Source organism: Ruditapes philippinarum, unplaced genomic scaffold (genome assembly GCF_026571515.1).
Source record: "Ruditapes philippinarum isolate M1 unplaced genomic scaffold, ASM2657151v2 ctg5851_1_1_1_1, whole genome shotgun sequence".
NCBI classification, from domain to species: Eukaryota; Metazoa; Mollusca; class Bivalvia; order Venerida; family Veneridae; genus Ruditapes; species Ruditapes philippinarum.
Window position 1 is genome coordinate 40,139 of NW_026859197.1, and position 72,089 is coordinate 112,227.

Genomic DNA, 72,089 nt, shown 5'->3' on the forward strand with positions numbered 1-72,089 from the left:
TCACAATATGTAAACGCCAGACAAAATGAACCAATCAATGGGCATGCTCTGCAGTGCGGGTAACTGATACCTGCACTCCAGTTAACGCACTGTGCATGTATATGTATACGATTTAACTCTGACACATTTTCAACAGAAAGGTCCCCAAACACTGATACAAGTTAGACTTATCCAACCACTTTGACAATAAATTAACAGTGAATATGGATTATATTAAATTAAAAATTTCGAGTATTATGCAAATACATGGGCAATCGACTATGAAAAGGTGTCTAAATTAAGGACTTACAAAACATTAAAGACCGCGTTTTCATGTGAAAGCTCTTTGTCAGTCAATCTTAAAAGAAATGAACGTTCAATCTATGCACAGTTTCGGTGTGGCATTCTGCCCTTGCGTGTAGAAACCGGAAGATATGAAGGAGAAGCGCCAAATCAAAGACACTATACTATATGCCAATCAGGATTAAGTCGAGATGAAACTCATTTCTTAATTGTGTGTCTGGTATATAATGATATAAGATCAATGACATTTAATGACATTATTACAAATGATGCATATAACAACATGACAAATACAGAAAAATTAGTATTTCTTATTAAAAATCACCAGAATAAAATAACAAGATTTCTTGTTAAACCCTATATGTTAAGGAGATATTTGCTGTATAATAGGTAATTGACTTTTAACGTGCCAATAATAAAACATGATGATACATTGACTGTCCGTTCGCTAAATTGTGATACTGCGATTTACAGGTCGAGCAGCAACTATGATCTGATTTAAATATTCCATTTTGAAAGCTATGTATTGTTCACAGTTTGTATATTTGTATTTATATAATAAAGTGACTTATAAGTCCAATGGACCGGGTGTCTTTGTATGTATTCTTATTATGTATGTGAAATTTATATATGCACAATGCCACTATAATACACTATAATACACAATGTACTTACCTACTTACTTTCTTACTTACTTACTTACTTACTTACTTACTTACTTACTTACTTACTTACTTACTTATACTTGCTTACTAACTTACTTGCTTACTTACTTACTTACTCATACTTACTTACTTACTAACTTATACTTACTAATACTTACTTATACTTACTTATACTTACTTACTTACTTACTTACTTACTCACTCACTCATGGTCATGCAACTACATAATAAGGTAAAGAAGCAGACGCTTGTTTTTGAGTGAGTCTATTATGTTTTGTTTAGGGGGTGAGTTGTCATATTACAGAAATCTACAATTTATATGCATTTATTGTTGCTCAATGATTTCAATTATTTAAAATGATTATGGGATTGTTTTATCAAATTATTTATAAAAAAAAGATCGTTATATGTCCGATTAAATGCATAATTTTAATGACCATGAAAGTAGTTCATACCTTAATGTGTATTGATTACGTGATGGTTTCAGCCAATGATAAAACATCAACATAGTCGGGCAGAGAAAAGGTTTGCAATTAGTAAATCGATAATCTTTATGTAGCAAACAAACTTTGAATTGCAAGTATTAATTTCATATTATATTTTCGGCATAAGAAACTGTCCGAGAAGGGCCAGGCATTTTCGTATCGTGAAATGGCTGTCGTTACAGTATCACGTGATTGGCTCCACCGCGACTTAACGCGGGAATTATAAATAAAGCTAACATGGTCGCGTCGTATAGGATAGGAAATACCTTTTTATATCTCTTTGTAATAAATATTTACAAACCGTATCTTTTGGGTTTTATTGGATTGTTTGATAACAAATAAGGATGTTTTTTTGTAGATACATAATAATTATTCAAACCTGTGACTATGATTTTCAATGAAATTCTACCTTTCATATATTAGAATTAATGCTCTGTAAGATAACAAGAAGAAAAATGATCGTGTCCGTAAGCTATGTTTTTTTTATAAACTGGTGACCAGATTTACGAGTTCAGAAAACAAAGAAATACTCGAGCAAAAACGGGATGTTATTGTTTATATTTCTATTTCTGTGGGTTTGCAAGATTTTCATTTGGTCTATTCAGTGGAAGAAGTGTATTTTTGTGTTTATGTTTTAAAACATTAAATTGTTCGTGCATTGTTCTTTTCTTGAAATCATTTTTCTCATCTGAAGGCATACAACTTTAATATTATGATACATTTATTCACGGAATTATATATAATATAAATCCGTGGTATGTAGCTTTCCATGAAAATCTTTAAAGATATAAAATATCTGATGACATGTTTGTTCATTTTACATAACACCTTTCATGCAGCAAGCATAAAACTTCTTTACAGAAGTTAGTATGCAATCGTACCTATATTGCATACGAATGTATGTAATATTTTTCTAGTTTCAATTGATTGCAAGACTTACTTTATGCATGCGTTTTTACAGGCGGATTTATTTTTATTCATTGTTATAACTGTATATCAATTATTTATAACCTGCCAAAAGTATTAATGTTTATACTTAATTAAAAATAGATTTTTAATTATGTTTCCTATATAAATAAAGCAGGGACACTCTTTTGTCAAACGTTATTTAACATGTGTATGCATTTAAATAGAGCAAATAAATGGATGGCAAACAAACATTACTCATTATGAAATAAAAGACACACGATGTCTATTGTCATTGTAGTAATGATGTGAATGATCACACTATTGGTGAATGATTTATTCAATACATTATCCATAGAAAAAACTGGAAATAAATACTCCAGGTGTTTCCAGAATTACCCGGTACATTCAAATTACGCAAATATAAAATGTGCCTGATATAATTAAATGTTAAGCAAAAACCATATGTACGAAAATAAAATTACCTACCTTTAGAAGTCTGCATTTATCGTAGCTTATTATTCCCAAGGTTGAAATAAATGTTTCCTTGGATTCTTTTTTTTAATTTTAAGAATAAGTTGTCAAATTGGTATATCTAATCCATAACTAAAACACACCTGACATTATACTAGTATTACATTTAGTAAAATAAAAATCCCATCAACAGGCAAATACGATCGCACATTTCCGCCTCAGCGGCAGAGAACTTCAACGCCATGCGCATTCTTCTATCATGCTAACGAATGTATCATTTTTTTTCAAGATTTGTCTACCTTTGGAACACCATGCTGTTTGAACGAGTCAGAATGATCCTTTGACAAGAAATTATGTAAAATGCACATTTTAACATGACCAAACGACAAAATGATATCATCGTTTCACAAGATAGCAAAAACATTGATCATATAAGACAGTCACGGCGTTCCATACCTTCCTATCTTTAATATCTGTGCCACTCGAAAACTGAGATTTTTTAACAAAATCAGTGTTTGTATAAGGTACTTATACTTATAATGTTGTATTTTTAACTTTCAACGTACGTCTCTGTGGCGTATCCATGATAAGTTAAGGCAGACACTGAAACGGTGCATGTATTCTAACCAAATTACACTCAAAGCAAGGTCAGATAATATTCAAGAACTCTGTCATCTGCTAAACACAAAGAAAAGTCGAACCACCATATATCATCCTATGGGATTATAAGCGATTTGATAGACCCCCTCTCAACATGTTATAAACTCTAAATGCATCTTAAAAGCAAAACTAAAAATAATATGAACCATCATTAGTATATGCATATTACATAGTACACTACATAAGTCTACAAACGTTGCATTATTCAATCTCATGTTTGATAAAACATCCAAACTGAAACCGTGGCTATTCAGATAATAATTATGAGCACAGCAAACACTAGGTAGAAGAAAGGAAGAGCGGCATACAATGAACACAACCGCTGATAAAATCCAACAATAAAGAACCACCAACATTGAACTAAGTTAGGAAAAGACTCAAGGGTGGGAATTTGCTTCACGTCTTAATCCTTCTTCCTAGTATATTTATAAGTGAACTTTATCTTACTACAAAATGTTTACAGTTAAGGGTAAAATCAAACAAAAAATATACATTCTCATTCCTGTTTGATAAAATTTGGGATTTTTTACCAATACCATGCACAACACAAATGAATAACTTAAAATATAATGAAAAACTTTATACATGTATAAACATGCATAAATAGAATGTATACAAAAAACTACGTATATTAAAGTGATAATATTTATTAACAAATCACATCGAATAGAAATATAACAACTTAAATACGAGTGTTAGAAGGAATATAACTTGATGATAAACTACAGCCAATAAATATACATAATCAAAATGAATTACAATAAGATTATTATAAAAGTATCTTGATGATGTTTATCTTGACACATCAAGCTAAAATATATACAGTGAGTAATCCGTTTTGTTACCTATCCGTTATGTGAGTTATCCTTTGTAATATAATCCATAATAGCCATGAATGTATTTCAACAATGACTCTTTAAATAGTAATTTTAACACTAAACTATATGTTATTTAACTATAATATGGTATTGTTACTAAAGTTTTGTTTGTTTGTTTGTTTCATTTTACGCCTTTTCCAACAGTATTTAAGTCATATAATGGCGGGTAGTTTCCTAACTATCGTTCCTGGAGAGTTACACCAGTACTAGACTACCTTCTTCCGCGCTAAACTACCAAAGTATCTCCCGGGGATCGAACCCACGCCAGAGAGGTAACTGGATTAGAAGTCATCGAGTCTAACCCCTCGACCAAGGAGGCGGTTGTGTTAGTAAAGTAGTTCCGTTTACAATAATATATATTTTCATTCCGTTGGATCATTTTTATCTTTGCAATTCAAAATGATATTGCATGCATTACAAATTAAGTCTATTTCACACGTTCTTAGACTTTGTTTGTTGCATAGTTTGAGTTTGTGAAATACAACTCTATTTGTAAGCAAATATATGCAAGAGACAGTCATATAGTGTACTCTATAAGTATCGATTTTACATACATTTCTATTATATACATACACATGGTATATACCGACAACTACCATGCGGCGTGTGTTTGTATTTTTATATACATATTTACACTGGAAACAGTCATGTAGCGCAGTATGGTATGATTAATATATCTCTGTAAGCATATAAACCAGAATCAGTCATGTAGCATTGTTTGAGTCAATGTTATATATCTCTTACTGGGCAGATATACATCAGAAACAATCATGTAGCGTAGCTTGAGTACATGTTATATATCTCTAAATGGGCAGATATACATCAGAAACAATCATGTAGCGAAGTTTGAGTATGTGTTATATATCTCTAAAAAGGCAAATATTCTCCAGAAACAATCATGTAGCGTAGTTTGATTACATGTTATATATCTCTAAATGGGCAGATATTCATCAGAAACAATCATGTAGCGAAGTTTGAGTATGTATTATATATCTCTAAATAGGCAGATACACACCGGAAACAGAACTTCAGTTGCTCCTGAAATAGAAATATGACATCAGTGGCATACATGTATACAATGGAACTGTTGCACTCAAGAAAGGTTTGCTTTCCCACAAGTAAGAAGCAATACATATAATTTGGAAAATTCCATGCAAGTGAGGCCCTTTTCATCGTATTTAAAATATGTTTCGGAAAAAATACACTTTTTGTTTAACCACGGGAAAAAAACGCAGCCAGTCGCTGCGCAAACAAAAATTATTAACGTGCTTATCATTGTAGCTTTTAGCTTCTATTGTGAAGTAGTTTGTATATTCAAGTAATGAAATGAATTTTAAGTAGAAGAAAATCAAAGGTAAAAAAGATCAAAGCTACAGTGTATCTGTAATTTGCTTGTCGTATTTTGGATTTATCTTATAGCTGTTTATTCAATCACTGATCTGTTTTCTAGACAACAGTTCAGTTTATTCAGCAAATCGGCATAATAGCATGCCTTTGGCCAATTTAACATTTGCAAAGTGAAGAATATGGCCAATAGTAAAAGGAAAGATGTCCAATGCATGCTAGCCATTGAAATAATATATCAGAAGAGTATTCATTTATTCATTTAATCAGCATTGTCATTTAGAGTTAATATAATTGATTATTCTGCTCTAAGAAATAAAACAATCTTACCACCCCTGTTATAGCTTGTCGGCGGTGTGTCCTGATTTTTCTTATCATATTAACTACACTGACTTGTCGCTCAGCCTCTAACTTCTCAAGGAGTGAATACAAGGTACAAAATAACCCAGATCTCTCATACCCAGTCCTTTATCATTGAAACAAATAATATTATTTATAATTGTATATATAGCTTAATTATGTACTGTCTATAAAATATCATTTACATTTCTAATCTGTTAAGTATCTATTTACCTTAGAAGAATAATGATAATTGGAAAACTTATTGTTGTCTTGCAAGAAAAAATTGTCATAAAGTCTGTTTATGTCAACCTTATGCAAATGTAAGCTATCGTCTAAAACCTAAGCAAAATTACAAATTGTGAATTTTAAACCTCATGATTGTGAAAGAAATATCACTACCAGTGTTGTTTTATCGGACATAGATAACAAATCGCTGTAAATAATGTGTGCATCTCATTTGTTTATGTAGAACATTTAACATTTTAAATCTCAGTATGTAAGATAGTTCTGGGACGGCTAAAGCATTTCATCATAAATATTGTTTCACTGATTCTTGAACAAGAAAAAAAGTAAGACAGTTTTACAGCATTTATATCTTACAATTTTAATAAAATTGCAAACTTAATAGCTGACAACCAATGAGTTTCTAAAACACACACATTCTTTTTTTCTTTTTCTTTTTCAAAAAAAGTTTTCACTTCATATTCCTGATAATAGCGATTTCACCTGCAATGTTGAAATAACAATATAGGGAAAGTAAGGACAGAATTGTTTTTAACTTACAAGCAGTGAACAACTACATGTGTATTGTTATCTGTATGATGATTTACACGTTTTTCAACATCTTTGATAAAATGAACAAAGTCTTCAACAGTGTCAGGAACAGTGTTAGATTCCGCCCATTTCTTATATTGGAAATGATAAACTGTTTTCACTTCACTCTGAAAAACATGACAAGCAAATAAAGATATACTGTAACAATAAATAGTTCAGATATCCAATTCAAAATATTGATATCAATCAATATGAAAATATGCAATCATATGTTTAACCACTTTAAATTGTTTCTAAAAATGCAAACCGTTAATACGTTCACTTGTATCATATATTTTGATACCGGACGTTTGGTCTTAAATCAATATTGCTTTTACAAACAGTGAATGGAAATATTGTATTATTTTCAAAAAATCACCGAGGAACAGGACGTGAAGTGGAAGCACACTCGGTTCAAGGTAGCGAAATTGTTGCAAACCTTACATATTGGCTCATAGACATAGTCATGGAATTTTTAAACGTATTTTGTCCAGGAAAATTATTATAACATTTTGATTTTTTTTAAAGTTTTTCTATTCATTAAAGCAATGATTATGACACACTTGGTTTTAGGTTTAAGCTTTTTTCCTAGTTTCTGATTTGACGAAGTTATTGAAAACTCACCTGATCATGTAGATATTTTGAGATTTGACAAGTGACTACTCTGATCAGTTTTTCTACTTTTTTCTTAAATTATAGTTAACTAGTTGATTTATTAATAAATGAATTTATTTATTGAACCAGGTGTGCAACCACTATACGTCATTCCCCTTGATTAAGATCCTACATAAATATTATCATTGAACATCACCTTCCTTGTTATATTTCATGGTGTTTGTATATTTTTGTATGAAATATGACGTGTGTACACTAGAAGGAAAATGATAAAGATGTTAAAGACTTTCGCAGAATAATAGACAACATCACATGAAACAATTCTTTATAATCCCTATGTACCTGATTTGTATGTGTAATGGTCAGTTTTTTGACAACAAACTGCTGTTTATTTTCACATTTCGAGCTTGTTACAGTAAAGTTTCCACCCATGAATGTCTTGTTGTCAGCTGGGATATATTGGCCATCATTCTGACATGTAATACATGGTAATGTACCAGCTTGTCAACAACAAAATTAAGAGTAAAAGCACAAACGAGATATAAACTCTTAAATGAAAAAGAATTAAACAATTCTATGAATTGATCACATATTTCAGAGGTTAGTTAAACATATAAAATACTTAAATTGAAACAAGTCAAAACATCTTACATTGAAACAATGTTAAAATGGTAAGCATTAACTCAAAACAACATAAAAGATTTAAGATGAAGAATGAGTTACGATAAATTGACGCACATTCTGTATGATTAAATATTTAACGTTCGATTACTTCTTTTTGCGATTATCAAAAATGGATTTTTTCTATAAATGCACTGAATGATACTTAATATATGTACGAGTTGATTTTGTATTATTTACTATAATGAAAACTATTGAGTGATTGTTAAAATCAACTTATATACATCGCCCTGTTTAAACGGCTGATCCAGTGCAATTACACATGCGCAGTTCTGTTGATATATCATACAGACAAAATCTTCAATAGTTCCTGCTAGTGGAGATTGTGCAGCAATAAAAAAGTTTTTGGTCTTGAAACTCTGAAACATATTTCAAATTAAAACGTCATTTGTTTGATCACAAATTTTCCAACACTGCATGTATTTCTATAATTATGAATTTTTGGTTTTGAAACTCTGACCTATGTAGGTTCTCTTAATAACATCTAAGATAATTTTCAAAAACATTTCCACATTTTAATAGAAAACGAATGCATTTATTGCTGTTATATACGCAATTTATAACAACAACAAAACTAGATAAACTCATTTTATAAAGTATAAAATAGTGTTATATCAGTTTGTATTTTACTCACGCTTATAAACACGGCATTTATGTAGTCATGGCTTGAGTGGTGCGACCTTGCAACAAACAGTCTAACTCTACTGCGATTGGCTTAAAAATAATGATCAACAGTATTAAAAATATTTTAAAAATTGTTCTTTTGTGTCATTATCTGAAATGGTGTGTCAAAGCAACGAAACTTATAAACATTTTACTATGTATTTTACTATAATTTGTATAATATGGTGTATGATATGGTGTCATCAATACAATAAACTAAGAAAACGGTGACGATCTCTTTCTGAAAAAAATATTTCAACTGTTCAAATACCGTAAAGCAGGATATTTTTGCGTACAGAAAATTTCGCGGTTTTGGCAGTAATTTAATTTTAGCCAATCCAATTTTAGCGATTTTGTTGTATTTGTTTCTGTTTTCTGGTTTTTATGCCAGTTTTGTTTTTCAGATCATGCACCATCGTTACACATTTATTACTAGTATCTTAAATGATTTAATGAAATATGTTAAAAGTTAATAAATACAAACCAAACCTTCTGAGTTGTTTTCTGTTAACACCATATAACATTATAACTTGGCATTTTTTTTACATTTTAAACTTTTCAAGGGTATGTCAGAAAACATTCTGCAACTCAGAAGTAAAAAAGTGAAATTAATGAATTAGTGCTTTGAAATCTGTACATAGTTAGACGAAAAGACACAAAATATGTACCAGGAATCTCAGAATGTCTTCTATTTTTGTTGTTATGGCGTTTTCTATTTTCTTCACGATCATCTAAATCATCCTGACATTCTGTGTCTACCTCTCGCTGTAGAATCTACAAGATTGTCAAATAAAAGCTGTACTTATTTACCATTCTACAGTAATTTCATAAACATTGACCGCTTTTAAGAGTAGTAAAAATGACGAAGCAGAGTGACGGATTTTTAAGGTTTCCTGTGTTCCTCAGAAGTATGTCTTTGTTGTTTCATACTGTTTTGGTGACACTTTTGTGTCCCTTGTTGTTTTTTCGTCTACGGTAAGTATCTTTCCCTTTGCCCCTAGTTTTCTTTCTTAATTTACCCCCCCCCCCCCCCCCGTCCTTCTCTGGTCTCCTGTCCCCTTCCCCTGTGCCCTTTGACTTTTTGGGCCTATTATTTGTTTTCTTTGAGTTCCTTATCAGTTACTAATTTTTTCTTCTTATGTATGTTTTTTGTGCCCTGTCCTGTTTTTGGTTGGGATTCTCCTGGGCTTCTTGCCACTGGCTTTTGTTGCTGGATCGCCTTTCCTTGTTGATCTTGTTTATCATATTTTAAAGCTTTAGAGATAGATTTCTTTCTGAAAGGCTGTGCACGGTCAAACCTTTTTTTCATATGAACGCATTCTCATTTGACTTCAAATACTAAGTAAATTTAGATATCTCGTGGCAGAAACCAAACACAAAATTAATATTTATAGACTTCTTACGGTGAAATTAATTTCCCGACAGCAATGATATGTAAATAATGTTAATAAATGTTCTTGCCTGGTACATATCTGTGAACTTTTGTTCATCTGCTTCATACACTATTGCCTGAATTGCCTCTGCAGTAAGAGTTTCACAATCAAATGTAAGTGAATGTACAAGAGCTTTGTGGAGAAACATGTACTGCTCCTGTTAATCAAGTAATATGTTTCTTTACTTTATATAAGTATATAAATCTATGAGTGAATCATAATGGACAAAACTAAACTGAATACATACAACATATACGTGGTATCAAAATAAAACTTTATTAAAACGATAATATAAACTGTCTGCAACTGATAAAAGATAAAACTTACAATGTCCCATAAATACACATTGAATCAAATATTACATCTCTACATATCCACTCCAGCACCTACTTGAAAGTAAAACTGTAGTTCATACTTTGACATTTTAATTTGACACACATATTACAACATAAGCTTCAATGTGTTGTCTACTATGATTATTTTAAGCAACTTTTCAGACACACGTACAATAATATGATACTTACACCTGTTTGTACCATGTTCACCCTTTGTCCTCGCATTTTGTTGACGCAATTAAACACATCAACGGAGCCTAAATCCTTGCCTTCCTCCGTTAGTATGTCTAAAGCAATGTATGTGCCGGTCCTCCCCACACCAGCACTTTGATAATATGTTGAAACAACATTATTTAAAACATCAAATACATTGCATTGATAGATTTGCAGGAAAACCCAAAATGAAATATTTCTTCTTATATGAAGCGATGTTATTCTGTTTATTTATAAGCAAAATCAGATTTAGTAACTTATTTTAAATGAAAAACATTAACAGAGATGCAGGAAATGTGGACAAAACAATATATTTTAACAAATCTTGCACAGTGAGTTACCAGTGTATTATCTAAAAAAAATTTAGAAATAGCTATTTTTATAAATAGGATTTGTTCTTATTGGATAGTTTACTATAATTATGTTTAAAAGATCAACATACTTATTATCTTACTGCCATTTTACATTCCAAAACTATTTAAATACTATTAAGCTTCCCTGTTCTGACTGCAGTCACTATTTATTGAAGTTAAATGAATTGGTTAGCCAATACCAACAAGCAATTATCATAGTATTGCAAGTCCCCTACCGGTAAGAACCCCATCAACATTCTGAAGGGCCATTGGCCATTCACTTATGTTTCAATTTTTCTCTATTTTAAGTAAACTTGTTGGAAAAGTTCTTTAAAAGTGATCACAGGAAACAGTTTTTATGAACAGACAGACAGACGGACTGAAGGACACTCTAAAGTTAATATTTGAAACATCCCTGTTACCAAAATATAACATTTTAAAAGCAGGAGGAGATAACTCTTGAATTAAAGATGCAATTTCATAAAAATTTTCAGCTCTTTTTGACTTATCACAAATATTGTTATATTTGCCATGTTTTAAGCCTATTTGTTGCCAAGGCAACTGATATTTTTTCAAAATAGGATGAACAGATAAGACATGCATAATCTCAACACTGCTATCTACCCATATGTCAAGTTTCATAAAAATATTTCCAGTACTTTTTGAGATATCACTGGATTCAGTTTATGTGTAAAATTTGCCATATTTTCAGTCTATGTGTTTGCCATAGCAACCAGAATTTTCAACATAGGAAGAAAAGAAAAAGACGTGCATAATCTCAACACTGCCATCTACCCATATGTCAAGTTTCATAAAAATATTTCCAGGACTTTTTGCTTTATCACTGGATCCAGTTTATGTGTAAAATTTGCCATATTTTCAGCCTATTTGTTGCCATAGCAACCAGAATTTTCAACATAGGAAGAAAAGAAAAAGACGTGCATAATTCCAAGACTGCCATCTACCCATATGTCAAGTTTCATAAAAAGTTTCCAGTACTTTTTGCGTTATCACTGGATCCAGTTAATGTGTAAAATTTGCCATATTTTTAGCCTATTTGTTGCCATAGCAACCAGAATTTTCAACATAGGAAGAAAAGAAAAAGACGTGCATAATCTCCATACTGCCATCTATCCATATACCAAGTTTCATAAAAATATTTTCAGTACTTTTCAAGTTATCGCGGGATCCAGTTTTGTGGACGGACGGACTGACGGACTGACAGACAGACGGACGGACGGACAGACGGACAGACGGACGGACAGACGGACGGAGGGTAAACCTAAAGTCCCCTCCGGTAAACCGGTAGGGGACTAATAAAAGTGAGAAAGTTATGTTAATATAACACTATCATATGTTCATTATCTGATCAACATTTCAGAACAGCAATCTACACAAATTAACCAATATGCTACTATAATACCTGCAGTGGGCTATAACCGGACCTCCTAATGTAACAGGAACTGACTTCACCCTCTGTCTGAACTCTACAAGACTTGTCACCTCCTGGGGAACACCTTTATCCGGCCAGGCTGTATAGTGTAGATGTACCACATTTCTCTCTTCTTTTTTCTTATGAACAAAGACAAGTTTGCTTATGAATTAGTAAAGAGAGTACATTTAACTTTTTTAGAACTTTATTTTACAAAAATATGCATGTGTAGTTTGAAAAAAGTCGAAAGATTAGAAAACATTTGACTGCTGTTGTATCCTAATAGTCTAAAATAAAAAATGTTAAAGGATTAAAAATACCCTAAGACTAAATGAAAATGTAAGAGAATAAAAATGTTTTATACGTAAGTGATTTAATTTTTCTTGTTGCTAGGGAAAAACTGCATATTTTCGTGTTGTTAATTTGACCTAACTGATATCTTACATTTATAACAACTCATCTAAAGGAAAATAATCAAATCAGATATTAAAAACTATCAATACACGTTTTTCGCCCCTAACCTATATCTCAATTATTGATTTGATGTTTCTTTTTTCTTTCATTTTATTACTATAAATCTCTAGAAATGTTATTTATACAGTTAACATAACGAGACCTTTGCCTTAAATATTTTTAATATCTGGTGCATTTCTAAAGGCCAGGTTTTGCCGGTATCTTTGTTATTTATTAAGGATACCTGCACAGTATATGAGTAATGACAAGGAATGTAGTAAAATATTTTCCCAAAATAATTGTAATCAGAACAGAAACTTATAATTTGAACAAAGTTTTTTTATGTCTAAAACAAAGAACAAGGAAAAATATCAAATCTGCATCAGTTTACTCATTTTACTTCATGTTTTTATTTTTTGTTTTGTGAATGAATCACGTTATTGTTCAGTAAAAATCTCAATGACAGTAAATGTGCTATTGTTTACCCCATGGATACATCGTCATTTATTTTTAAGGTTTTTTTTCCATTTAATTACCTTCGAAATGGTGAATGTTCTAACAGTGTATTCTGCAAACTCTTCAACACTCCGACATTTTACTGTAATCTGTCCATACAGTTGCTCTTCATCCGAGTTTGGCCAATACTTCTCACATTTCATACCCTTACAATACAGAAACAGGTCATACTAAATTTCTACAGGTAGCAAATGCGTTAACAGTATCGTAACGTATGACTAAAGAACTTATAGGGAAAAAATGAAGGCACTAGTGATGGTTTGGTATCATAAAATTAAAATGATAAAAGAGTTTTACATTTAACAAAAATAGCCTTTTATTCTGTTCATATTCAATGTTATGTGAGTTACATTATAGCATCATAAATAATAAAGCATCGTTTGGTTAGGATCTATCATCCATGCTTAATATTCCAGGACCTTAAATTACTTTTACTAATGGCAGATTGACGTAAACTGCCTTTAGCGATTATTTACATCGAAAAACAAAAAATGTTTTTAGAAAATGTAATCATGTATAAATGTTAAATGAACGGTAGCTGGCATTTATCACAGTCGTCCATGAATTGGCTGAAACAAACTGAGACTGTAACAGTTTTAATTATGCCGTTTCGGGCGTTTTGGTGGAATTCCGTTTCTTCTCTTTTTACGCGGATTCTGAAATTCAATCACAAGCTTTAAAGTGTAAACTTATTCAAACTGTTCCCATGATATTAAGAAATTTCGAGCCTTAAAAACCTCTTAGGAAAGGTAAAAGTGAGATTTGATCAGCATATCATTTCGAAACCTTTCCTTTGTAAAGATCAGGAAATGTTGGGTACTAAATCATATAGACTTACCGAGACCTCTCTGAGATTAGTCAACATTACAATGATCTCAGACCTCTCGTGCCAAACCATCAGCCAGAAATTGGAGAATTTATCCGTGGTTTTTGACGTCGGACCTTTTTATATAGAGTATTACAGTTAATAGAATAAACACATGCAAAAATAGAAGAAGTTGTCATTTTAAGTTGTATTAATTTTTCTTTTGTTTATGTCAGTTTAAACGACATTAAAGGGTTAACGTGTTTGATTAAAAAACTTCCTTTCTTGTTAGCAAGTCCTTTTTATGTCCTCGTCAGTGTCTCGTCTTTTACATTCAAACAATGCACAGACAGATCTGATCTAATAATATGATATTTTATAAAAGACGAAAATACCTTGATTGTATAGGGTATTGTATCGTTCAAAAAATAAAGTTTCGTGTAAATGTTACCGGGTTTGTCAAAATAAACATAATTAGTTTTACATAAGTAAAACATTTATGTAACACCGTACCGAAATGACATTTATATTTTCAAAAGATCTATAGCTAATGTAAAGAAATGAATAGAAAGGTATACAAATTGAAGAGTTTTATTGGATGCAATAATGTTAACTACATTTACTTCCTCGTGAAATAAGTAATTTTCGCACAGGTGAAAAAAGAGATATTGTCATTAAATGTGTTTGCAAATTATGATTTTTTCATTAAAACAATTTATTCCCTGCACGTACACATACCCGAGATGTTTTCGGATGATTATAGTAATATCACAATAAAATGATTGATATAATGCAATAGAAAAGAAATTACTGATGTTTAAAGTTTTCTAAAATGAAATACGGTAAAATAATTAATTTCTGAAAACTGAATAAAATTGTTGCCCTGAAAAGAATGTTAGATATGGCGAGATGACTCTTATGTCATTTTATTAAGGGTCTTGTTTTCGAGTTTTCTGCCATTGAATATAGATCTACTATAAAGATTATATCTTGATGTAATATGTCATTTCAGTGGCAAATAAGTTATATTCAAATGTGTCAACCATGCATTCCAAAAAAATATGAGTTTAACAAAGGTTTATATTTTAAAAAGAAAATAAATATTTTAAGAAGTAAACATACAAACTACTACCAAGTCATCTACAAGAAACACATAAATATATTGAATTGTTTTCTTTGATTGATAATTATTTGCCTTTAGAAAGAAGAAAGTTCAAATTCATTTACAAGCTCGATGACCTACACTTTGTTTTCGCTTTATATATATTTGTTATCGTACTGAATGACCATGAAAAGTTTAACTAAACTTAATAATACAATTGTCATTCTTTATGTAAGGATTTATTTCACATCTTATAAAATATAACCAACTTTCAGCGTTTGGACAGCGTCATATTCCAAATGAAATCATTATCGGCTCCAATCTTATCAACTTAGCATAGTTTTCATTTCCATAGTCCAAATAAATCTATATCAAATGCATTTAGCCTCCTTTTTAATTTGTAAGGTAAAAGAATCATATCAATTCCTTATTGTCCTTGCAGTAACAAAATTCTGTCCAACTGTCAAAAATGTAAAAAAGAGAGGTTATTATCCATTGTTGAGAACAAAACTGAATCTATTGGTTTTGTACATACTAGCAAAATCTATATCAGACCCGGCTAGCTTCTCTTCCAATATAGGTTTGACATATGTGTACTCGTGCAATATAATTTAGTATAAGCATACGCCGTAAACTGACCTATCTTTTGTATTAAATATAAATATTTGATAAAGTCTAAACTCAAACAAATATGTGAATTTACTATTTAAAATACTTACCTAGAGAAGCAATATAGGCCTTCTTTTTGTTTTTGTATCCCTAACAAAAGATATCAAGCATTAATACTATGAAACTCGTACGATACTTGTAATTCACTTTATATTCAAAAGAGTTCCTATGGACAGTACTTATATAGAATAGAGAAAACCAGCAAGGAACCATAAACATCCCGCCTAAAAATATATTAAAATAGAAAACAATATATGACTTGTACAGGCTGCACATATGAAGTTAGTCATACAATTATTTGTTTCATGTGAAAAGTCTATATAAATTATTTCAATAATCATCACATTGAACCTTAAGAAGGGACTAGCCGAGTAAATTTGCGCCACAAGACCGATAAAACGCATAAAATGTCATATAAGGAATCATAGAAAAAGACAATTATTAATAGTATTTCTATGGTTAGCTCTGGTGTTCCATAAATGATTGAATTTGGTGTAAAATAATCAATAAACAATTTTTCTTCAAAACAAATGTGAAATTGATAGCAATCATTATGGTAGTTTAAATTTTTTTTCTCCGTAACTATTTGCATCACTCCATCACATAGCCGAAACAAAAGCATCGATTCTGTGAACAAATCATAATAAACACATTGAAATACAAATACATCTAAAACAGAAAAGAAACAGAAAGTTTATATTTCCCATTCATTAGTTGGTAAATGAAGGGTAATATGATAAAATTATTCTACCAATGGAGAATAAACAATACAAAAAGAAATCATATTTTTGGTAATGTGTCCAGTTGATTTCAGATCGCTTTCCAATGCAGAGATAATTAACAGTGCTGTTTAAGATTATAATGTTTGTAAAGGATGAATTTGATACGGTTATTATTATTCATTCCATACTTTAACTGTTATTCTAACACGAACAGCATTTTTCCCCATTGAACATAGAAGTACAGAAAGTGTGTGTTATTATGCAACAGATGCACAGTTTGACGTTCTATATTTAGACATGTGACATAATCATTACACACGTGACGTAACCACTAAACATCCGACGCGCTGAAAAAAGGTACAGAAACAAATAAGGCGCAAATTGGCTTAACTATCAAGTACGGCAACATTTATTTGTTGATGTCGTGTTAGAATCGAAATAATATATCCAAATCAGTGATTTTATCGCTTGATAACATCACTGTTTGTCGTTCGGATGCGCATCATTATATCACTCGGGCTACGCCCTCGTGATATAATTCCTCGCATCCGAACTCCAAACATTGATGTTATTGAGTGATACAATCACTGTTTTGGATATATTATTTCTTAAATAATATACTTACGTCAATATAGCATGCATTTATGAAAAACCTTGGCAGTGCAGCTATCTTTACCCTTGAATGATCATCTGAAACATAAATATTGTTTACAACAAGCAATAACTATATTTACAATACATGTGGTTAATTTATCAAGTTATCGTGATTAAAATTACTACTAAGATCCAGGCATCTGATTATTTATTTCAATCAATGTACACCAATCAACGTTATACCGAATTCGGGCTATGACAAAATGCAATGCTTTTATATGTGGGATTTGCTCATGACTTAAGGTATGTATCCTTGCATACATTCCGGTCTTTTATTTACGCTAAATGCAACAAACAGATCAAATGACATCATATATTTAGAATATTGCTATTTATGATTAAATTGACAGCATTTTTATCCTTTCCTTATGATAAGTGAGTTGCGTGTGTATCAATTTCACTTGTAACAGAAGAATCTTTAGAAGCATAATATTTTGAACGATGTCAAAATACAAGATCACAACTCTCTCTTATTTAAAACTATGAAGAAAATTCTTTCATCAGTCGCAGAAATTGATATGAAATTGATATAGCCTACGACATGCACTATTGATTTAGATAAGAGAAAAAGCAAATAAGTAATAATTTCATAGTGACTATTTGCTCAATTGTTCAAAAAAATCTGGGAGAAAATTCGTAGAGGAAGCTATTATCAATGGTTAACTAAACATGTACATAACAAAAGTAATCACAGGAAATCGTGACAACTGTGATGTCTGAAGTTCATGTGTACAATATATTCACACGAGTTTATTAAAAGAACTTGAATTATCGTGGTATATCAATGTAAATCATTATACTTCTTGTCTTAGATCTATTTTTGAATGTATACAATTTTAATTAAGTGGCATACGAAATGCGAACTATTTGTAAAATATTACAAATATCAAATATCCTGTAGACCATTATTTGATTCTTAGTTTGATTGGAGGAAATATATTGTCATGCTTAAAACTATATAAACACTTACATGGATACAAGCTGTTGTACCTGTTACAGAAAATATTTTCTGGTTTCATGGCATCGGTGCAATGTTTTGTTATATCTAGATCTTCAGCGAGATTCTGCAACATTGCCAAATTAAAGTTCTCACATGTAGTTCTATATAATATTAATGTATATATAAATGTACTTTCCTGATTTAAACAAACAAAAATCATCTTAACAATTGAACGATTTGCATAGTCATCTCAATATGTGTTTTAAAAATAAACAAAATAAGGATAGTAAATTAAAAGGTTTATGACAGACTAAGGCTACTATATAACATCTTCGTGTTTGTTATCTTTAACGTTTCATCATTTTACAAAACACTATACAAATTATGAACAATGAGTTTTATACAATTGTTGATGAACTGTCATATATGATTACTGAAGTGCTGTAGCACATACAAAACACTTAAATAGTTTATGCAACCGAATTGCTCAAACAAAATGTTATACAAAAATGTCACCAGGAAGAAAAGAAAGATATTTTTCAGATATATTTCAAGAGGCCAATAAAGACAATCCGTGTTAATAGAGAAAATATCATCACGTCTTTGTTTGACTTCATTTTCGAAAGGTGTAAACATTTTCATTGTAAATACATTATTTCTATTCTAATCCACTAGTCACAATGAAATTATTATTAACTTTAGATGTAATATCTGGAGAAAGATTACCTCTCAGAAGCTACAAAACATATAAAATGAGAAAATGTTTAGATGCACACATGTTTTGCCATATCTCAAATGCAAATTCATACGGTCATAGTATAGAAGACGATAAAAAGGGAATCAATTATTGCGGGCGGGGAAGGGAAATATTCTTTTTTAAACAAACGTCAGTACCTATATAAGAGCTAACTGAAAATTTCCAGTCATAACGTTCTACTTTTGGTCAAATAGTTTACACTATGTTTTGATATTTAAACTTTTAGTTTTATTCTCAAGGATTTCCCACGAAATGAATTGATAATAAAAAAACTGAGAATGCCGTTTCGGATGTTAATTAGAAGATGTATCATTTTCACATTTGAAATATCACTAAAAATATAAACTGATAAACAAATCTTATTTACCATGAATTCAATTGCAAAAGAATCTGGGTGTCTCTTGGTGACATACGAAAATAGATCTTTTACTTTCACTCTATGGCTATCTAAATCACATGGACCGTCTGATTCATCATGGTAAGATACGTCTACTAATACATCGGGATGATAGGCGTTATTAGGCTTTGTTACGTTTCCAGATTTTATATCTGTATGAATGTGATCAATATCAACAGAAACAATTCCGGAGTTATTTGCATCTTCTTCCTCCTGGATATTGTTAATCAGTTGTGTTTCTGTTAATTGATGAATTTTATTTATACATGCATACTAAAATCAAATAAATTGTAATAAGGATAAAACACAGCAGTATGTCCTGACGTCAATAGTTTAGGAAAACATACAAATTAATAGGAAAAATATTCCAAAGTTTTCTGGCAAATTATTTACTATAATGTTTGAAAGAGTGATAAAATAAACAACTCAGTCAAGAATCTTACATAATCCTACATTTTATTTCAAATATTTAAAGTATCAAGGCTCTAACATATTAATAAATAAAACCTTTGAAATTCTCATAAACGTGATCTTCTTTCTTTGATCCAGGGTTGTATCTTTCTTGATTAGCCGGTTTTTCAGTTTGCCTATTTTCGGATAAAGGAAAGTGCAAAGCTTACTAAAATTAAATGATAAAAAGGGCTCTACGATACATCGGTCGCGCACTACATCTGAATTAAACTAAGTATTAATTTCTCGTGTCGTTAAACATGCGAAGTACCCTGATCATATTTTTGACTAATCATTTAAATTGACATCTTGACAAAATTCTGGAAACAAAGTGATCCCTCGGAAGCATTAATCACAACAAAATAACATAAGAATTGCAGACTCGGTTTGATTGAGTCTGTACATGAGGGATAATGTATAAGTTCATTCTAGTGTACCAAACATTCTTCTTGGCTTCTATGCGCACGCATACACGTCATATTTCGAGGCATTAGAATCAATGATTGACCAATGGTTATTTTCTATGTTTTTGTGTTTGTGTGGAAAATCTTTCTAAAGATGTATAAATAAGCGAAAAGCCATGATATTATCTCAAAATGGTTTATACAAGCAAGCATTATCGAACGGGGAATTGCAACCGTTTCAGCCTCTACAAACAACATTATGGTTCGAATTTCTTCTTAATATAAACAATGCATTTCTTAAATTTGTATTGTCAATATCATCGATTGAAAACCATGCAAGTGCTCGGTACATATATGATATACTTTGTGAATAAAACTGGGTACATCGTTTCCGTGACAGACACAAACTTCCTTGTTATACAAAGGTCTACCTCAAAACGTTACTGAACCATACTCAATAAAAAGCAAAATATATCTCTTATATAATGGTAAGCAAGCATGTTAATGTTGTTTGGAAATTACTATTGTTATTATTATTGTCTATCTACTTACAAAAATGCCAGTGCTTACCTATGTTTAATAAAACAAAATGTTGCAAAAATAACCAAAGCTACTACAGCAACAGAGCCTGCAACTCCACCAACGACAGGGGCAATACTGACTGGATTATCTGTTGTGTCTTTTGTTGTATCTAATAAAAGAATTCAGTGAAGATAATGGTTGCTATGAGATATTCCGTAAAAAATAGAATGGCTATAGGTAATTGCTAGAAAAAATTATGTATGTCTTCTTGACAATGTGAAATTGGCTGAAAGCATGCATCTAATAACTAGATCCATATATTAATGATTAAAATATTGCTTTTACTAACGCCAATTTATACAAAGAAATATCTTTAGTTATTTATCTTTTTATTCATATTTTAGCAAAGACGTAACAAAGGAATAAGTTTAAGTTCTATAAAAGGATTATTTTAATATCGTAGATTCGATAAAAGTATGATATCGATTTAAAAAATACTACTAAATGTTTGACATGAGAATGAAAAACAAAACACAAATCACTAAAATTTAGTGCTAGTGAAATACAAATACTTACCGTGACCTTGACTTCGAACACAAAATATATCATCTTGTGAAGACGCTTGACATCCTTCTGTACAAATACCAGTATTTATCTCACAAACATTATTTATACAAAGATCGCTGCATGTCTGATTACAGGTTTGACCAAAGTACCCAGATTTACATTCACGACAATATGTGGTATTTGCACAGTATAAACAATTCTTGTTGTTTAAACAACACTTATCTCCAGAGTAATATCCTTTACATCCCAGATGACACTCACCAGAAATGTTATTACAGGAAACATTCATACAATTTGGAGAACAAATCTTTTCACAATCCGAGCCATAAAAGCCAGGTTTACAGAAATCACACATCATTCCGTCAAAATGTTCTATACATTCAAAGCAGTGCCCAGACTGTTTCTCACATCTGTTGTCCTTACAAGTATCTGAACAATCACCTATGCATTCATCTCCATATTTACCCTGAACACATTCCAAACAAAACGGTCCGTAGAAACCATCCTTACAACCCATGGAACACGTACCATTCTTTTTGTAACATATATTATTTAAACAATTTTGAGGACAGTTTTTCTCACAAATGGAATTATATTTTCCAGCAATACAATTTTCGCAGTAATTTCCAGACATTGTTGCTGATTTACATCCTTCTGTACAGTTTCCGAGAATTCTTCCACATGCATTGTTTTTACAATTAACGGGGCATTTCTTTTCACACAAGGTTCCATATTGTCCATGTTTACAATTTGAACAAGTTTCACCATCAAATTTAGCTGAGCAATGACATTTTCCAGTTTCAATAGAACAAACATTTTTTGTGCAACCAGTTGAACAGTCATTCTGACATTGATTACCAAACTTTCCGATTTGACATTTCAAACATTTCTCGTACGAAGTGCAGCTTATACAACCATTTATACATTCTTTTACACATACCTTATGACTATCATCGTTGTAAAATCCATCTTTACAAAAATTACAGTCTGTATCTTTTGAACAGTTCAAACAATTATTTGGACATTCATTAATGCATGAATCAGTTGTGCCATAAAACCCTGGTTTGCACTTAATGCATTCAGTGTTACTGCAAATACAATTTTCAGGGCAAATCAAATATCTACAATCGGTAGATGCATCTTTGTTGATGAATCCTTCTTTACATGTATTGCAAATGGTATCAGAAGTGCAATTTTTACAGTTAGAAGGACACTCAGACTTACAATCTTTAGACCGTCCAAGGAAAAATCCATCTTTACAAGTTTTGCACTCGGTATCAGAAGTACATGTTTTACAGTTGGAAGGACACTCAGACGTACAATCTTTATTCCGTCCAAGGAAAAATCCATCTTTACAAGTGTTGCACTCGGTATCAGAAGTACATGTTTTACAGTTGGAAGGACACTCAGACGTACAATCTTTATTCCGTCCAAGGAAAAATCCATCTTTACAAGTGTTGCACTCGGTATCAGAAGTACATGTTTTACAGTTGGAAGGACACTCAGACTTACAATCGTTATTCTGTCCCAGGAAATATCCATCATGACATGAATCGCAGTAGGTTATACTTTTATCACAAGATTTGCAAGTAAAATCACAAAGCTGATAGCATCGAGCACCTCTATGACCATCTATACATCCATCTGAACAAACATTTGGAAAATATCTATCTCGAAAGCATTTTGAACTAGCACAGCATACACTACAGCTTGTGTCATGTGTAACACAACTCTCGTTCTGTTCTGTAAGTAATTGAATCGAACGATTTGTTGATTATAAAGAGCACTCCGAAATAACGATGAGAAAGAAAGAAAGAATCTATATAAATCCTTAACGGGGGAACACTAAAGAGACAACTGCTCATAAAATATGCAATCTTTAAAGGTCGCAATTTATGGCAAAATTTTGCAAAACCGTGATTTGGCCTTCTCATAGACGGTAGAACTACAATATTGACCAATTCAACAGGGTTCCTCTATTTGAAACAAACTCATTTATTGGTTTCAGTTTAGTCTTTCAGCAAAACAAATTTTGTTTTTAATCTGGTATTTTTCCCAATTGTTGTTAATTTCACATTTAGTTTAATTATTTTTCTTATTATGATGTTTCGATAGAATAAGGGAGACTCCACCAGATAACACTTTATATTGGAATTGTTTAAATCAACATTCTTAACTTATTTGGTAATCCGATTATTTTTCTTTTGTTGTGATTGTATAGATTCTTTGTCTTAGTTCAAGTTTAAGTGATTTTTCTTAATATCAATTAAATATTCAAAATCTTTATGTAACAAATAATATTTCTCTTTTGACTAAAGTATATTTAAAATTGTGACCGGGATTTTATTGTACTACGTTAAAGCAATTAAGGTGTGTATTTTCTTATATACGTAATCCTTGTGAAACATTTTATTCGAACTAGATTAAGCTGTAACATTATCATTTATACATATTTAATGCCCTGAATAGTGTCTTACGTATATCCTTAAGACAATGTAATACGTATACATTTATGAAATATTGTTTCATCTTATAAAATATCAAAATGTACATACTGCCAAAGACAAAATATCCGTGATTGCCAAGACAGGCTATAACTACTATGACCTGAAACAGAAAAATGTACTTTGAAAACGCAGATATGTGTTACATAAACAAAATGTATGAAGAAAAATCAAGTTCCAACTGCAAAAGAGTATAACTAGTTATGATTATGTTTTATAATATATAAGGGTTTCTGATAAACTGAATGATTACTTTTTTTTAAAAAATGATAACAACATAAATACCTTTATCGACATTTGTTTCAAGCAACATTTCATAAGAATATCCAAATGATACATTTCTATTGCTTTTATCAATATTTAAAATGATTATGGAAACTGTGACCATTGTAGACCTATCCACTTAAATGTGCCTGATTTTGTCGTTCTTTTGTAATTTCACTTCAAAATTACGAAAACAAAGTTTGACAATTTCGAGTGGAAAAGGCAAAAATACGACAAGGCGTTAATCAGTCACAATAGAAACTTAAATCAGTCACGATAAATAAGTCACAATAATAACTTCCTTAAACAATCACGTAGATTTTAAACATTTTATACAAATGATTATTTAATAAAACAAACCGTAGTCCAGTTTTTGTTCATTTTCGTTTTTCTTGTTCAATTTCCTATAATCAATAGTTAGAATAATTCCAAAAATGAATGCCTTGATTCTCTGTCGTCTGCTCCGATGTTTACACTGCAAAATATAAGTTTTGAAAAAAAAAGACAGTGATACCATAACAAAAAAAACAGCAATCAGGAAGTAGAGTTAATGCATAGTTGGTAAACAGACGATCATAACTATATCTAAATATGTAAAATTTGAATAAGTTAAAAAAACTCGTTTATATATTTGAATAATTATAATGCGTTTAATTAGGCATATTATCATATTATGCATGAATTGTATGATTTAACAACACTGAGGCGATCATTTTTGACACTTATTTGCAAATGGAAATATGTAAGTTACCAATCATTATGCGTAAAGCATAAAACACAAATATAATTATGGCAGAGATGATTTTTTATGAAGCAATACAATATTCATATGCCTAATTATTTATAATATAGTAACTTGCAGTAATGGAAGTCATTCAAAGTTTTCATTTAGGTTTCATATGGCAACAATAATATATAAATAGTCTAAGCGAGCCACTTCAAAAAATAAAACTTCAAGCCTAACTGATATTTTGTTATGGAATTGTATTCTTTTTACTAACAAACTTCATGTGTTTAAAATGATAAAAATTGTCTATATACAATTCTTTCGAGAAACGACCGTAAGTTTATAAAAACTAGGTTACCTTGCTGTTTTTATGTTTGTAATAAATATTTCATTATAGATACCCTTTTACCGAGCTTTTTACACCAATACAACTTATTGTGAATGCAACTCATTCACTGTAATCTTCATATAAAAACTGTTTTACTATTTGACAAAAATAACATTCTTCATTTAGGTAAATTACCAAGTTGTCCTTTTTTGACCCAACAAAAGGAATCGGTGTAAACTGCAGTAATGGAATTCACAAAATTTTGTTTTATTTTCTAAATGCTATAAAATTGTCATTGGAATATGAGTCAAAACATTTTATTTCGTGTCGCTATATTGTTGACATAATTAACGCTGTCAGAATTTTAATTTACATTAGATGGCTTTAATGTAACTTTTTTCATTGGTGTGAAGCCATTAATGGGTATTAAATATTACCTCTATGTGTTTATGTTATGAAAGCATATGATCGTCAGGGTTTAAAGTCCAATTATTTTGTTTATCCGAAACAAAAATCCAATTAAATCATTGTTATAAACTCCTGTGGCAGGCTCTTATTTAGTGGTCTAAGCCCTATTAATTATTGTAATTAAGTAATCTTCAACCTTGGTTTTATTTCCTAGTCTGATTGGTTGATAAAATTACTCGCTCAAGTATTGCGCGGCTTTCGATACTTTTGTTGAAGACATGTTGATTGTTTTTGTGGAAATGTTTTAACTATTTGTAGGTAACTTTGTTTAACAGTCGAAGGGTGTACACTTGTGCAGTTCATGGGAGAGATTGTTGTTTATGTGAGCAGGTCCATAACTTGGTCTCTGACTTATTCTACTGTAAAGCTGTATACTGCTGTGTCCTTTTATGATAGACTTATTTGAAGTGAACAGTGACACATAATCAATTTTAAATAAAAAGAATAACCTAGAAATACTTAAGTTGTATATATTTATTTATTAAAATAACCATAGTTACACTTCTACTTTATGATAATTACAGTCCGTATACGCGAAACAGTTAAAAACCTTTAAGGGGAATTCATCAATGCATATATCACTTGTCTCATAAAAACCCTGCTTTGCACTTCATGCATTCAGTGCAATTGCAAATACAATTTTAAGGGCAAATTAAATATCTACAATCAGTAGATACGTCTTTGTTGATAAATCCTTCTTTACAAGTGGGCTACTTGGTATCAAAAGTACATGTTTACGGTTAGAAGGACACTTAGTCTTAAATCTTTGTTTGGTCAAAGGAAAACTTTGTCAAACTTTTGATCACAAAAATTGCAAGTAAAATCGCAAAGCTCATAGCAGCGAGCACATCTTTGACCAAATATACATCCGTCTTTGCATGCACTGGAAAAAACATACACACTATACAACATTTTGAACTATAACAGCATAAACTACAGTTATCGTCAGGTGTAACGAAACTTTGGTTCCATACTATAATGAAACAAATTATTTGTCATTATAAAGAATACACTAAGATCCCTTATGGAGAGACGACAAAGAATCATAGTATATATTTTGTAGATTTTATACACAGCGGTTAATAAGAATTGTGGCATAATTACAATTTGAGTCACTTAACATGAATTACTTGATGCCATTACATGAACTGGCGTTTACATTGTATATTCATTACTTTGATACATGTACATACAATAATGATTAATGACAATGTGTTTTCCTATTTTTACATGTTTTTTTTCTATTCAAAGACTTCAATTCCAATGAATTACTTCTGTTAAGTGTTTTTTTTTCCAGATATATGTTGCCCCACCCCATTGCAATAAAATGATAATGTTAACAGTATCTTTTTTAAAATAGATATTGATGATTTCTAAACATCATTTCATTCATAATGAAATTATAAATATAACAGATACTGATGTGACCATGATGTGATCATTTTTTATAATATCGGTTATTAAAGTAATTTATAGGTTTAAATTAATGTGTTGGATTTGTTTCCTGCAATATTGACATTGCCTGGTCTATACTTATGTTTTTAGAAAAATCATGATATAAGGTTAATAGTCAGCTGTACATACTTTTATCTGCAATGTCCTGAACTGTTTTCTGATGTATATCCTTTCGAAATGTAATTCATTCATGAAATACTGTTGCAAATTATAACACATTTTTTGGCGAAGGTTAACAACAATTATGTTAATTGTTTATGCTCTCCCGTGTGGAGGAAATAAAAGTATTTTCTATCCATTGATATACGTACATACATGTATATTGACTAATAAGTTATTAAATTTTAATACATTCAATATATAGAATAAAAATGTAGATCTAAAATGAATAGCTGTTATCGGAAGTATTGCTACAAAATTAGTTTAAAGGGAAAGGCAATGTTAGAATAAAAACTTGATATCAGAAAAAGAATACTATAAATAGTAAATCTGCAAATTTTTTGCCGCCAAATAATAATATTAAAGGAACGATAACAAAATTTAAATCGCTAAATCACCGATTTCTACAAATTAGTAGGCGCGGACATGTTTGTGTATTGGCCGTTTAAAAACACGTGCGCGTGATGTCATTCCCCCACATCTTTAGATTTATGATAAATCTAGTAGAATTGTAGCGAAATATAAATGTATTAAAAAGTATTGACCAGACAAATTAATTTTCACAGGAGGTGTAGAGAAGGTTGTTTTTGTTCAAAATACATAACAATATCAAAAAAAAAAATACAAAAAAAAAATAAAGAAACAAATAATAAAATCAAACCGGTCGCACCACTTCAGGCCAGTGATGCCTTTTTAAATTAAACAATTTTTCACAGATTTGATGAATACACATAAAAAAATTATTATTATTTAATAAAGTTTCACAATCAAATAATGCAATTAAATAAACAAACGCACCAACGAATAATCGGCTGTTAATTATTGAACGGCGATTATCATTATTATAAAAATCCTACTATTTAAAACGTGTTCTTAATAGTAATTAAATTTTGACTTTCAAATAAAATGTGTGAACATATGTTTTAATTGATGTACACATTTCAAAAATATAAGCAACTCTTTTGAAAAAACATGTCTGTCAATCAGTGTTCCTGCGTGGTATTTATTTACATAGTAATCGTAGCATAATATTAACTGCAGGCAAAACATTTTTATTGGCTGCTCAAAAATCTAATTTGCATAATTTATTCACACAATTGCTGGTTCTTACTACTTATGTCTAATACTGTGCATTATCCATTTTAGTTGTTTCTAATTTGCACCAAAAGTCCCTGTCACACTGTGTACTGACGATTTTTATTGCTCCTGGTATGCCTCTGTGCCGACAGACCTTTTGATCATGCACAATGTTTCCCTGATTGGTTAATCACACTTGTCAAATATTCTGATGACGAAATATACATTTTTTACACTTCATCAGTGAACTGAGTGACCTTAGGGGAAATCAAGTTCCGCACCTGTCAGATTGTACTGTAAATTACAGCATTTCATAAAATAGCAGGACACTTTTTTTCAGTTACCAATAATCATTTTGAAATATTAAGTAGATTGATGTTTTTTGTTTTATTGGATTAAATTTACGATAGTATAAATGCGTATCTGTGTGGGAAAGAGATTGTGTCAGTAGATAACATGGAAAAAAGCTATAACTAGGGAACTGGATAAACCCGAGAATATGTGTAATTACAGGGGAATGGGCAACCTGTTGCTGTTGGTACCAGTTTTGACTGGATGACTAAATAACCCAACGGACAGTTTTGTTTTCATACGATATTAGTCTGGGTGCCAATTTTCCTGCGCCATTTTCATTTTTTAGCGTCAATGGCGCAAAATTGCGTCCTCAGCAGATCTCTGCATATTGGATTTAGTTGATATTTTAAGCTGAAAAAAGATACATGACCGGCAATGTACCCGATTCGGACAGCTTGTCTAGCGAAAATTAAGTACAAAATAAAAGGATTTATCGTCAATTTGAAGAAGTTTCTCATAGTACCCAAATTAAATTGACCAAATAAATTAATTGGTTTATCTTTGAAAAATAAGCAGTCATTGCTCAAATCATGTGGTCAGGGATCATCATCGGACAAATGTAGATTAATGTCGCGGCGTTTTCAATTAATTAATTAAAGCAATTCAGTTCAATATGATGTTTTCATAAATAATAAATATAATGTACGTAACAAGATTTATAAGTTCTTCATCAAGATATATTTCAGTTGTACCAACGTGTACACCTATACCGGAAGTGGGTGTAACACGTCATAATCTCGGTCTCGTCTGTCTCGCGAGAGTTAGAGAACGCCAAAATGGCGGCGCCCATGAACTTATTTCTCAAGTAAAAGATAGTGTCTTAAAACACGAATTTCTCAGTTATACGGTTGATGTCAACAGATAAACTGTCATGGTACCTCTTTTTACATGATAAATATTTATATTAGACGGACATCAATCTATCCATTCCTATTCCTTTAACATGGATATGTAACATTGGGGATAAACTAGGAGCATAACTTAGAATATCCTTTGACATTACTAAGATGTAACGAACCGTTTTCCAAAGTATGTTCATCTTCGTGAATTAAATGCCCTTTATTCATTATCACTGTATGTTTAACAATGATTTATCTAATTTCGAGCCATTCTGTGTTTTCCTGATGTCTTTATTATAATTTTAGATTCGTTTACAGTTTTATTAATGAATACAATCAGTAATAAGGAAGTAAAATTTACGACACATGTGATCAACAAACATTCAGATTTGTAAAATTCATAATGAGCATCATCTCCGTACTCACCCCTTCTTTCCGTATTCCTATTTCAGTTCGTGGTCCTCCTGGGTATCTCATCGGTCCTGTAAGGCTTGGTTTTATTAGGGGCCGCGTGTAGTGAATGTCGTTCTCCCTCATCTATCTCGCCTAAAAGTCTCACATTTAGTTGAGCCTCTTTAGATACTGAAACCGGTGATCAAGAATACCAAGAATATTATTTCAAATATGTTGCATTATGACGTTTGCCTTTTATTTTAAAATTTTAATAATAATTCAATACCAAATAAGGCCTTAGTGCATGGGATCAGACTTCAACCCCTACCTTGTATCAGATAACATTGTACGTACAAGTGAAGTACATGTACCTTTCCTATTCATTAATTTATTTTGAAATAATTTCCCCCATGGATTTAAAAAGCCCATTTACAATTAAGGTTTAATAAAGTACAGATTGCAGACATATACACGGAAATACATATCGCCGGTTACATTCAAAAACAAAAATTTAGACTTGTCTATCAAAATTTGGATGATTTAAAATAAATTTTGCGTCTTGACAAAAATATAATGAGGATAATTCCTGGTATTCCATCGAGCGTTTCGGTGTATAGCTGGAAATGCGAAACAAGAAACAACAGCGGAATTATAGAACCAAATTCATTTCGAGAATAACTTGGTCTTTTACATTTTTCAGTCTGAAATGTTGATTGATACAAAAAGTATTGTAAATTGAAATTTTTGAATTAATGTGAACATTAAATCAGGAATTTCTTACATAGATAAGCTGGGGCACTTTATCCAGAAATATATGCAAAGATCGTTATGAAATATACTTTTTAAATAAATTGAAAACGGCTATTTTTATGCTTTTCTTAGCCCGATTTGAGTGAAAAGCGTTCAAACGCTTTTCTTTTTGGGTCATTTTTTACAATTTCAAAAATTATTCTGGAAAAAACGAAGTGCGCGAATGATCTGAAATTTTGCATAAAGATTAGTGGTCTAAACCTACATGGTGCATTCATCTGGAATTTGTTTTACAGTCCCAGCTAAACAAATATCCTCAGTGGAGTCCCTTTAAATTAGAAAGTATAACACATTTTATAAAACCGCAAGTTTGTAACGTCATTAAATAATCGTAACGTTTTTATTACATGCTTTGCAGTGGAATGTTTATTTGATAATTTTGACTGTAGCCGACTATATTTTAATGCGGATGAAAATAATATTTCATAACTAAAAGGAATTATCAACAGGTATAAATTCTGTCGTATGTAAATAATGCTTCTTTAGGAGAAGCAAGTAAATAACTGCATACATTGTGGTAAAAATGTAACAGAATTCAAGACAATGTACAGACCTAATTTTCAATATTGGTACGGTGACATCATAATGTGATGACGTCATGAAGAAATATGCATGATGTTACGCGACAAAACAAGTAAAAATGACTTAAAATCAGTAAAAAGCATGAAACAAATAGAAAATGTGTTTGTTTCTAATACTCGTATGAAAGTAAAGACAAACCGTTTGCATTAAAGGACTGTTGCGAGTTTGAAGACCACATTCTAAACGACAATTTAATATCTTATAACTAATCAGATACATATGAAAATGAATTATTTCTTCATTATGAACAAAAATTAATTGAAAGGATATATTTACAAAATTTTCGTTGTACCACATGATGCATTATGTTTTCAATGCGATATATAAAATGACAAGTTAGTCGATGAATTTGATTGCTTTATTTATACAAATTTAAACTTTTATGCTGTTGATTTTACATATTTCATAGACTTAGTTGTATTTTAAAATCTATAAATATTTTTATATGACTCAGTTATTGTATGTATGAAACAATTTTGATAATATCTACCATAAAAACTGATAACTGATATGTATATATGTTGATCATTATTTTTGAACGTGACAGAAACATTGACGGTCGTGAAAATTAAGCAAAATTAAAATCAATCGCATCTACTTTAGTTACAATTGTTTTCAAAATTATAATACGCACATTGGTTATTGTCCCCCGCCTTTTCGAGAAAAAAAGGGGGATATAGAAATAGGCTCAGTCCGTCTGTCCGTCCGTCTGTCCGTCCGCACTCACAGGACAGTAATTATGTGGCTAGAGGGACAATAGGTAACTGTTCTTTCTCTTTGATGTCATTCATTCCGTAATGCTTTTATGTGGCTGTTTTCTTTTGTGTGGCTAAAAAGAACAATAGAGAGAACAATAGAGTAGCCACATTATTACTCTCCTGTTAGAACGTCCGTGTATCCGTCCGTCACACTTTCGTGTCCGGTCCATAACTTTGTCATTTATGAAAGGAATTTGAAATAACTTGGTACAAATGTTTATTATAATAATACGATGTGTCATGCGCAACAACCAGACCCCTACCTCCAGGGTCAAGGTCACACTTGCTCATTCAAGGTCAACATTGCCTATTTGAGGGTATATGTCGTGTCCGGTCCATAACTTTCTTATCTATGAGGGGATTTTGTAAATACTTGCCATAATTGTTCACAATAATCAGATGATGTGTCATGCGCAAATACCGGTCACCTACCTCCAAGGTCAAGGTCACTTGGAGGTCAAATACTTACATAGTCTGTTACAGGGTATATTTTGTGTCAGGTCTATAACTTTTTCATAGATCAAAGGATTTTGAAAATACTTCGCACAAATAGTCACTATAATAAGAGGATGTGTCATGCGCAACACCTGCAAGGTCAAGGTCACACTTAGAAGTCAAAAATTAACATAGTCTGTTATAGGGTATATTTTGTGTCGAATCTAGAACTTCTTCACAGTTCAAGGGATTTTGGAATAACTTGGCACAAATAGTCACAATAATAAGCCGATATGTCAGGTACAACACCTGCACCCCTACCTCTTAAGGTCAAGGTCACACTTAGAGGTCAAAGGTTAACAGAGTCTGTTATTTGGTATATTTTTTGTCCCGTCCATTACTTCTTCATAGATTAAGGGATTTTGAAAATACTTGGCACAAATAGTCACAATGATTAGATGATATGTCATGCGTAACATCTGTGTCCCTACCTCCAAGGTCACACTTAGAGGTCAAAGATTTACATAGTCTGTTATAGGGTATATTTTGTGTCCAATCTATAACTTCTTCATAGTTCAAGGGATTTTGAAAATACTTGGCACAGTCTCAATAATAAGACGTTATGTCATGCACAACACCTGCTCCCCTACATCCAAGGTCAAGGTCACACTTAGAGGTCAAAGCTTAACATGATAGATTTTTAAATTCCATGTTTCATTTTGTTTTTTTAAGAAATTTATTGTTACATTTGCAGATCTAGCATTGATCATAATTTTGGACTGAATGTCCTGAGATCCATACCTCAATCTTTTGAAATAGCACAATTTTATGCTTCATATAAAACTCCCGGGACAGGGGACGTTGGTAACTCTGTTACAAATTCTTGTTGACTTGAATGTGTAAATGTGCATTTTAATCCAATGAGGTTATTGGAACTATTACAGTTATTACCTTACATGCTTATTTTTTTACTATGGTTGGTTTAAAACAGACGAACACATAGTGTAGTTGAATCATTTTTTATTTTATCACAAAAGTATATATTATTTCGAGGTTATGTCAGCATAATTAAGAGACTTCTGCTTTTGATATAATGATAGGATTAGCCTTAGACGAGTAAATTAATTAAATACGTACATTTTAGAAAAGAAATAACAAAATTGTTTATTTGATTTGTGTCAACATTTAAAATATTGGATCGTTACAAATAAAGGGAAATAATTCATGAAGGACAGTTACTATATATCATTTATATCGATATCTTTCTCATAAATACATATAATTTTTTATATGTTATTAAAGGAAATATTATAAAAAGCATTGAAGGATTACGAACATTTGTTATCTACAGATTTCAAATATGAATTAAATCAATCAAAAATAACATAAACAAACAGGAAGAAAAACATATTTCTTTATTGCTTGCTTTAAACATCAAAAAAGAATTTTTTGTTGTCCATTTACACATGTAATAATTTCTAAGGCTTGTAAATAGTCCTTAAAGTAAGGAAAGCGGTACAACTATTAAATAGGGTGTATGTTTATTGTTTGTAACACATATGTCCATGTACAATGTTTTATTGAAGGTATTTATATCAAATCCACATCGAATCTTCAAATATCCTTTATACACAGTGAGTTTTCTTCTTCAAAGACATCAGCATGTTGTACAAGATGTTTCACGGTAAAACCTTAAGTTGAATGTCCACATATTTTCCGCATCCAGCAGTATCTCTATCTGAAAATATTGATTATTTGCTCTAAGACTTATAAAAACCTTAAGAATAATTATCAATATCATTACGAAAAAAATATCAATCATAAGACATAGAAAAAATGAAAGTTATTTCATTTCATTATGCAGTCTATAAAAAAATCCATACGAATTTCGTTGTCTTAATGCAAGTTCCCCTTTCTGTAGGTGAGAAAAAGGAAACAATGCAATAACAACAAACCACTGAAGAATATATTCAGAATTCATAAATATACAAAAACTAGCCATTGACTGGCGTAACATCATGTATGTATTCATAAATTCTTTAGTTACATCTTTATTGAAAGCTAGGTGAAAATGGATAGTGCAAAAGCAGAAATGTTAACATAAAAATAACGGAATTATTGTTACCTCCCGATCCATGGATGCTTGCTGAGTCGTACATGTGATCATCAGCTTCAAGTATATTCAAAATGTAATTTAATATTTATGATCCTTTTTATAGAAACATAACTTTCTTCTGGAAATTCAAAAGTAAATTAACTTTTTAAAAGTTAAAGTGTACCGAGTAATAACATTCGAAAATTCTGAAACCATTTCAAAACAAAATATTGTTTATATTCTAATTATCACCATTTAACAGTCTTAAATATATATAAATATAAAAAGGATCATATAATAATATGTTATTTTCGGACCAAATATCCATTGCTGTACTTTAGTTAGGATTTCGTGCATATGCCAAACACATTGTCGGAATTTAACAAACATTCTTCTATAAAATTAGGTGCTTTCATTTGATGTTCATACATTTTAAACAATAATTGTAAATGTACCAGTAAGGCTTTATGTTCTAGATATCTTATTATTCTTTATACATGTATAATTGTTGCTTTTATTGGAATGGAAAGTTTTTTGTTTGAAAATATTTGACATAAGGGTATATACTTAATAAATAATGATATTGAACTATAAAGCAATAATTGTCTTACAACGTTGCGTTCCATCCAGTGCCTCGTATGTTACGTTTTCGTTTTCTACAATGCCATCTGAAAGGTTATTTATATCAATATATATATTAATGTACATTCTAAGAATAACTGTCAACATGCATGTGAACAAATTGACTTTAGTATTGGTTCAAATCAAAAATGACCAGCATAGTTTTGGCCCTTATGTATTACTGACCGATTGAATATAGAATTACATAAGTCTGGGCTAGTAATCCTTTATAGAATAGTTGTCAGCATATTAACTCACGCAAGAATATCTGCATGTGGGTTATAACCTAAGGGCACCAACCTGTTACAATGCAAATTAACTTGAATCAGAGATAGACCGCTTTTTAACCTAAAAAAGCTCATTTTAAAAAGTATTAAGGCTATCTAGAACCAACACACTTTCTAAGAATATGTGTAATCATGCGAATTAAGGAATCTTTTTTCTAGACCCATTTTTAGTTTCTTTATCGAATTTCTGATTTAATAATTTCAATATGTTACACTGATTTTCTTAACGTCAATTTTAACTGTATTGCAATAGAAAAATTCCATTAGCAAATGTCAAATTATCACGAAATTTTCATTTGAATGCGTCTTGATTCGACTTAATGCATCAATTCGTTATGAAAAGAACTATTCATACGTACGACTATTTGAGATATTTTGCATTTCGGTTATAGCGCTTGGTTCCATAGTTTTCTCGTTTCTCCTGAAATTCAAATATTATATACACCTGTTTAGAACAAATTACGAAAATGTTAAGTCATTATAAAAGAAAACGTGTAACAAAACTGAAATGTGAGTTCTAGACCGGTGATAAAGATAACTGTATAGAGGATATGCTTTTTTTGTGTAAAGATTCTTAACATATTGCGCTGAGACGTGAAAAATATGTGTTTATTTCTAATTTGATGTGAGATATAAAGAATATTTACGTAAAATTCTATACTATATCCCTATTCAGTAAAAAGCAGGAATTGTCGACACTTTTCATTGAAGCGCGGGAAACAGAGGCAAGTAAGAATATGACGTCATTCGTTTAATGACTACGCAAATAGGTGTAAATAAAATTTAATGTAACTCATAATTATTTGATTGGTGTAATACTATTTGAATCGAGAAATATACAAACAAAACAAATGTCTATCATGTGAATTTCCGATTTTTTTTAATTAATACACATGGAAACACCGACAAATCAATACCACACTCACTGTGAGTGATAAGCTATGACTGATGTTGAGTTTATTTCTTGGATAAAACTATGTATTTCGTTTGTAAGTATTAAATAAAACAGTTTTACCTTTTTGCTGTGAAGCGTTTCTCTAGAACCATCTTCGATATCGACACACATAATGCAACGGTTGTAATAGCAAAAAGAGTTGCAAACACTGCAATTAAAGTGTCCTTTGAACCATTTTGGTCATCAACGTTAGCTTTTTCTAAAATGAATTGAAAGTTGTATATTATAAATTCTTTAAATAGATTCATGATTTCATTAGTCTGTTTCTCCCTTCTAATTATTTATCATAATTATATTCATATTTTTTGTAAATAAAAATCACAATGAATATTATGCAAAAATTGTTATTCTTTTATAATTCTTTGCAACTACATCTTATTTGACAAGCTTTATTTTCTGCAAGCAAACCAGCAAAAAAGCTTTTTATAAAACACACATAATAGAGAATATAGGATTACAAATATTCTAACATTGACCAATTAATTAGAAATTGGTATTCTTGAATTGTGTTGCGTAAAATATATTTGGACAAAGGGCAAGGTCGAAATTCTGGAAAAAGAGCCCCAATTTGACAAATATTTCCTCTATTATTTTTTCAATATATATGCATGGATTTTCTTCAAACTAAGTGCATAAACCGCTACACTCATCCTTGAATTAACGCTCCCCGTGGGGCTCGAACCTTCGACCTCCCGATCCGAAGGCGGACGCCTTAACCACTAAACCAACGGTACCGGTTATATATTTCATATAAAGCAGCTCTACTGTGTAGGGGTTATTCACTGTATTTGAAAGAATATGTCCATTTTAAAAAAGATATCCACGTAAACCGGATCTAAATCTGTGCTATTTCCACCAAAACACTTTCCAATAGTCGCTTGGGTAACACAACCTAATACACCCTCCAAGATAAAAAAAATATTTTAGAAGCTTAGGAAACATCAAATCAAGTTCTTAGATGAGAGCTAATTTCGTTTTCATTAAGGCAGAAAAGTTGTATAAATCTGCAGGCTTGGATCTAAAAATATAACACTTTGCATTATTTTGAACAGTTATCATTCATTCCTTCCGTGAAAAATAGATATGCCAGTTTAAGTTCTTCAGTTTCAAGGAATAAGATAATCAGAATGATTTCGTAAATATTTCATATCAAAATAATTTATTAAAAAGCTTCATCTATAAATAACAAATACATTTTAGATACTCGGTAAATGATGAATGTGTGCGATCTCAAGAGACCATTCCATGTAAGCTACTAGTATTGATGTCAGGTTTGATAGCTTGGTCATGACCAGATATGACTTAAAACTAAACGCTCCCTGTGTACCTTCAAAAGGTAATATAAATCTAACATTTTCTTAATAAACTTTTTTAATGGTTGTGTACATAAATAATACATAATCTATTAAAAACTTTAGAAAAGGTCACTATACAACAATTATCTCTAGAGTACTCATCCTGACTACAGACACCAGAATCTTTATTGCAGGAAACATCCACAAAGTTTTTCATCAGTTTGGCTTACAATTGTTGCTAAAACTGTCTTATTTACATTTGATTGTTCACAATTTTCGATTGTAGTAGTATTTTAAAATATAAAAAGTATATATAAAAATATATAATTGATATGTTTTAATTTCCATTCATTTTTAATTCAACGAAGGAAATATTGTGTTGCCTTGGTTTGACACAAAGAAATATCATAACTACTATTCTATTATGTATTTAACATGCGATATAAATAAGGAACAAATCACCAATTTTAGTTTTGGTAAAATATGAGTACTTACCTTTACTTTCAGCACAAATTGGATTATCTAAAACAGCTATACATCCTTCTGTGCATAAACCAGTAATACTTTTACAAACATTGTTTATACAAAGATCGCTGCATGTCTTACTACAGGTTTGACCAAAGTACCCAGATACACATTCACGACAAGCTGTGTTATTTTTGCAAAATAAACAGTTATGACTGTTTATACAACACATATCTCCAGAGTATCCATTCTTACATCCCTGGTTACACTTCCCAGAATCTTTGTTGCAGGAAACATTCATACAATTTGAGGAACAGTTCAGTTTACAATTTGAGCCATAAAAGCCATGTTTACAAATATCACACATCATTCCCTCAAAATTTTCAACACATTCATAGCAGTGCCCAGATTGTTTCTTACATTTGTTGTCTTTACAAGTATCTGGACAATCACTTTTGCATTCCTCTCCATATTTACCTTGAATGCACTCAAAACAGAAAGGTCCTTTGAAACCATCTTTACATCCCTCAGAACATGTACCATTCTCTTTGTCACACTTTTTATTTAAACAAGTTTTCGTGCAATTTTTCTCACAATATAGGTCATATTTTCCAACAATACAATTTTCACAATAACTGCCAGACGTAGTTGCTGATCTGCATCCTTCTGTACAGTTTCCTTGAGTTCTTCCACATATGTTGTTTTGACAATCATCGGGACATTTAATGTCGCAAAAGGATCCATAATAACCACGTACACAGTCAGAACAAGTTTCACCATCAAAGTTAGGTAAACAATAATAACATTTTCCAGTTTCAATGGAACAAACATTGCCTATACAACCAACAGAACAATTATTCTGACACTGATGACCAAACTTGCCAGAATAACAGTTCAAACATTTTTCGTACGAGGAGCAGCTTATACAATCCTTGTTGCATGTATTTGAACATACTTTCTGGTCACCACTACTATAAAATCCATCTTTACAGGAATAACAATCTGTATAAGTTGAACAATTATAGCAATTATCCGGGCATTTATTTATGCATGATTCTCCTGTGTCAAAAAATCCATTTTTGCACATAACACATGTCGAGACATTACAATAACAATTTTCAGGACAATCTAAATATCTACAATCAAAGTATTTGTCTTCGTCTTTGTTGACGAATCCTTCTTTACAAGTTTGACAGACGGTATCAGAAGTACAGGTTTTACAATAAGACGGACACTCGGACTTACAATCTTTTTTAAGTCCTAGGTAAAATCCGTCAAAGCATGAATCACAGTAACTTATATTGCTAGCACAAGATTTGCAATTAAAATTACAAAGCTCATAGCATCGAGGACCTCTATGGCCATCTATGCATCCATTTAAACAAGTATTTGGAAAATCGTCATCAAGATAGCATTTTGAACCAACACAACATACACTACAGCTACTGTCATGGGTAACACAACTTTTGTTCCATTCTGGAAATAATTAAAACGGACGATTTGTTGGTTATAAATAGGGATGAGAAATAATCTATGTAATGGAGGAACACCAAACAGATAAATCCTAATAAAATGTGTAATCTTTGCAGGTCGCAAATTACGGCAAAATTTGGCGTTCTTATGGACGGTAGAGCTACATGATTAAATAATTGTTTCCTTTATTTGAAAATCTTAACTTATTATTTTCAGTTATGTGCTTTAGCCAAACAAATTTTGTTTTTACCAGGTATCTTTTTCCGATTGTTGACAATTTCACACTAATTTTATTTATTTATTTATTTATATTTCATATTATGAGCGGATGATTTGTTAATTTGTTAGAATAAGTGAGACTCCATCAGATATTACATTTCAGAATCACGTAAAATGATTAGCAGTTAACACTTATATTGGAATCAATTATTTAAATCAACATTCTTAAGTTATTTCATAATCTAATTATTTTTCTTCTGTTGTGTTGTCTAAGTTCAAGTTTAAATGATATCTTCTTAATATCAATTAAATATTTAAAATCTGTATTTACCACTTGCATTAGGTTAAAAATCAACGTAAGATGGCGCTAAAATTATGTATTTAGTAAACAACCTTCTTTATCTATGGAACCGGGCAGATGTAACATTCCAAGCTATAGGTCGTAGCGATAGGTCGTCCGATAAATTAAAAGTTGCATTTTTGACGCGAGGAAAGAATGTGTGTTAGATTAGTTTTGACAAAGCAATTTTACACCATTGCAAAAGAAAGGATTTGTTCAGAGATGTTGACATGGAATTGACTAGGAATTTGGAAACGTGTAACTTTTTGTCTTACGAACGTTGAGTTATTTACTTATCTGGTTGATGACTGTTATTGCTTCTACACATTGCTTATAAGTATTGCTCGTAGTATACTTAGATACATGTATGTCAAAATGGCTTCAAGGACATTTTTGCATGTGCAATAAAGTGTAGTTATCAGATTGTTATAAAAAAATTAAGAGACCATGTATGGTGATCGGTAAATTGTGTGAATTGATATATTCATATCTATTTTATTTCTCTATCAAACAGAGTCTTTGCCTATTTTAGCGTTCTAGGAATTCCGTTTTATTTCTATATTTAAAAGGATGTAACTCGTTCACTGGTTGAAGTAAATTTCTTCCGGGTGCATGTTACGAAATAATATTTCTATTTTGACTTAACTCAAACATTGTGACCGAAATGTTATCGTAGTATGTTTAGTACTTTCTTATATTCGGAATCCTCGTGAACTAAGCATTGTGTTCGAACTAGATTAAGCTGTAACATTTACATTAATACGTATATAATGTCCTGAATAGTGTCTTACGTATATCCTAAAAAAATGCAATACATTTATGAAATATTGTTGCACTTTATAAAATAACAAAAATGTACGTACTGCCAAAGACAAAATATCTGTAATTGCCAAGACAGCTTATAACAACTATGACCTGAAACAGAAAAATGTACCTTGAAAAAGCAAATGTTTGGTACATAAACAAAATGTTATAAGTAAAGTCACGGTTCAACTGCAATAGCGTATAACTAGTTATGATAATGTCTTATTCTCTGATATACAGAATGATTACATTTAAATAAAATGATAACAAAACAAGAACCATTGAATATGATGAACTATTTACAACAAATCGTATTTTCGCCTTTTCTCCACAAAACCCAAAAAATGCAATAACACAAAAACAAACTGTTGTAGTTTTATGTTTTTGTATTCTCGAGGCAAAACACAAAAAAACGACAAAAGAAGTGCGATAATACAACACATAAAATGTGTCCTCTTTTCGCAAAACACACCTTGTATCTTTTCTCTTTTCCGGCGAAATTGCAAAACTGCAAACATACAAAGATACGACAATATCAAATCGTCGTGTTAACTCCTCGTTGAATACTTTGTAGCACGAGTAGCATGTATGGGCTCTGGTTGTATTAGCTATCGCGCATACAAATAGCAACGTGAGCTTACAAATAAATGGTGACAAACAAGTGTAGATAAAATTAATATTATGTACTTAATCAAAATCGAAAATGAAACAGAATAACGCGAAAAGAGAAATACTCGCAAATGTAAAAGACGACATAGACGACAGTGCAAAACACGAAAGCAATAGGGCAAAACACGACATATTAAAGGTGTCGTATGTTTGCCTTATTGTGTTGTCCTTTTGAATTTTAACCTCAATCATGTAAAATTACGACAAAAACATCCTTTGTTGCAAAACTTTATTGTATCTTTGTGCTTTTGCATTTAAAATGTATTGCTCTATAATCGAAGGTCTGTAATTCCATGCATAGTTACTCTGATAGTATTTAGTATAAGGCCGCGTCTACACCTATTCAAGTTTCTTACATGTCACATTTAGATAAGCTAAATAAATGGCCCTTTCAATATTTTATCAGGCACAATTTTTACTGAAATGTCTAATTAAGATTGCCCAAGATTTATACCTTTGTCATTGCAATACTATCATGTTTCTGTAAAATATGTGAATAAAAAAGCGGGAAAATGATGCAATTAGCTAAAAACAATGGAGTTAATGAAATTGAAATGTGTACATTCTTTTAAAATAATGGAAAATGTGAGAAAAATATTTTTGGAGCTGATAAATTAATGCAAATTCTTTATTTGATGAAAGTTATTCACTAAATGAACAAGATCATTTAAAATTCATTTTGACATTTTTTTTTTTTTGCTCTTCTGTGTATCAGTGTATTGATCTTTTCCTCTGACCAAGATATTGTATACATTTACTAAAATTTACAGATCATGAACACTGAATTAGTAACAAAAAAAGTCAGAAAATAATAATAAAAACAACACTATCAAACCTTCGGGGCACATGTTTTGTGTCAAACCGGTGTTATCAGTGTCTTGACAGCCAAAAACTTGTAGAAAAAAATAGAACGAGTTCTAACTTTCTTGCACGGAATTATCTTCTTGGATGTCACATAATTTCTCTTTAAAACTCATTTAAGTAGGGTGTCTACACTATCCAATACAAGAGAATATGATACTTGCATTCAAGACTTGGATAGGTGTAGACGTCCCTAAGACATAATAGCAAACCGCGACAGGATTATATATGAACGTTGTTGGCAAATGTAAAATACATGATGGGACATTTCATTTATTTATATGGCAGATTATAAAATGTTTCATAAAAAATCATTTAAAATTTTATCGACATTTTTTTCAAACAACATTTCATAAGAAAATCCAGAATATACATTTCTATTGCTTTTATCAATATTTAAAATGATTACGAAAAATGTGCCCATTGTAAACCTATCAACCTAAATGTGGCTGATTGTGTCGTCCTTTTGCAATTTCACCCCGAAATTACGAAAACAAAATTTTACATTTTCGAGTGGAAAAGACGAAAATACGACAAGGCGTTAATCAGTCCTAACAGAAATTTAAAACAGTCACAATAAATCAGTCACAATAATAACTTCCTTAAACATCACGTAGATTTTAAATATTTTATACAAATGATATTTTAATAGAACAAACCTTTGTCCAGAGTTTGTTCATTTTCGTTGTTCTTGTTCAATTTCCTATAATCAATAGTTAAAATAATTCCAAAACTGAATTCCTTGATTTTTAAAAATTCTCTGTCGTCTGTTCCGATGTTTTCACAACAAGATATAAGTTTTAAAAAATATAAGACAGTGATATCATAACGAAAGAAATCAGCAATCAGGAAGTAGAGTTTATACAAACATGTATTTGATAAACAGACGATCATAACTACATTTAAATATATAAAATTTGAAGAAGTAACAAAACTAATCAATTAAATTAAATATTTGAAAATTTGAATATATATGAAATATAATGAGTTTATTTAGGCTTGTCTTCATTTCATAAGGTATAATCATGCATGACTAGAATGATTTAACCACACTGAGGCGAACTTATTGACACTTGCAAATTGATATATGTTTTTTTACAAATCATGATGAGGTTCTTTTAATGCTAATACATAAAATATAAAACACAAATATATTTGTGGAAAAGATGATTTTAATGAATCAATATGTCTAATTATTTATTACATAAAGACTTGCAGTACGGAATAAGTTGCATTCATTCAAGCATTTTATTTAAATTTCTACTATCAACGATAACATGTAGAGCAATTCGAAATGTTTTCTAAGCGAGCCACTTCAAAACATAACAATTCATTTCATGCCAAATCGAACCGGTCTCATCTTAAATAAAGGGTCCGAGCCATTTCTAACATTGAGGCTTTACTTTAAAGGGATATTCAGGCAAAATAATGACAAAAATATTAAAATGATCTAATGTACTCAAATCAAGCTAAAATGACTTTTCTCGAAGTTTCAGCTTGAATTTCTGTTTATATCTATATATTTTGGGTTTGAAGCGTAAATATATCTATATATAATGAACAAAATTTAGAGTCCAATAGAATCACCAAATAGTTTTTAAACAAGTCAGTTGACTTGAAACAAACCCTTGAAGTTACAATAACAGATATTGTGGATATTGTATGATTGTAACAAGCCTAAGTCATTCATTTGACATGTTCTTTAACGTTTCCAGAGTTCACATTGACAACTATTGTTAAATGCTAGCGCTCTAACCTGACCCACGCGGGTCAAGTTAGGAAACCACCATTTTATTCTTTATATGGAGAAAAGTTTTGTTCCTTTGACTGCCTAAGCGAGCCACTTCCAATGAAATTTTATTTCAAGTCTAACCGAGCTACTTCCAAAAATAAAGTTTTACTTAAAGCCATATTGAGCCACATCTCAAAAAAATGAGAATTAAGATCAACAAGGCAAAGGCAAGCCTCAAGCTAACCGAGCCACTTATGAATCGAAATCGTACATAGATAATAAAATTATGACTACAAAATTCATTTATTTGACCTTGACGGTCAATGTCATTTAAGGGCCAGTTTAACCTTTTAAAAGGTCTTGTTAAAAGGTTGTTTTGTCCAAGTATAAAAAATAATTCATTTATTAATTACCAAGTGGCAGTCAATTATAGCAAAGATCAGAAAAAAAAATAATTTAACCTTTAATCTCAATGTCATAAATGAGACAAGCTCAATTGTTTGGATATAGAGCTTAAGATGAAGCTTTTCCATAAGCCTATTAAAGCCACTTCTAAATATATAGCTGTACTTTAGGTTTAGCCTAACAACTTCCTTCAAGCCTAACCGAGCCACTTCCGAAAATGAAGCTTTACTTTAACAGAAAGTGTAGCTTTTAGCTTATGCTCATCTGTGTCAGTTTTGATAAGCCACTTCTCGATATAAGAAAGGGGATTATTTTATTTCTGGTAGTGTATCAATTTTCAATTTCATTTTAAAATATGGTTACTTGTTTTTAAAAAGAAGCTGGAATATATAGTATTCATTGATTGTTGATGATATTTGTAAATTAACCTGTATTTTTTCAGTATTGAACCTTGAAACAGAAAGTTAAACCATTACATTAAGTAAGATATATGTGGGATTTCTATTATTTGCAAGGTTATTTCTCATACTGTAATAAGAGTAGCAACCGATTACCAAGATAGAAAGAAATTTATCATCATTTTCTTTGAAGGGAGTGGCGCATGCGAAAAATCATATACAGTCCTATTATTAAGAGCAGTGATAATATTTTGTTCTGGAATATTGTATTATGTACAAGTTTATAAACTTCATTTGAGATGGTCTATACAACAATTCATATGAGAAACGATCGTTAGTTTAAAAAACATCGTTATTGCACTGTTTTCACATTTTATAATACATATTTCATCATTAGAACCGTTTTACCGAGCGTTTTACAACCGACTTATTTTGACTGCAACTCATTAAATTACTACAATTAATTATGAATACACGCGTCAAAACGCTACTTGTGATAGGGGGAACTATGTGAATTGTCTATGATTTACTAAATTTTCAAAGACAATATTATATATATATTTTTTCGATATTTAAATGTTGGTTTTGTCAGTCCAATTAGTCCGGATTTATTTTCAACAGAATAAATCATGTAATCTAGTTGGGTTTTTTGTTGTTATTGTTGTTGTTTTTTTTCCAAAATATCATATATTTCTGTTTGTTTTAAATATATGTCATTATTAAGTATATGGTTATTGTATGATAATGAACTGAATATCCAAGTCTTTGGACCTGGCTTATGTGATATTCACCGAGGCCGAAAGATATTCACCATAATCTCAATACAAAAACTGTCTTGAAATCCATATAGGACTAACCTGTCTTTAGTTTTCTCGTCTTCTGCCTTGCTTCTACCCTTGTAGGTGATTTTCTAGTCTTTTAGACATTGAGTACTTTTGTTATGCTCATTGGGTTTATTTTTATATGTATCTACATTATCATTTCTGTGTTTTACATACTTCTTCTTTTGTATCCACAACAGCTGTTAGAATTTAACTTGACGGGGATTCATTTTATTTACATCGTCTCTTTTAAAGGGAACATGGTGGGGCTGAGAGTGATATTTGGTGCACCATTAAGCTTAAGCGATTTACGGCATTGCTTGTGTTTCTACCCGTTCCAAGGTGGCGCCTCTCTGTTTTCCTCAGAAATGTGTCTAGTTTGTTGTCTCATACTACTATTGTAGCATTTGTGTTTTCATTCTTGATGTTTTCTCGTGTACGGTAAGTATCTTCCCTTTGCCCAAAGTTTAAATTTTTGTTGTTAATGTTGTTTGTGTTTCTGTGCGTTGTTTTTATCACCCCGTACGTTCTTTTCCTTGTGTCCAGCTTTTGTTTGGTGTCTTGCTGGGTTTGTTGCCGGTGATCCAGTGTTGCTGTATCGTGTGGTGGTTGCATTCATTAAATGATGCCCTTCCTTGTTTGTTGTTTTTTTGTGGGTTTTTTTTTTTTGTTTTTTTGGTTTTTTCATAATTTATTTTATGACAGAAATTAAATGCTTTATTTTGGTAAATTAACAAAGTACAATGTAGTCCTTTTTCCCCCAGCAAAAAGTAAATATTCTGTAAATTGTAATATATTGGAATATGAATCAAAACATTTTATTTGTCATTACACTCGTATTGTCGACCTATAAAGAAACGTCTTTTTTTGGTTTGGTTGGTTAGTACCATATATCGCGTGGATCCTTTAATGGTTATTTCCAAATATATAGCGTCAGGCTCTATGGCGCAGTTTATAATCATGAATATTACATGGAGTCGAGGTCATAATAAGTATGACATCTATGTGTTTGAGTTATTAAAGTATAGGATAGTAATAAGTTATGGGTCGAGTTTGAAGCCAAATAATTTTGTTTATCCGAAACAAGATTCCAATCTTTTAATATCTGTATAAGAGTTTAATTGTTTGTATATATGACTTTAATTTCATCATGATTGTAATATAAAGTTATTAACTAAAGCGTCCGTTGTACCACGTGACGTTGCTTGTAGTTAATGTCATATCATCATTATAAACCTATCCGTGCAATATAAAAACGGCCGACCAAACGATATTTTTGTTGCTAGTGTCTTGCTGTCCTGTCTGTGGTTATTCATTTTTATATTATTATTTTATTCCTATTTTTAGGCAGGGGGTGTGGGTGAACTAGGTCAAGAATTGGTATATGTCTCTCAAAGATTCTCTTTATCATCTTCACAAGCCTTTCAAATACTTGTTTAATGTTATACAAATCCGGACTCTGCAAAATGAACAGACCATTCATACGTAAACTTGTTGTTAAAAAGATGTTATCCGTCCAAAACGCGGCAAATGTTGTTACCAATAATAACAATAATAATAAATGAACTTTTATTCTTTATAGGGAGATGACATTATAAAATTTTCTACCGGTTTGTGTCATCATAAGGCAGACCATTTGATTTTTAAGTAAATGTAAATGAGTTGTAACGCAATATTTGAATATATTTTTTCTCTCTTGCATATAATTAAGATTTTAAATGGTATTATATACAGTAAAACAGTACATAGGATTTTCAGAGTATTAAGGATTACAAAACATAAAGACAAGTAAGCAAAAAAATCTTTGTAGAAAGTATTGTGCCATTTATAGTCAATTACTCTTTAACGCCAAACTGATTTTGTTGACGAATAAGCTATTTTCTAAAACTGGGACATTATATCTGGGACATTCATGAATGTATTAGACTAATTAAATTATCATAAGAAAGAATTGTTTTGAACAATATATTCTTCAAATCTGTCATTTCATCAAATAAAACACCATCACAGCACATGTACAACTTATTGCCAAATCTAGAGACAAAATTTTCACTTCATCGTCAATGATGTCATAATGTTCTTCGATGTTATGTTCACCTCGAAGACTTAAATCATCATGTTCACATATTGCTCCTTTTCATCAGAAGCTTTATCTGAAATGTATAAAAAAAATATGTTTTAACTTAGATTTTATGATTTTTTAAAATCAAAATGATTCAGAAATATTGTTCATAATCATCCGATCGTTTGATTATAAAATGAAAGTAATTTATTTTCAAATTCTATGAACGGAACATATGAACAATCCATTTTGCTGTGATGACAATCAAATTAAAGAAGAATAAACATTAAGAACGTGTTAAATATATCTAATATTATATTGTTATTTATTTGTGTTAAATTATTTCTAAAGTCATTCATTATGAAGCTTAATCTTTAGTTAAGTTTAATGAAATATGTAAACCAACTCAATGTACTATCCATTAGTACAACTGATATAACCTCTTGCAGTAAATATAATAAATCTATACCTTCAGATGTTTGGACGTTTGCTGAACCATACTTGTTTTTATCGAGAGCTTAAAGTGTAATAAAAACTTAATTATTCAAAAATTTACGTAAAAAAGCAAATAAGAAACCAAAACTTAATTAAAAATATTTTTTGAATAAGGATAATAAATTGATAACTATTCAGTTCAATTGGTATAAAAATGTTTGTTTTAAAATCAGTTAAAAACTTTATAATATATATTAACTGTTTCACGATATATAACGATATAACATTATAAAGCAGCAGTTATCTTACATCTAACATCCAATGTTTCGTATGCACTTTCATCTCCAACATTTTCATCTGAAATTTATATTTGTTTAAATTGTGTTTATGCTTTTTAACAAGTGATTGCATTCAGCAAGTGTATTGTACGTTCAAACAAAATTGATTTTGTTTTTATTTTACTAACGTGACTTTCATTTTGAGATAAACAATATATTTTTCTTCCCCCTTTATTCATATCAAATTCAATAGGAAGGGCAAACTTTTAAATGATGGCAAGACCAATTTGCTATTTATAAATATAACTTAGCTTCCCTGTAAATGCTGTAAACTTATTCCTCAATTGTTTGTTTTATGTATGCATGTAAAATCTTAATTGTTTTGTTTATGAAGAAAACAAACATCAAAATATGATTGAATGTATAATCAAATGCTGATTATTTTAATGTATATTTTTGTATTACGATTTTTTAAAATATCGCATTGTCTGTCTTCTAAAGTTTTTGGATATTCAGCAAAAATGTCCATTTGCTTAACTTGTTGGCTGACAAGCTATCATAAAATTTATCATTTTATCATCAGTTAATTATTCAAAACACATATCTGACCATTTATGGCATAAACTACATACTTAATATTTGTAATTTAATTAAATTATCGTAGTTTCATAATTGCATGTATCAATAAATTATTCAAATAAAGAATCCACATTTACCTCCATTTGAGCTATTGTGCATTTCAACTGTAACGCTTTCAATACCAATAAGTGTAGTCGATTCCTCTTTTTTCCTCCTAAAATTAAAAGTCAAAATATCATCTGCCGATTGTTAATCAAGCAAAACGTATATCAATGCATAGTTTCCTTTACTTTTTTATTTTTAGATGGTTTCAAATTATAACGTATAAAATATCTAATACAGTTTTACCTTTTTGCTGCGACGAATTTCTCTAGAATCATTTTTGATATCAAAACGCATAAAGAAACAGATGTAACACCCAACAGTGTTCCTAAAACTGTGATTAAAGTGCCATTGGAATAACTTTGGTTATCATCAAGTGATTTTGCTGAAAACATAAATTAAACAGTATGCGAGTAGTTTAAGTGGGGTTTTAAATGAATCAACTAAAGGTATCAGTAAAGTTTAATTTCCGTTTTCGACAAATGATTAAAAAAGTATTATAATAAAATATAACTAAATTGTCATCATAAATATGTGTCTTTTTATGAATAAACAAGATATGCCCATAATGGTAACCGCTTTTTAATAACCAATAGCAAATTATTCACGTTAATAGCCATATAGCATCAGAGCAATATGCTCATTTTTCAATACAATACTTAGTCCATAACTAAAAATAATGAACGAGTATATTTATTTTGAATATCACAATAAGAAATTCGTTACTTTCAAGCAGTTCCTTTAACACGACTTGTTTGTATGCCCATTAAGCTATGTAAAAGAGTTATTGTTGGCAAAGAAGAATGAGGTTCCATCTTAAGCTAGAGACTAAAATAATTGACAAAGGATCGCCCTAGTCTTCCTAAGGCAGAACAGCTGATTAATCGACATATGCCGTCAACGTCGGTGTAATTTTTAAAGCTGCATGTCTCCAAATGATCCAAAATATTTCAAGAAAATTATACTTAAAAAATGTACTTAGACTTCAAGAAATGTAAAACGATTTAAAATGCACGTAATAATTTACATATTTATTGCAATTGATGACTGATTTTGCAGTATTTATCACCATTTTTCTACTGCGTGGCTAACGCAGTATATGCTATTTTAACTATTTCTATTTTACGTGGATTAAATATGTCGTTTGCAATGTGGAAATGACTTTGTTCACTTGAAAATATTTTACATTTCAATACAGTTTCAAAATTGTCATGAAAATTAGCATTGATTTGGTGGCACCCTGTTTTAAATTCTTAGCTAAAACTAAATGTAATAAGTCATTCAAACGTAATGAAATATTTCTCTGTAAAGTGAGTTCTATTTTTATTCTAAGCCCAACTCACAATTGATATAACTTTTTTATTTCTTTTGTCTTTATTAAATTAATTCATTTATTCATTAATTAATTTATTTATTTATTAATATTTTGATGCTGTGGCTTTGAAACATAAATTGTAGTTTTAATTTCTAATGAGTTAATTAAATTGATTAACTTACCGGCCTTGTGGACGCAAATTATATCATCCAGCGAAGCTCTACACCCTTCTGTACAAATGCCAGTGTTCAACGCACAAACATTGTTGATACAAAGATCACTGCATATCCGATCACAGGTTTGACCAAAGTACCCGGATTTACATTCACGACAAGCCGTGCTATTTTTGCAATATACACAATTATTGCTGTTTATACAACAGTTATCTCCAGAGTATTCATCCTTGCACCCATGGCTACATTTACCAGAATCTTTATTGCAGGTAATCTTCGTGCACCCTGAGGAACATTTTTGTTCACAAAATGAGCCATAGAAACCAGGTTTACAGAAATCACACATTATTCCGTCAAAACGTTCCATACATTCGAAGCAATACCCAGACAGTTTCTCGCAATTGTTATCTTTGCATGTATCTGGACAGTCGTCTTTACATTCATCTCCGTATTTACCCTGAACACATTCCAAACAAAAAGGTCCTTTGAACCCATCTTTACAACCCTCAGAACATGTACCAGTGTCTTTGTCACACTTTCCATTCAAACAATTTTTCGAGCAATTATTTTCACAATATAAGCCATATTTCCCAACAATACAATTTTCACAGTAATTGCCAGACATGGTATCTGATTTACATCCTTCTATACAGTTTCCTTGAGTTCTTCCACATGAATTGTTTTTACAATTATCGGGACATTCCTTGTCGCAAAAGGATCCATAATAACCAGGTACACAGTCTGAACAATTTTCACCATCAAAGTTAGGTAAGCAATGACATTTTCTATTTTCAATAGAACAAACATTATCAGTGCAACCAATTGAACAATTATTCTGACATTTATGTCCAAAAAGTCCAGTTTGACATTTCAAACATTTGTCATAGGAGGAACAGCTTAAACAGTCCTTGTGACATGTGTTAGAACATGTTTTCTGGTCATCACTGCTGTAAAATCCATCTTTACAGGAATTACAATCTGTATTAGCTGAACAACTATAGCAATTATTCGGGCATCTATTCATACATGATTCTCTTGTGTTAAAAAACCCATCTTTGCACATTACACATGTCGAGGAATTGCAATGGCAATTTTCAGGACAGTTAAAATATCTACAATCAAAGTATCTGTCTTTATTGACGAATCCTTCTTTACAAATCTGACAGTTTGTATCAGAAGTACATGTTTTACAGTTGGAAGGACACTCAGACTTACAATCTTTATTCGGTCCCAGGAAATATCCGTCATAGCATGAATCGCAGTAGGTTATATTACTATCACAAGATTTGCATGTTAAATCACAAAGCTCATAGCATCGAGCACCTCTATGGCCATCTATACATCCATCCACACAATTATTTTGAAAAATTTTATCCTTAACGCATTTTGAACTAGCACAGCATACACTACAGCTACTGTCATGTGAAACACAACTTTGGTTCAATTCTAAAAGTTAATTAAAAACGATGTTTCAAAAAGCCCTAATGGAAGACAAAGACACATTATCATCGAATCTTATACATAAATGTTTTGCATTGAACTACAAAAAAGGCATTATTTCATTTAATCAGGATATTACCATTACATAAACTGACGTCATAATATCATATTCATTACTAAGATACATTTATCTGTCATTTCTCTTGCATTAATTCAAAGTTGTTTCAAGTAATAAAAATACATAAACCTTAAAGGTCACAATCAATGAAAAATTAATGTTGAAAAAAAAAACAGATTGAAAAAACACAGTAGTGTTTAATTACCATGCCCGACATATATTGTGTTAGACAGAACACAAGATCTAAGATAAAGAAATTTATATTATGTGGAATGTTATATTTAGTGTAGCGATAAAATATTTAAACACTTTTTTAAAACTTTAATGTCCACTTATTGTGAACATAATTTGCTTCATAATAAGATTATAAATATCATACAAACTAATGTGATTTTATTATAAAATCAATTCTAAATTGGTTTCTCTTAGGTTGGTGTCCTATATTTTGTTTCCGTGGATTGGCATTGCCTGGTCCATAATAATTTATTTATCTTTATTGTTATATACGAGTATGTATTTATTCATTTTTTTCTGAAAACATTGCAATACTATTCATGTTTTAGAAGTGCTTTCCGGATCGTATTGCCATTTTACCTTTGTCAGTATATTTGTATTTGGTCTAGACTGGGTTTAAATAGTCATAAATTCATCTACAAAGTCCGAGGAATATCCTTAAGAAAATGTTAAACATTTATGAAGTACTGTTGCATCTTTGAATGTTATAAAATATATACCTACTGCCAAAGACAAAATATCTGTCAATATAGCCTAGAACACACACGACAACTAAGACCTGAAACAGATAAAAATTCATGTAATCACAATGATAACAGTTTTAAAGAACGGTTAAACACGAACTGGGTATAATTATTTCTTGCTAAGTTTAACAGCGACCATGCTTTATGATAGCTAAGGGGCTTTTGTATATATGTATCTTGATCATTTCTAGAATTTTTATTATAAAATTGTTTATTATAAAAGAATTTTTATAATAAAACAATGACTACATTGAGAAAAAAAAACATGTTCATCAGAAAATGAATAGCAGTTATAGTAAGTATTGCTTCAAATATGATTTAAACTGAATGCATTATATTGAGAAGATATTAAGATCATAACTGTGAAATATCATTGCAACATCACTAGATGTAAAGCTTTATACAGAAAAGTTCCCGTGAAACAAACCGTTTTCCAAAGTCTGCTCATCTTCGTGAATTAAATCCTTTATCATTTGTCACTATAGTTTATTTCATTTTACAAATATTTTATCTTATTTCGAAGCATTCTGTGTTATACGGTGTCTATATTATGATTTTAGGTATGTCAACAGCAAAAGAGGCAGTTAAATATTAACAAAGCGGAAGATAAATTTACGACACGGTTAATCAACATACATTTAGATTTGTAAAGTTTTTTCGTTTTAAATATTTAAAAATATTTAAATATCATCGAGTTACGTTCAACATTAAAGTACAAGTGGGGTACCTCTTCCATTCATTAAGTTGATTTGAAATAATTTCCTCATGGTTTAAAAAGCCCATATACAATTAAGGCTCAATAAAGTAAAGACTGCAGAAAAAAAAATGCAGACAACAAAACGGAATCTCCGGCTACTTTCAAAAACAAACATTTTAATTTACACTTGTTTATAATAAGGTGTGATAACAAAAACAAAATGTACATGTTTTGAAAATACATTTTGCGTCTTGCCAATCCATCGGTCAATTATTAAGCCAGTGTATAACATTTGTCTCAGCCCAGAAAGCGAAACGACAGCAGAATTATAGAGCCAATTTCATTTTGAGAATAAATTAGCTGTTCACATGTTTGATTGAAACATGATGGTAAATGGAAATTTTGTAATTATTTTGGAAGATAGATAAGGACACATTTTATGAATGACACATATTCTTCATTCATGTCAAAATGTTTAAAGCTACCGAGAATTGACAGTGGCAGAGCGAGGTTCGGGCATGTTCTGAACCTACCAAAGTTTGAATATCAAAATTGATAAAATTTATAGAGCAGGCAGTATTGAATATTCATTTTCGACAATAATTGATTTAATGTAGTACTAAAATTCGTAAGTAAAACACTTTAAAGGCCTTTATACTGCCCGCACAGCTCAATAGGGAGAAAATTGGATTTGTAATCAAGGTGAAGCTGTTTCGATTCTCGGTTGAGTCGAAATATTTCCGTAAAATAAATCCCACACATTGATTCTAATGGTCATTTGTCAATTACCACTGAAAGTACATTGATGTGGAATAGTTAGTCGATTACTTATGGAGAAATTAAGTACTGGTAATCAGGAAAGTCGGCCAGGTGGACCGACTGACGACATATGTTAACATATTAAATCTGTTAATTCTGCGTTTAACAGTGAATTTAGCAACAAGATTATACGTAATATTTCTTTTTGATAAATTGTCTACTCTTTAATAAATACCTTCATTACTGTACTGAATAACATGTTGAAATCATTGGAGTCAATGTCAGCTTCATATGTGTTATTCATTACATTTTATAAATATATTTTATAAACATATAAAATAATTTATAACATTGTTGTACTTTTCGTGAATTGAATTCCCTTCCACTGATATGCTATTTTAGGAATTACCATTAGCCAATCAGAGAGTACAATGTTATCACATGACTTTCTTAACCAATCAAAATCCGGCATCTTCATTCTTAGCCATTATTTTACGAAGGATAATACGCTTATTCATTTTGCTCAAGATTCTTTCATTTACGCTATAATCAAGTCATATCTTAAACAACATTATACGGTAATAATTGATAAAGGTGTTTTTACATCATATTAGAGGTAAATCCCTGCAGCACGGATATGTTGAAGTGATAAATTTTGACGTTTTTGTTCTCGTCACTCAAGTCAGTGCGTTTCGCAGAGTCAAGATGGCCGCTTCCATCCAAATATTTGGACATTCATTTGTGAAACGTCTGAAATGCTTTCTACGCGAGCAAGTGCAGCTGCGTTTCAATTTAAATTTATCTTCATCTCCTCTGGTACAATATTCTGGCTATTCCGGAGCAGTGGTCGGCACATAACGGTCAAATTTAACGGACATTGTGGATTTTTCACCTGACATTGTTGTTCTATTGATTGGAACAAACGATCTCTTTAATCCAGAGGTAACGGCAGTTTCCCTTACGTCATCGATTTTGGATTTGGTTGACAGTCTGATATTCTTATGTCGAGTCAAGAAAGTAGTGGTCTGTCAAATTCTGCATCGTCAACCGACCTCCATGGGCAGGTACAGAGTGGACACAGAATGGTTCAACAACCGGGTCGATGAGACGAATCATTTGCTCTCTTCCAGAATCCAAATGCTTCCACATGATCACGTCATCTTCTGGCGTCTCAAAGGGTTTTGGTCACCAGAGGCTACAAAACAGTCCTTTTCCTTGGATGGAGTACATTTATCTGATGTGGGCCAGAAGAAGTTATATTCAAACATCCGTGCTGCAGTGGTTCATACATTGAACAAATGGCTTCTATAAGAATCAAGATATGTATATGTTTTATATTTCTCACTGTTCGCTGTTTTGCGATGACTTTCAAGTTGAGAACTATATACAGCCTTTTATATTATTTATATCTAATGTATACAGTTTAAGTCACAACTACAATATTTTAAGCTACTTTACTCTTTATTTCAAATACTGATAATGTCTTAGTGGTTCTACTTTATAATGGATGCGAAGGCATTATGCTTACCATTACACACAATCGTTAACTTGTGTTAGGGATAAAGAAATACCAATTTTTTATTATATAGGTATTTCACTTGATGATACTGTACCAGTCAGTTATGTCGTCACTACAAATGTCACTGTTTCGTATGGCTTTGTTTAGATAAACGTTTTTTCCGAATGCTATGAAGTAAATGTTTCTTCAGACTAAGCTCCAACGTATTTGTGTCGGGACTATGTGTTTTTGCAGGCTATATTTTAACTTTCCAGACCACGTCTGATGTATTGTTTTTCCAGACTATGTTCTGATGTTTATGTTTTTCCAGACTTTGGTCTGATGTGTATGTTTTGCCAGACTATGTTCTGATGTTAATGTTTTTCCAGACTATGTTCTGATGTTAACTTTTCCAGACTACGTTCTGATGTTAATGTTTTTTCCAGACTACGTTCTGATGTACATGTTTTCCAGACTACGTTCTGATGTTAATGTTGTTTTTTTTCCAGACTACGTTCTGATGTACATGTTTTCCAGACGATGTTCTGATGTACATGTTTTCCAGACTATGTTCTGATGTTAATGTTTTTCCAGACTACGATCTGATAAACATGTCTCCAGACAGTGCTCTGGTGTAAATGTGAATACGTTCGAACTGTTTTATGTATATTTTGTCAGTCTATGTTATTATATACATTACAATACTGTAGTGTAATTCTATTCTAGGTTCGGCACTCCATGTTAATTCAGGTTAATTGGTTCATGTATAACCCATCCCTCTTTTTTCCTAATTTCAGATGAAACGCAACAAACGTACGGCAACAGTAAGTAAATGTCTGTTACCATGTTGTACGGCGGGTTCATCAAGCCATAGTCCAGGGGACGATGTCATGCACAATCATGACAATGTGACAACAAGGCATATTGCGAAAGGAACAAAATCTAAGAATCCAAGTAGACGCAACAAATATAAACAAAATGCAAACAGTCCACCTACGCCGGCACGGCCATCAACAACACACAGAGTACCACCTACACACAGCCATCTGCCAACACCACCGTAACAGGTCCTACAGAGTTCGTCGGACACTAGCACTGATTCAGAAGAATCTGATGACTCTGAAAGTGATGATGACTTTTTTAACTTAGACAGCATAGTTAATAACCATACATATAACCTGGCAGGTAACATTGGTTTGTCACAATTTGAAGAGCCTGTCTCCACACCTATTTCCCATTCAATTCCGAACAAAATTATCAGGAAAATTCAATCAAACAAATTTGTCGATTTTGCATCTCTTCTGCCAAACATGGCATTATCAATGTCACAACAAGACCATTTTTCACTGACAGTCAATTCCAAGAACCATTTGAGCCTGGTCCCCTCTACAAATACTAAGAGAATCCATAACATTGATTGCTGGACGACTGCGTTCTTGAGGTTTGTGGCAATCTACTCCGCAACCTACCCGCATGAGACCCCACAGTTAATGAAATATGGGGAAATTGTGCGGGATCTAGCTAGCCGGAGACCGGGCCTTGCCTGGTCTTATTACGATTGCCAGTTCCGTATGTTCCGGGAACGGCAGGTTATCCCCTGGGACAGAATACACACCGTGTTTTGGGTCATGGCCACAACCCACCAACCATTTCCGGTCCAATATCCGCCATTTCAAGGCAATCGGCCCTTTCGTTCAATGCCCAACATGTCATTCAGGTCAAACCAAACCTCAGGACGGAAACAGTCCAGATTCCTTGAGAACACCTGTTGGACATACAACAGAAGAGGTGTCTGTCAAACCCCACGATGCCTACGGCCCCACATCTGCGGCTTCTGTAGAGGTCCACACCATTCCGGCCAATGCACTTATTCCAGCAAAGAACAAGCTTTGTCAGCTGTTAACGCTCCAACACCCACAACTAACCACACAGCCTCAACCGTCCGTACTCCAAAAAAGTAGGTTAGACCACTGCCTCACAACCCCCATAAAAGTTCCCACACTAGCTAAATTCTTGAAAGGTTACCACAATTCTGATTATCTAATCAACGGTTTTACACATGGTTTCAGTTTGGGTTACATTGGTCCCAGGGAATCAACTATGTGTTCTAATTTAAAATCATGCATAGAGCTTCCAGAAATTGTTCTCACTAAACTTCAAAAAGAACTTTCAGCAAAGCGAATAAAAGGCCCTTTTTCAGAAAAACCTTTCAACAATTTTCATATCAGTCCCATTGGCTTAGTTCCAAAGAAAACACAAGGAGAATTCCGATTGATACACCATTTGAGTCATCCTAAGGGCAAGTCCATAAATGACCACATTGACCCACAACTGGCTACAGTTATAAATATGCCTCTTTTGACGACGCTGTAACAGCCCTGTTACAATTTGGTCCAGGCTGTTATTTTGCGAAAACAGATATTAATGATGCTTTTAGGATAATACCTATACAACCGAAAGACCATGATCGGTTAGGTATCTTTTTTCAAGGCAATTATTACTATGACACTTGTTTACCAATGGGAGCGTCCAGTTCATGCGCTATATTTGAAGCTTTTAGCTCTTCCTTACAAAGGATTAGCATAACAAAATTGAACATCCCTACCTTAGTTCACATTTTAGATGACTTTTTATTCTTTGGCCACACTTTTAATGAGTGTCAGGGTTATCTTAAAAAATTTCTTGCCTTATGTAATGTCACCGGGGTTCCTATTAAAGACGAGAAAACTGAAAACGCTCGTCAAGTCATAACTTTCATGGGTCTGGAACTGGACTCCATAACTATGGAAGCAAGGTTACCACAAGATAAACTCTTTAAACTCCAAACATTGCTAGCTTTCCATACAGGCCGTAGAAAAATTACTTTAAAAGATCTACAATCTTTGATAGGGTTATTAAATTTCTGTTGCTCAGTAGTTGTTCCGGGACGATGTTTTTTACGTCGTTTAATTGACCTCACAATAAAAGTAACAAATCCTAATCACCATATTACATTGTCGGCTGAAAGCAGACGTGATCTTAAAGCATGGAAATTATTTGTGCAACATTTTAATGGCAAAAATTTAATTTTGGACCAATGTTGGTTGTCAACAGCTGCGTTAGATCTATATACTGACGCAGCAGGTTCCCTTGGTTACGGGGCAATATTTCAAACTAGTTGGTTCTATGGGGTATGGCCAATACCGATGGCAAAGTTTGAAATAACTTTTAAAGAACTATTCCCAATCATACTTGCCTTGGAAATTTGGGGTCCTAGGTTACGTAACAAATGCATTACATTACATTCGGATAACTATGCGGCAGGTCATATTATAAATAAGCAATCTAGCAAAGATTCGAATGTAATGAAACTTGTTCGCCGTATGGTACTGGCATGCATGCAATTCAATATATTAATTCATGCTAAACACATTCCAGGTAAAACTAACAATTTACCTGATTTACTTTCACGTTTACAGGTCAAACAGTTTCAACGGTTGACCCCGCATATGGATGCACTACCAACAGAAGTGCCAGACAACCTGCTTCTTCTTCCCTGAACAATGCTGTTCTCAACATCCTTAACAGTTCTCTAGCCCCTTCTACTCAACTTAGTTATCGTAATGCGGTTAACCAGTATTCTCGTTTTCATAACTCGCATTACTCTCACCACAAACACGGTTTGTTCCCCATTCCAGTCTACAAGTTAGCCCAATTCATTGGGGTATGCCATGATATGGGTCTCAAACCATCCACAATCACATCATTGATATCAGCTTTGTCATATTTCCATCGCATCAACAGATGGAAAAATCCTTGCAAATCATATATCATCCAAAAGCTTTTATACAGCATTAGAAAATCAAGAGTGCCAGACAAACGTCAGGGTTTCACTCTCCCTCTCCTGAAATTAATGATTAAAGCCCTGAAGGAAGTAACATCATGTGCATATGTTCGATTATTGATCAAAACTATGTTTTTAACAGCATTCTATGCTCTGCTGCGGCAAGGCGAAATTTCTGTTACAAAAACAGGAGCGAACAACATTGTCAAACTTGAAAATGTTGCGTTCCAATATGAAGCCGGTAAACTTACTCAAGCTACCATTACCCTTGACCATTTCAAGCATTCTCAAGGCAACATAGCAAAAATTATACTTAGTTGTTCCAAATCAAAGTCACTTTGTCCGGTTAGGACATTATTTAAATATGTTAAAGCTCTCAGCATACGCAAAGGCCCACTTTTTTGTTTCAAAAACGGGGCTCCAGTAAACTCATCCTTTTTCCGACGTATCTTAGGGTCATGTGTCAGGAAATGTCAATTAGACCCACGCAAATACACCACACACTCTTTCCGTATAGGTGGTGCAACCCTAGCCTATGACCGTCATTTTTCCAATGCGCAAATCCAACAATTAGGAAGATGGTCGTCTCAAGCATTTACAAAATATTTAAGGCCAAGTCTTAACCGTAGTGTGGTAACTTAGACTTATCATGCACAAAAAACATATCACCTGGAATAGTCAGGCACCCAATTTTCTCCTTGACTGTCTGAGGCAGCAAGGTTTTGTTTCTACTGTCTGAGGCAGAAAATCAGTTACTCATACTGGTAATTGACCGTCTGAGGCGGCAAATTACATAGAGATACTTGACGGCTTAAGACGGCAAGTACTTCATTTGGCTGTAAACCAGCACTGTTATCGCATCCGATACCACAAATATTGGTTAACATTGCTTTTTATTTATATATTCGTTGTGTAAATTTACTGTAAATAATCATGTTCATTCACCTGTCATAATATTCACCTGCCAGTTTGTATGTGTTCATTCAATACAGGAGCTCGTCTGACTGAGGCAGCGAGCTCCAAGTATTAAGTGTTATAGAATGTTCCAACATTGCTTTTTATTTGTATATTCGTTGTTTGAATTTACTTGTAAATAATCATGTTCATTCACCTGTCATACTATTCACCTGCCAGTTTGTATGTGTTCATTCAATACAGGAGCTCGTCTGACTGATGCAGCGAGCTCCAAGTATTAAAGTATAAATTTTTCAAAGTCATGAGATACTATGTATACTGTTGCTTGTTAAATATCAATGTTCCACATTAGGTAACTTCTATTATTTGACATCTTAGCTCGACTGACTGAGGCAGTGAGCTCAACTTAGATACTTTTAAACTTTTTCAGTTTATTCTGGAAACATATTGTTGTTCATACTCATAAAAAACCATGTTAACTTGTTATATATAGATGTACATTTGGTTTTTGTGTTTCTCTAGGATCAATAGTATAGATATGTGTTAAACCTTACTTTTGTGATTCTTGTACAAGTTTGTTAATTCAGTTTCATACAGAAATGTAAGATTACATTGTTAGCTAACATGCTCATATATATTTAATTCATTAACTTTGAGCTTTCTGCTTTTTAATGGCAGATATTATCATTACACATCTCACTTTCTGTCTCTGTGTATCTGGGCGGCAGACCAGGTTTCCTGGTCTTTTGTGGCGGTTTTCGTCGCCCAGATATTAAAAATTATGTTATATGTAGTTATATTTACTTGTTTGTAGTTATATTTACTTGTTTAAACTTTCATGGCAAATTTATATTTACTAGTTTAAACTTTCTAGGCAAATAAATAAATTTGCCCTTTTTCAATCTACAACCTTGTTACTTTTCTATTTTCCCATACATAGTACACAGGGCCGAAGTTTGGTTGTAAAACAGATGAGATAAATATATTTTATAAACATATAAAATAATTTATAACATTGTTGTACTTTTCGTGAATTGAATTCCCTTCCACTGATATGCTATTTTAGGAATTACCATTAGCCAATCAGAGAGTACAATGTTATCACATGACTTTCTTAACCAATCAAAATCCGGCATCTTCATTCTTAGCCATTATTTTACGAAGGATAATACGCTTATTCATTTTGCTCAACCGCCGCCTCCCTTTTCCTCCACTTCTTATTTCGTTTACTCTCTTTTTGGCTGTTGGTTTTTATTATTTCTTATAATATTTACACCACTTGTTTTTATTACTTCTTATAATTTTGACTCCACTTCTCTTTGTTGTTAAGTCATATATATGAACTTTTTAAATTTTGAGATACAGACAATTATGTTATAAGTACTTATATTTACTTGTTTAAAGGGCGGTTTTCGTCGCCCAGATATGGAAAAAATATGTTATATGTAGTTCTATTTACTTGTTTGTAGTTATATTTACTTGTTTAAACTTTCATGGCAAGTTTATATTTACTAGTTTAAACTTTCTAGGCAAATAAATAAATTTGCCCTTTTTCAATCTACAACCTTGTTACTTTTCTATTTTCCCATACATAGTACACAGGGCCGAAGTTTGGTTGTAAAACAGATGAGATAAATATATTTTAATATTTCACAGCATTTCGTAGCAATATCGGTATCATATTTATAACTTTAATAAAAGTTGTGTGCCATATATATTTATGTAAACAATTGAGTTATTGTTTAATTCTTGCTAATAATTTTCACCTGTGGGTGAAAGGTATTAAAAGTGTGTGTTTATAGTCTTTTGTGAAGTAAATCAAACCATTAGCCCAGCTCTGCAGGTTTACAAAATCAAGATTGAAGTATTATCAATATTTTTACAAGAAATTGCAAGACTTACTTCATGCACGCGTTTAATAAGCAGTTTTGAAATCTATGGTAATTACTGTATAGCAAATATTGAAATGTAATTTATCACCTGTATAATAGTATCAATGTTTATTAGAGAAAGCAGATTTTTCTTAAGGTTTTATGACAAATAGCAAATACACTCTTTAGGCAACGTCATTTAACAGGTGTATTAATAAAAAAGCGTGATGCCCAAAGGAAATGACGCAAAACATATCTGTAACAGTCTCAATATAAAATTAATCAAACTGGACATTCTTTGTCAGTAAATGTTGACACTATGAGTATATGATTTCTTCAAAATTTAAAATTGACTTATCTGAAACGTCTATGCCACTCGCGACCTTTTGCTTTACTTATAAGATACGTGCATGTGTGCAGTTAGTTTAATCAAATTAAATGTTTCTTTATCACCGTTTTCCAGACGCTTTGATTATGACATTTACAAATGAATATACGTTACACTTACAAACCTTTGAGACCTGATATCACAAGAATCTTTCAAGAATCCAGATTTCAAATGACAGGAAATTTTAGTTTGATGTCCTTCTGGTTATAGTTTTAGGTCAGTTTTAGAAAATTAATAACAAATTCAATGTTTGTATCAGACACATTTCTCGTTCTATGAGATGCGCCGCTGTGGCGAAACTATGATGATTTAAGGCGACGTTAAATAAATTACATAAACTCTTAGATAAAAGAAACATTGAACTTAAACATTTATTAATTTAATTAAGACAGCATGAAAATCATCACAGTTATGAACAAAGTCCGAGTAATTGAGGTTCATCCCTCGTGATATTTGACAAAATTATTCAAGATTTATTTTTCAACAAACACTTTTACTAGTATGAAAATGTGTCTATATTAAATACATATATGTATGATAGTAAAACGTTTGTATTGAAGTCTGTAACCCACATCCGAAATGACAATTCAATATCTTATATCTTATCAGATACATACCGGTACAAGAATGAATTATTTCTATATTTAAACAAACAAAAAATAATTATGATGATATATATTTACAATATTCATTGTATTACATGATGTTGTTTGTTTTCAATGTGATATTACACCGGATAATATTTTGCTAGAAACAATAACAAATTTAATAAAAATTAGTTGATGGTTTTGTTTGTTTTATTTTTCGGCATATTCTGGCTTTATGATATAAAAGCTAAAAATGTTATATCGATTGGCTTAAGGCCCGCTTTATTTCATAACCTATACTTGTTAAATGCAAATTTGAACTTTTTGTACTGTTAAATTTATATATTTTGAGAATTTCTAGTCATAAAAACTGATAACTGATATGAATATATGTTGATCATACTTTTTGAACATAACAAAAATAATGACGGTCGTGTAAATTAAGCAAAATTAAAATCTATCGCATCTGTTTTAGTTACAATTGTTTGCAAAATTATAATGCACCTGAATACACACATTGATTATTGACGAGCTTTTCAATCCAACGCGTTTATTGAAAGTATTTTAATTATTACCTTACATGCTTATTTCGTATTCATGATTGGTTTAAAACAGACGAACATTTAGGTCAACCGAGCCATTTCAATTTTATCACATAAGAATAATGTATTTCAAGGTAATGTCAGCAAAATAAAAAGACATCTTCTATGGATATAAGGATAGGAATAGCCTTACACGAATACATTAATTAATTTTAATACACTTGTTACTATATATAGCAACAAAATTGCCTATGATTTCAACTGATTATGAGTGTCACGTGACCTATTATGAGTTTGCGGCCCGGGGCCGAGAACTAGTTATCAGCCCGCAGAACATGTGCACGTGCACAAACTGATACAATAACGTCACATTTAACGTCATCAAACAGTTAACTGTAAAAGTGAAAGTAGGTTGTCAGCACGAATCGCTTTATTTTTATTACGATACCTTAAGCGTATTTAGTACAAACACATTTTTGTTACTATTGAAATTTGAAGAAATAATACGACAAATTCATTCCGAAAAAAATGAAAATAAAACTTGATTCTTGGTACACACAAACAGAAAACATCTCTGTACAGAACAGAAGAAGAGTAGACAAGAATTTCAACGAAAGAACTTCAAAGTCTATTTGTTTTGATTATGTTTTTGTTATTTTTTTCTAGTTTTTTTTAAATGCTACTATTAGATCTACCAAGTGTATTAAAGACATTAATACACGTCAGCGTAGGGCCGGATGGTGATAATCGGCCCTGAATGAATAATGGCCCTCGGGCTAAAGCCCTCGGGTCCATTATTCATTTTGCGGGCCGATTATCACCTTCCGGCCCTCTCCTGTCGTGTATTAACCTCTTAACATACATTTTAGAGAAGAAATAAATAACAGAATTGTTTATTTGTAGATTTGTGTCAACATTTAATTGGATCGTTACAAATAAAGGGAAATAATTCATGAAACACAGTTACTATATATCATTTATATCGATATCTTTCTCATAAATATATAAGATTTTATGTGTTATTACAGGTATTAATATAGATACACTGAAGGATAACGAAAATGCATTATCTACAGATTTCCAATATGACCTTTATCACGGGGGTTGGGGGATCACGTGGCTTTGTATAGTAATACCCACGAGAAAATGGCGACTGCTGAGCCCGGGTAAGTATCTTATTATGTTAAATTAAGGTGACAAATGTTTCTTCAATCAAAACAAAACCTGGCGTTTCATATGCACGGTAATTTTCTCCAAATGACAATACAAAGTGCATTATCCTACGTTTGGTGGTTTTTTATAACATTTTTTGAATTGTGTGAAAATTACACATACAGCGAAAGTATAGTAATTCGCACGAAGCGGTGTAATTTGGTACCAAAATAAATGAAAATAAGCTTTCTTTTTGCACTTAAGTCACCAAATCAATCATTTCATTGACATCTGTTATCGTAGTCCATATAAAATATATTTTCGAAGGTTTGTAGCCTACAAATGTTCTTTGTAAGTGTATAGTAAGTAAAACGAACAATTTCTGGATAGTAAGTCGCACGAAAACAAAATAGTAAGTTTCACGCACAGTTTCCAAGTTCATATAATTATTTGTTCTTATAGAATTCCATATAAAATTTTGACAAAAAATGAATGAGACATTGACATTGATTCCCAACAATATACGTTTTCACATGGCCCTATTTCACGTTAGACCGACCTACATCTGTTATCTGTAGAACTAGTATATAAAGAAATAGTTGTGCAGAAGGAAATATTACAACACTATCATTTACTTTTCAGTATCTGCAATTTGGACCAAAAACGCAAAGGAGAAGACATTTGCCATATCACATTGATAATAAATGCCATCATAGAACTGGTATACAAAGTTTTTATTGAATTTATTCTTTTATACAATGGCAGAGTTTATAAATATACCAACGAAGTTTTGTTAAAACGTTATGTATTACTATACGCTTCTTTTCTTACCATGTACACATGTGTTACGTTGTGTCGTGAACTCTTATTTTTTGTTTGTGATAGAGTAGGTAAATAAGATATTCAGGGCGTCCATGGCCGAATGGTTAAAGTCCCTGATTTTTATACACATGCTTCTCACCGCTATAGATTCTAGTCCCACCAGCGTCCTGGAATTCTTTCATCAAAACGTCGGTGCTTTAACTCAGGTGTCGTGACATTGTCGGTGTGATTTGAAATCCAGCATCTAAGATTGTTTTATGTAAATATTTCTTTTATTACTCCACTTGCCTTCACTTTAAAAGTACAAATATCTTTGACCGTTTGATTTCAAATATTCGTTTTTCTTTAAAAACCAATATTATGCCCGAAATGCGATAATTTTTATATAAAAACTGTTTATTTTTGGTATCTTGTTATATTTTCGAAAACATACTCATTTGCTCGATATATACTCAAACTATCATTTGCATCTTTGGTTCTGTTGGCAATTGGTATACCTTTAGTGAATAAGTATTTTGTATGGAAGTCAAAATGCTACTTTGTTTACATTTTGCTACCTTTACAATATGATAAACAAGATCAACAAGGAAAGGCGGCGTTCAATGAACGCAACCCCCACATGACCCAGCAACAAGAACCAATGGCAAGGAGCCCAGGGGGACACTACCTTTTCAGCACTACCTTTTTCAGTTGTAATAAAATACTGTCATGCGTTTTATCCATTGTTTAAACATTATCAAACACATGTTTGACATTTCTAAAGAATAAAAACAATATGGATTTCTGAGACAGAATGCGCCTTTAATCATAACTTGAATCACTGTATCATTGTCGTTTGTTTTTTTATTGTTGTTGTAATAAACATCACCATACCAAATAACAAGCAATCATATTTGTTCATCTTTTTTCTAATTACAGTAAAATGAGGGCAAAGACACACATGACACTGCAGAGGTAAAAAAACTACTATCGCAAAGAAAAATAACACTAAAGCCGCGTGATATCAAATCCCATCAAAAGCTCATTTGATATATTATAAAAGCTACCAATTAAGCATTCGTCCTATAGACAAAAAGTGAAATATGTGATACATATGAACTTTAACTTTCTTTAAATGTATTCGTATGCTATTGAAAACTGTGCGTGAAACTTAATATTCTGTTTTCGTACGACGTACTATCCAGAAATTGTTCGTTTTACTTACTATACAAAGAACATTTGTAGGCTACAAACCTAATTCAAACAATGTTCTAAAAAACACAAAATGTAGGATAATGCACTTTGTATTGTCTTTGGAGAAAATTACCGTGCATATGATACGTTAGGTTTTGTTTTGATTGAAGAAACATTTGTCACCTTAATTTAACATAATAAGGTACTCACCTAGGCTCAGCAGTCGCCCTTTTCTCTTGGGTATTACTATACAAAGTCACGTGATCCCCCCCCCCCGTGTTTATATCAATCAAAAACAACATCATTTTTAAACATCAAAAAGAAAGTGTTGTTGTCCATATACACATATAATTATTTCTATTCCCTAGGCTTGTTAATATGATTCCTTAAAGTTATTCAAAAACAAAAAGCAAATCCAAAAAGTAAAAAAAAAAATGAAAGAAATAAAATCCACGTCGAATCTTCATAAATATCCTTTATATACAATATGTTTTCTTCCTCAAAGACATCAGCATGTTGTACAACATTTTTCACGGTAAAACGTTCACGTAATTTCCGCATCCAGCAGTATTTGTATCTGAAAATATTGATTTATTTGCTCTAAGATTTGAATATCCTAACAAAAAATATCAATGGTAAGACATGGAAAAAATGAACGTTATTTTAATAATGCAGTCTATAAACCATGCATATAGATTTCTTTGTCTATATAAAAGTCCCTCTTTATATGTAGGCCAGGATCAGAAAACAATGCAATAACAACGTACCGCTAAGGAATCTATTCAGAATCATACAAAAACTAGACATGGACATCATTAAGTATGTATTTATAAATTCTAAAGTTATATCTTTATGAAAGCTAGGTGAAAATGGATAATGCACAAGCAGAAATGTTAACATAAAAATAACGGAAAGATTGTTACCTCCCAATCCATGGACGTTTGCTGAGTCGTACATGTGATCATCAGCTAAAAGTTCAAAAATTATTAACTTAATATTTATGGATACTTTTTTATAGACACATAGCAATTTTATTTTATTATCAAACTGCTGGAAACTCAAAAGTTTGTTAACTTTTTTAATTTCAAAGTGTAACAAGGAATTAAATTCGAAAAATCTCAAACCATTAAAAACAGAATATTGTTCATATTCTTATTATTATATCTGGTATCTATCATTTAACAGTCTTTGATTATTGATATAAAAATAATCATATGTTAAATGTCAGTTTGCTGTACTGTTGTTAGGATTTCGTGCATATGTCAAACACCCATTCGGAATGTAACAAATATTCTTCTATAAATTTAGGTGCATTCGTATGATGTTCATGAATTTAAAACAATGATTATAAATGTCCCGATTAGGATCTATGTTTCTAAGACAGAAACTGAATATCTTATTATTCTTTATTTAATTGTTGCTTTTATTGGAAAAGAAAGATTATTTTGGTTAAAATACTTCAAGATAAATAATGATATTAAACTATTAAGCAATAATTGTCTTACTACATTGCGTTACATCCAGTGTCTCGTATTTTACGTTTTCGTTTTCTACAATTCCATCTGAAATGTGAGTTGATATATTCGATATTAATGTAGCTATTAATTTTTTTTTCTGTTATTGATGTTTTTGTATCATGTTAATCTAATTAGATTTAACCTCCGTTTTATTCAATTATCGGAAAATTGTTACTTTAGCACCCCGATACTGTTTGGAGATGCATTGGGGACTTAAATTCATACGTTTTCCATTGTCCGTCTGTCACGCTCTCCATACATAGACCGGTTATCGATGCATGTAACTCCAAATAAAGAACCTTCCCAGAAAAGTCGTTTGGCATTTGAACTTACATTGGTACTTTTGCGAGCATTTATTTGACATTGTCAAAGTTGCAAGCAATTGTTAAGCAAAACATCATTTCAAGACTTGTCGCATAAAATATTAGAGGAATAAATTGTAAAGCTATTTAACTTCTATAAATTATTGTTAGCATATAAACAAATTGACCCGAGTATAAGTCCAAATTAAAAATATGGTTTATTGGTTTATTATTGTCCGATTGAATTTACAGTTACATAAGCCTCAGCTATTCATCCTTCCCAGAATACTTAGATCTTAGAATAATAACTCACGCAATAAGGTATTTTGACGCAAATTGATATGAGGACAGTCAGATTAATTCAAAAATATTTAAGTATCTAGAACCAACCAACAAAATTATTTGTCATCATATGAATTAAGGAATATTTTATGGACCCATTTCTATTTCATTTACTGATTTTCAAGTAAATAATTCCAATATGTTCACTGATTTTCTAAACGTCAATTTTAAATGTATTGATATTGTAATAAAAACTTTGTCAATTAACAAATGTCATATTATTGTGACGAAAAGCCTGATACCTATATTTATTAACAGAGTTATTTCTCTTTGTTTTAGAAACCCTATTTGCATGGTAAAAAAACGTATATGAAACGTTGGTAAATAGTATTCGCTTGATATATTGTGATTTGTTTATGTTTTAGATCTCTTAAAGACTTTAGAATTAGTTATTTAAGGAAGCTAATATAAATATGATTATTGTTTATAAGTAATAGATTTTTAGACACTTGTCAAACAAGTTAATCATTAAACTTTTAGACGCTCTTTGAGCAAGAATAGTTCTTAGCCAGCCAATCAGAATACAGTGAGGTATGTAGATTGATTTCATTGGTTATCAGAGATCACGTGGTTCTAGCATTAATATAAAAGCAGTGACTCAGACAGATTTGAGGAGCAGGGGCCTCCGTGGCCGAGTGGTTAAGGTCGCTGACTTGAGATCACAGGTCCCTCACCGCTGTAGGTTCGATCCTCACTCGGGTCAAAATCTTTCATGTGAGGAAACCATCCAGCTGGCTTACGGAAGGTCGGTGGTTCTACCCAGGTGCCCGCTCGTGCCTGAAATAATGCCCGGAGGAGCACCTGGGGGTCTTCCTCCAACAATAAAGCTGGGAAAAAAATCGACGAAAAATCTCGGCGGGACGCTCTAGGATGGCCCCTTATGGGCTTTCCGGCGGCGACCTTAAATAAACTCATTAAAAAAAAAAGATTTGAGGAGTTGCAGCTGAGACGTCGTCTAGGAGGGTCAGAGAAATAAATAAGTATTAATTATCAGCTAATAATATAATACTGGGGACTTTGTGCCGTAAATTCAATACAATAAGATTGACTCAGATATTTAGAGCATTGCGTTCTGATATCTTAACATTAAAGCAATGCGCTTTCTGTTCAGGGTTTAATCTTAGTTATATTTTAGTTGTACGGGTCGCTAGTGAGATTAGTGAAAAGCTGAACGTCTAGAATGTAAAGTAATTCTTATATGTTGTTGTGTAATTTTACCTAGGATTATTGATAAAAAACTAACCATAGTAGTGATATAGTATTTCCAATTGGTTGTGTTTTAATACAAGGCATTGACTTGATAAAGTAAACTGTTTGAGGAAACTTTGAACTATATTGAAAACATCGTATCGTTATTAATTCCCATTGATTTTTTTACTATTATTTAAATCATTTTAGAATCATTTATTACCAATCATAAGTCAAAGTAGCCTGAGAAAAATTATATATATTATAATAGTCAAAGCTATAGTTTTGCTTAGTTCAAACGCTACCTAAATTATAAGACAGAAGCTCGGACACGTTACATAATCACGGGTTTTTTTTATTTGCTAGCATCTGATTTTGTTAAATGCATCAATTCATTATTCAAAGAAATATTTATACATACAAGTATTTGAGATATTCTGCATTTCGGTTGCGGCGCTTAGTTCCATAGTATCCTCTCGTCTTCTGAAATTCAATTATACATATATTGAGTGCAGATCACAAAAATGTTTAGTCATTATGATATGAAACGTGAAACAATACTAAAACATGACTTGTTTCAATTAATATTGTAACGATAACTTAATAGAGGATATGTGTTCGTTTGGGGGTAAAGATTCTTAATATATTGCACTGAGAAATTGAAAATGCAATGTGTATATCTTTTATTTCGATGTGAAAGAAACAGTGTATTAACTGATTTTTTTTTTTACTTTATGCGTATTCCATAAAAAGCAGCAATTTTCGACTATTTACAATGAAGCCCGGGAAACACGTTAAAAGGGTTACGTAATCCGTTTAAGGCTACGCAAACGCGCCAATAAATAAAAGTCAAGTTTAAGTAACTCAATTATTTTAGTGGAGAAATTCTATTTAATCGAGTAATATACTTACACAACGCATGTTTTTTATGTGAACTTTCAAATTTTGTAATCATATAAATTAAAAGTCATGACAACACAGGAAATCGGCAAATTTATGTCACCCTCACTGTAAGTGATAAACTATGAGTGATGAAATTATTTATTTAATTTCTAATCATTAGATAAAACAGTTTTACCTTTTTGCTGTAAAGAATTTCTCTAGAACCATCTTCGATATCAACACACA

At 31.5% G+C, this 72,089-nt stretch overlaps 2 protein-coding genes across 2 annotated transcripts in view; both read right to left on the reverse strand.

The window, feature by feature from the left end:
- Window positions 1-4,166: 4,166 nt before the first annotated feature.
- On the reverse strand, window positions 4,167-39,605 carry LOC132755579 (uncharacterized). The gene is made up of 25 exons (XM_060746464.1): window positions 38,434-39,605; window positions 36,704-36,842; window positions 36,048-36,109; window positions 35,392-35,448; window positions 34,811-34,855; window positions 34,377-34,423; window positions 24,088-24,139; window positions 21,542-23,275; window positions 20,097-20,204; window positions 19,560-19,828; window positions 18,466-18,559; window positions 17,467-17,531; window positions 16,170-16,209; window positions 14,382-14,485; window positions 13,564-13,689; window positions 12,566-12,714; window positions 10,766-10,901; window positions 10,270-10,398; window positions 9,477-9,582; window positions 8,780-8,859; window positions 8,370-8,504; window positions 7,807-7,935; window positions 6,820-6,977; window positions 6,025-6,160; window positions 4,167-5,388 (listed from the first exon to the last, which is right to left on the reverse strand). Exons 1-25 carry the CDS (start codon window positions 39,488-39,490, stop codon window positions 5,311-5,313), a joined length of 5,235 nt encoding a protein of 1,744 aa, XP_060602447.1. The 5' UTR covers window positions 39,491-39,605; the 3' UTR covers window positions 4,167-5,310.
- Window positions 39,606-47,764: 8,159 nt separating this feature from the next.
- LOC132755580 (multiple epidermal growth factor-like domains protein 10) overlaps window positions 47,765-72,089 on the reverse strand; it is a 27,471-nt gene continuing 3,146 nt past the window's right edge. The window contains exons 2-13 of the mRNA XM_060746465.1: window positions 72,040-72,089; window positions 71,383-71,444; window positions 69,118-69,174; window positions 68,536-68,580; window positions 57,326-57,458; window positions 53,366-53,433; window positions 51,079-52,515; window positions 49,828-49,966; window positions 49,617-49,693; window positions 48,932-48,979; window positions 48,657-48,704; window positions 47,765-48,278 (exon numbers count right to left, since the gene is read on the reverse strand). The exon at window positions 72,040-72,089 is cut by the window's right edge and continues 92 nt beyond it. Of these exons, the coding sequence (XP_060602448.1) occupies window positions 48,232-48,278; window positions 48,657-48,704; window positions 48,932-48,979; window positions 49,617-49,693; window positions 49,828-49,966; window positions 51,079-52,515; window positions 53,366-53,433; window positions 57,326-57,458; window positions 68,536-68,580; window positions 69,118-69,174; window positions 71,383-71,444; window positions 72,040-72,089 (2,211 nt within the window). The 3' untranslated portion in view covers window positions 47,765-48,231. The remainder of the gene's footprint in view (window positions 48,279-48,656; window positions 48,705-48,931; window positions 48,980-49,616; window positions 49,694-49,827; window positions 49,967-51,078; window positions 52,516-53,365; window positions 53,434-57,325; window positions 57,459-68,535; window positions 68,581-69,117; window positions 69,175-71,382; window positions 71,445-72,039) is intronic.

Bases quoted from the DNA above. Each gene is read 5' to 3' on its own strand.
- LOC132755579 (XM_060746464.1), bottom strand. From the start codon at position 39,490: ATGTGCAAAAATGGATTTTTTGACACAGGAGAATCATGCATAAATAAA. The intron at 14,486-16,169 runs GTAAGTATTTTA...CTATATAAAAAG, and splicing joins GGCCTATATTGCTTCTCTAG to GTCCGACGTCAAAAACCACG. The intron at 9,583-10,269 runs GCAAGAACATTT...ACAATCTTGTAG, and splicing joins AGTTCACAGATATGTACCAG to ATTCTACAGCGAGAGGTAGA.